Source organism: Pollicipes pollicipes, unplaced genomic scaffold (assembly GCF_011947565.3).
Source record: "Pollicipes pollicipes isolate AB1234 unplaced genomic scaffold, Ppol_2.1 Scaffold_3087;HRSCAF=3621_pilon_pilon_pilon, whole genome shotgun sequence".
In the NCBI taxonomy this organism is placed as follows: domain Eukaryota; kingdom Metazoa; phylum Arthropoda; class Thecostraca; order Pollicipedomorpha; family Pollicipedidae; genus Pollicipes; species Pollicipes pollicipes.
In genome coordinates, this window is record NW_023596225.1 from 41,084,754 (window position 1) to 41,146,651 (window position 61,898).

Genomic DNA, 61,898 nt, shown 5'->3' on the forward strand with positions numbered 1-61,898 from the left:
TCCGAAAACGTTAAGTACTTAGCTTTTCGCCTTTGTCGCCCAAAATAATCGAACTGCCTTGGTCGCAAGTAGGCAATTGAACTGTGCAGTGAAATCTTAAGTTCCCTGAACGTAAATTCCCGCTAGTTTTGCTAATTTTTATCGTAAATATGACACGTATGCTTATGCACTATGGTAACTGCTCCACACGGTCGTCACATGCCGGGCGTGTCCATGAATCTTTTCCCACAATTCGTCCTGCGTGCTGGGTGGTGGCTACTGTTGTTCTAAGCAGCGTCACTACAGTGAGGTAGTTACACCATCACTGTGCGAGCGTTGGAGATCAGGGGATCAAATTAGATCCAATCCAAGAACTGGTGAGGGGTCAAATTTATCACTGCATGTTGTTCATGTCATTGCAATATATGCTGAATGTGATGCATTATACGCTGCCATAAGATCATGTCCCCTTCCTTCCGCTACACTCTGCCAGATGCCATACAACCATACGGCGAAATAAATTTAATCTGGTCACGTATGGAAATGCTTTATGATAATGATACAAATACAAAGCATCAAGTCTTGAAGTGGTTGGGCCGATCAGACAAGTTTAGTTAGTTGATTTTCTCTGGAACGGGTGGAACATTCTTATTTCAAAAAGCGATTTTGAATCCCTGCAAATCCTAAGCACCTGAGGCATGGCTACAAATCCGCATTGTCTTTGGCCGCAACCCTCTGAACTAAAATGGTGCGGGGGGAGGTAGCACTAGGCGGTATTCAAACCTGGTCGCATTTGGGTGTACCAGGGCCCCAAACTTTTCAGAAATATTGGGATTTAAAGACAAAGCTCTCGCAAATATGCTTTGTGAGTAAAGGACTCTGTCAGAACTTTCCATCTCTTGAACCAAAAACTATCATTGTTCATCCCATTAAAAAGTAGGCGGCTTTCCTTCCGCACTGGGACGTTCGTGCTCCTCCGCTTCGAGGACCTAAGGAGGTCATGAAACTGAGCTGGCTGCTAGTAGTACAGCGTACTTTAGGCCATGGCTCCACAGCGCTGTGACGCAAAACAAAAGAAGCGAAAGTGGTAATATGGCCGTTGTTCTACTGCTGTTGCATTTAAAAAGATGTCAGGTTTGGATGACAAGGCATTCTTGCTCAACAAAAAGCACTGAAAACATTTCTCTCAATTTGAATGAAAGTAAGCCACTCATCTTGTGGTCGCTCGCCATTTTCCCTCCACATTTATACCATACCACCAGATGGCTGGATAGCCTTGCATTGCGTTCCACGCTAGTTGGCCCCAATTTCTAAGCTCGACCGGCCGCTACACCGTTGGCTGCTGGAGTGGACGGAACCCCCACAGAGCGGCACCACCCCCGGGGCGATGCCGCCAGCTGGCCGTGCCCCTCCCCTTTGTCGGGCGATTCCCTCATTTCCGTCTCCCATTTCCGCTATATTCTCTGTCCACATCATTTCGCATATACATATCTGGACCGATGCCAACATTTATTACCAACCTATTACAAACTAATTTGGGTGGCGCAGCCAAAATTAGGACCTGAGCAGATTTGATCCGAGAGCGACATGCCTTGTTTTTCCGACACAAACGAACTGCATACTAATGCTCCCGGAGTAAGGGAGCGGAAAATCTTCCTCGACTCGGAGCTTCTTGACGTGGATAGAATATACCCGGGTGGCGTTACCTGGCGCTCGCAGACAACGCGCATCAAGGCTGTCGTGTTTCGGGGAACGACGGAATAATTTACGTAATTATTTTTTCATCAAAACTGTAGTGATTCATGTTCTGGCTCAAGCTGTCGTGGAAAATTTTATTGTCAAAAATGTGGCCATTCATGTCCGTGCGGGTCCAGTGCATTGAAGATATTTGTTCAGCTCGCCGCAATACCAGAATGAGGCAGGCAGCCAATCTGTCGCCACTAGCGTAAGATTGGCTGCCATAAACAAGTCATTGGATTGGCTGCCATGCGTTGTTTTGGCTCATTCCTATAGTTCTGTGTTGTCCCCAGGCTGCAAGAACATGGCGTTTTGACAGGTTACATGAACGATTAATATTGCGTGAGACAAGTACCTCTGTAAATCTACGGTTAATGCGGTGCAGAGTGCAAATGTTCTCCACCAAAAATATTCCCAAGCATGCACTTAGCATGATAGGTTTATGTGAACATACAGCAAAATGAAAATGCATGTAGAAAATGTATGCACATACAACCAATGTATAAGACGTTCACGGCTCACATAGGCCGAGCCTGATATGAATCAGTAGTCAGCAGTTTTTTTAAGCAGCAGGACAGTCGCGGAATCAAGTGACGACTTTTTATGGGCGTGGAGATGGTGATACCAAACGATTGCATATGAACCCGTCAAAGATTAATGTAGGTATTCTAGTTTTAACATGTATACACTTAACCATGCCTCATTACCATATATTAACCTGTTGCTACTCTGCTTCATGGCTTTTTATTAATTGGCCTGAAAGACCAAGCCTGAAAAAGACTCAAATTGCATTTCAGTTTCATTTTTATGGAAGTATACCCTGACAGCTTGCACGCGTTTTTCATGGCCTCTCGCCCGGCAGGCTATGCCACTTTGTATCACATCGTGTTTTGCGCCTCGGTCCACCGTTGATGAATATTATGATCCATCCTAGTACATCGACTACCTGTAATCGACGGAAAAGGATGTCGAATGCCAAAGATTCGGGTCTTTGGATTGCGTACCATTCTAATCTTTTTACAACATGAAGCTTCGCACCGGCTTCAAATGATCGGCCCACAGCACAACAAAGCGTGAGCCAAATATAAAAAAGTTTCTTTATATTGTTATATCGGTGACGCAAATGAAACATGCCGAAATCCAGGGCGTCATCAGGAATTGGTGGCAGGTTGGAATAATTTTGACGGTCATGCTGCAGCCATACATAATGCATGATTCACCCACACGCTGGAGCCTGTAACATCCCATGTAACAAATCACGCAACTACATTTCACTAACTCAGACCCATTCCCGAGCAGATATCAGCGCCATGTTACATTACTGAGCAGTTATCAGCGCCATGTTACATTCCCGAGCAGTTATCAGAGCCATGTTACATTCCCGAGCAGTTATCAGCGCCACGTTAAATTCCCGGGCAGTTATCAGAGCCATGTTACATTCCCGAACAGTCATTACCTCCATGTTACTTGTTGGTATAATTTGCTTTGGGATATTACTCCAAAGTCAAATATTTGATTTATCTGTCTGTTGGAAATTCGTGTGTGGTCGTGATTAAGTAGCGTTTCCAGGACGGAGAGTTTTCTTATGTCGTGTGCTGAAGCTACAATTGCAGCATTTTGTGTGAGCAGTTAGCGGGTGAGACGTATACCATTGTCGCGTTGTATCTGATCTTTTGGCACCCCCTCTGTGAGATGCAAAGTGAGTCGTTGTGACACATGTTGTAGAGGCATTAAGGTAGCATTCAGCACAATGTTCGTTAGGGCAAGGAAATACACTCCACTTTATTGGTGAGTTTCAGCATCTCTATCACCATCGCGTCGTTTTTCGTGACGAGGTCTCTAGTTGTACCATTTTTGTGATATATGTGTAATGTAAGAGTATTGTCATGTACTACCATGCTTTTGGACACTATGTTTTTCGATATCCTTTGATTTTGTAAGCCGAATCCAAATGGCTACGGCAATAGATGCCGTGGATCGTCTGGATTCTACGTTTGTGGTGAGGATTTTGGTAAGTATCCAGCCAGTAAATTACGTCTATGTCTTCTTCATCGTTGGTGTATCCGTTGTTAAATTCACATAAAAAGAAAGACCTTTAACTTCAGGCTCTTCAGCATGATGAGCTAAAGCTTCCTATGTTGAGCTAGCGCCTCTCAATATGCCAGGAGGTGCTGGTAGAGTGACGCTGTAGTGATAAAAAACGATTGCATTGGCGGCACTTAGAGGGAACGTTCCACCGTTATGTGGGGTTTTGAACTCAAATAGCCATCTTGAGGGCCTTTTGATGCAGTTCACGGCCATGCCCTTTTTGAGATCCAAAGTTATCTGGTTCCTGAGTTACACGCCTGCAACAGTGCCAAAAGGTTTATTTGGGGAACATTTCAGAGCCACATCCGCCATGATGGTGCCATAGAAACATCACACGATTGCCGTGATATTACAGACTATCTTCTGCGTATTAAACAGCATGGCCGCTGATACATTCGCAAAGGCGATGATGTGGCACATATGATACAATCCGCGGAAGGTGATTGGCTGTTGGTAAGATTTCGCTGCTGAATGCGTGTCACGAACGTAAGCGTCAGCACTTTCGGGCTGTGCGGCACTCCTCGTCAACGGGGTGTTTATCCTTCTAGGTCTTTGTCTATGTCATGGACCAAGGTTGTAAAAAAATGTCACTGTCTGCAAAAAGAATACGACACCGAAAAAAAGAATGACGCTTTCCCGACTGTTGTTAAAAAAAGACGCAACGGCGACTCTGTCTTTTTTCTCCCGTTGGCGTTTTTTCATCTTCTACTCACGTATTTCTTACAGACAGCTCGGTTAGCGCCGTGTGCACCGGAGCAAAGAATCGTGCACGGGTTTATGGGTTAGTATGCATTATAGGATTATGGAAACATTACAGTAATTATATATACATATAGCTAAATATTTAGCAAATCTCGCACCGCAAATTAAAACCTTCAACAACAAAATTGTGTCCTTCAAGTACAACCTCTTGATATGCATTACCATGAACCCCCGTTAGGACTGTTTGGAAGTAGCTCGCTGTGAAATGTGGTGTTATGACCGGGAATCTCTGCGGAAATTGTGAGAAAACCTGCAATTTGATAGTCCAGCGAGTTGTGCCATTGTGGAATCACGCTTATTTTACAAAAGGGTGTGAATCAGAGGCTTGAATATGTATGATTATTGGTGGTGCGTGTCAGTGGTTTATATTGATTTTGATGTGATGGAGAGTGTGCGTGCGAGGTTTGTAGTTCTGAGAGAGAACACTGTTTTTGGTATCCCTTTAGTCTACTGACTCCCCATAAAATTTGATATATCGATACCTGCCTCCATCTTTATGTTCGTGTTTGAACAGGACACGGTGGAGATGTTCAAAAACTGAAAGAAGCACTAGCACCTATGCTGCAGGGGTGTGCAAAGGCAGTTTGCTACTTCACAATGGTCTTGCCAACATTTTGGACCTATTGAAGCATTACAGCATGTAATTAATCTACTGCATGTCATTATATTAGCACTTAATTTTGGCACTAAGGGCTGGTCTGCGCAGTTCATTAATGCACATGCTTGGAATAAGGTCACATGATACAGCTTAGCAAAATTGTCTTTCCTTTGAAACTTCTGAAGTTTGTACGCAGGCCAGCATTGTTTGTGAGTCGGTTTATATATTGTATCATGTGTTTTTAATGAGTCATACGTCAAATGTGGAGTTAATACAAGAATGCATGCTTGACCCATCATGGTGGAATTTATCATGAAAGCAGCAGTGATTGCAGTACAAAAACCATATCATTGTCCATTATGCCATGCCACAGTACAGCACTGAGGTAGTGCCACAACGACACTGTTGACCCGTGTCATTACACAATGTATCACACTTGTTGACTTCTCTGTGTCAAGCCTACAAGGTATCAGTTCATTATTTATGAATATTGGTAACAACTGATTTAACAACGCCAAAGGGCTATCAACAGTGAGAATGTTGTTGCACTACAACAATTATATCAGGGTTCACTAGTGATTGCATAAATAAGCCAAAGCGAAAACAAATATTTTTTGCAACTCAAACTTACCATCTTTATCATAGAAATAACAATTTTTTGACAATAAATTCATAGCAATGGTACAGATTTATTAGTTTTTGCATGCGATTGCATTTGCAGTTACAAATGATGAAGAAAGTAGCTACTGAGCGCTTCACATATCAATGTCAGGACTACAGCATTGCAGGCAAGGATAAGTCAACAACACAATATTCACATCCTCAACAGTGTCTCATGACAATCTTCACAGCATGTCGTGCTTTGATATTAATAATCTGCCATAAAAGCTGGCGATCGCCACGTAGCGTATGTCAACCATCCCACCAAAGCCTGTCTTACGACCAGTACCAAGACAAAAAAAACTCACAAACAAGCCGTTCACTGATCCGCCGCCCAACACAGCGCCCGCGACGGGAATGGCTTGTTGGCGTCAGCTTTCGTGCGTTTCGAGGCATTCCTTAGGTCTGGCTGCCAGATGTGGCCAGATATTGCTGTCGTCACAAAACCATTCCATGACGTCATCAAACAATGACGTGTTGGGGGCCCATTTTTGCAAACCTTGAAATTTTGCTACTAGGGGTGGTTTTTGAACCTTAAAAGCTTACCAATAGTTACAAGTAAGCTTTTCCCGTCATATGTGGTGCTTATCTCAATATTTTCAAACATCAAACATTCCCTTTAATATTTCGAGCTGTGTTCATATTCAAGAGGAATGAAGCGCGCAGAACGAAGGTGCCGCCGTAAACACGATGCCGGAAATGTTAAGTGCCGTCAATATGATGATTATTTAGCGCTACAACGTCGTTTACCAGCACCTCCAGGTATATCGCCGGTCGTTTACTTAACATAAGAACTCTTAACTCACTACGTTGTTAACTAATAGCTATTAACATAGTTAATTCAACGTGTAAAAGTTCAAAGTTAGAACATTGTGCACATGTTCTAGCTGAGACTGTGCTGCCGTGTGCTGCGTGCTAGCTCTTTTAAATGCACTGTCGGCATTGATCAGAAGGAAAGAATAGTGATGGCAAAAACGTGACACTGCACTTCGCCTTTAAAGTAATGCGTATCTCCATTGCACTGTACTTACCTTTTTCTGAGCAGCGGTGTTTCGCGACGCGGGCGTACCGCCAGCGGCGTCAGCAGCTGTGTGCGTAGCTGGATGCTGGCTTGGTTTGATGAGGGCACATTCGACGCTGGCGTGTGTAAGACGAGACGAAAGTCATCGCCATCGTCGACATTATACTAGCCCGCAATGCACCGACAGGACGGAGCCCAGCTCGAGCTGTGATTGGCCGACGGATTGTCTCCGTCGAGCTACACGGGAGGTTAGGCCGACCCGCACAGCTCGGCTCAGTGTTCCGCAAACGGGCGCGCTGATTAGTCGTCGGTAGCTTTTGCCGATAAGTGCCAAGCGATGATTGGTTCCCGAGCACTTTTCAGCTCGGTGTGACGGCAGGACGGGATGACCCGCGAGGCTCGACGCGAAGAAGGCCGAGCGGCGGCACAGTGATTGGCGCCCCAGCAGCGTTAGTGCTGTCTGCAGGGCCCGAGCTAAAATGCCGAAGAAGTCTACAATAGTGGCGGGTTCCAATCTCAGCAACACCTCGGGGAAAATTCGAACGATGCATGAACGCATGCATGGCTGGAATGGGAATACCATTCCCTCCTTCTCAGAACCCAGTAACACCTGACGACGGCCGTGGTATGAACTGACCGAAGCGTTGCGAACATAGTGTTGCATCGGACGGGGCGATAGTCCGAACATCCATTTCATCCGTAACGACATCTCGTCTCAGTTACTACGTGGTATGTTGTCAGTTGCCATAAGTGATGTTGACAGTGACGGAACTCATGAGCGATGGTGAAATGACGACCCTTTGTCTTTTGCGAATGGCTGACTGCCAGTGAATCTGCCCTTCAAACAACAACGCGCGCAAAGATGGCAGCGTTAGGATGGAAAGGTTTACAACGTAGGGCAGTTCGTTAATTTAGATTCAAGAGGAAATGGGACAATTTTCTACCCACCTGTGGAAGAAAGAATTTTCGGTACGCATAGTCTCTTAAAGTGTCTTGCAGCCAAATGTAAAAAAGGACGGGTTGTATGTGCCTATCCTCGAGAATGACCTCTCCCCTTGGCTAGATATCTTCCAATCCACCACGGAACTGAAAACGCGCCCATTGCGAACCAGTATACAAAGTCCTGCATTTATATTTCACAATATGTGCAAAAATCGGAATGTTTCACCATAGTAGCCCGAATGAAAACCAAGGCGGATGCACAACTCTGGTCCGCAGAGTGACGTGTCCAGGCAGGACAGTCTACAGCCTGGATGCCAGCGAGCTGGCACGCCTTGGCAGTGGGGGTATCAGTCTGCACTCTGTCTGGGCTTCAGGGGACGGTGGTGGTATGGATGGTGGTGGTGGTGGTGGTGGTGGTGATTAGGGCGTTCGGTTCTGGACCTGTCAGTCTGAGGTTCGGTGGTGGTATGGACGGTGGTGGTGGTGGTGGTGGTGATTAGGGCGTTCGGCTCTGGACCTGTCAGTCTGAGGTTCGGTGGCGGTATGGACGGTGGTGGTATGGACGGTGGTGGTGGTGGTGGTGGTGGTGGTGGTGGTGGTGGTGGTGATTAGGGCGTTCGGCTCTGGACCTGTCAGTCTGAGGTTCGGTGGTGGTATGGACAGTGGTGGTGGTGGTGGTGGTGATTAGGGCGTTCGGCTCTGGACCTGTCAGTCTAAGGTTCGGTGGTGGTATGGACGGTGGTGGTGGTGGTGGTGGTGATTAGGGCGTTCAGCTCTGGACCTGTCAGTCTGAGGTTCGGTGGTGGTATGGACGGTGGTGGTGGTGGTGGTCAGGGCGCTCAGCTCTGGACCAGTCAGTCCGGGGTTCGGTGGTGGTATGGACAGTGGTGGTGGTGGTGGCGGCCAAGGCGTTCAACTCTGGACCTGTCAGTCCGGGGTTCGAGCCCCGGCCACGCCACCACTGCATCCCATATTATACCTAATCATTGCATCTGTTTCGAAATGGCCCTGGTGATCGGCTAGACGTCAGGCCTCAACCACTTCCACATCTGGGTGTCAACAGGCTGGTACATCAGTCTGAGGTCTGGGTAGCACGACCACCTGCGTCTGACCGGATGCCAGCAGACCGGCACCCCTCGGTGGGACGGGCCCGCGGTTCCAGCCGGCCTGCTGACTGCGTGGTCAAACGGCCGTCACCCCAGCGCGCTGGCCGGCCGCACCGCCAACGCGTGCGGCCGCGCGCGCCACCCTCAAGTGGGGCCGGTATTAGTGTGGAGCGGCGGCGGCCGGGCGCGGGCCGCACGCGCCGGTCCGAGAGCGCTCTCGGACGCCACTTGATTACCGTCCGCTGCCAGGACGCGGCCGGAGCGCGCGCGCCGCCCGCGCGCCACAATGCGCCGCCCGCGCGCCACAATGCGCCCGCCGGCCAGCAGCTGCCGGCGTCAATGCCGCCTGGATAGTGCTGAAGTAGCCATTTCCTGAATGAGAGACCTTGTCGTTTTGTTTTGCTCTCACAGACACGCTCTGTATCCGATGGGGAAGAGGACAGGCTGGGCGACTGCGTGCTGTGTGTGTGTCGTGCGTTTGTCGTGTGTTTGAGCACCGGATATGTTTTTTATGTCATTGAAAGTAAACTGAAGATACCTTGAATAACTCGCAGTACCTCGAGTAATTCATCTTTGAATTCAAGGGTGTAGTTTTTTTTTTATTCAGTTGGGAGGGCTCCAGGCCCCTTTCTCCAAGGAGTGTAGCTTCACAAAATGAGTAGTGGAGATGCGAACTGTGAACAATGACCCAGCCTACTTACGAAACACGCCAACAACTAGCTTTTACGCCAGATTTAGTCCATTTTCTTCTCAAAGTTGGGGAGGCTGGAGCCCCAAGCTGGGGGAGAGGGACTGAAGTCCCCACACCACCCCCGAACTGAATAGAAAACTACACCCCAACCCCACCCCAACCAACATTGAGAAGAAATTGGACTTAATCCGGAAGCACCCCGTCGTATTCGGGGGTGGGTTAGGTCATTTTTAACTGCCCACTCCCCAACTTGTTTTGCATATGCGTTAAAAAAAAATGAAGGGTGAATGGGAACGAAAAACGTCGACCGTTCACTGAGCTCAGCTGGGGTGCAAGACATATCACTTCTACGTGTATTCGCGTGTCAGAAGCAAACAGGGCTTTGTATCTGGGATGTCAAGGATGGTCAGCCGACAGCTGGCCGTGAGAGTCAGGCTAGAACTTGACAGTCACGTGATGACGTCACATGACACGTAAAACCCTTCGGTAGCATCTGCTTGCTGATATCAGAGTCCGCACAAGAATCCAGGGCCAGCAGCCGCTCTGATCACAAAGCCATGCTTTTCAATTATTTGACTTTGTGTGTGTGTGTGTGTGTGTGTGTGTGTGTGGCGAGAAAGAGAGAGAGAGAGAGAGAGAGAGAGAGAGAGAGAGAGAGAGAGAGAGAGAGGGAGAGAGAGAGAGAGAGAGAGAGAGAGAGAGAGAGAGAGAGAGAGAGAGAGAGAGAGAGAGAGAGAGAGAGAGAGAGAGAGAGAGAGAGAGAGAGAGAGAGAGAGAGAGAGAGAGAGAGAGAGAGAGAGAGAGAGAGAGAGAGAGAGAGAGAGAGAGAGAGAGAGAGAGAGAGAGAGAGAGAGAGAGAGAGAGAGAGAGAGAGAGAGAGAGAGAGAGAGAGAGAGAGAGAGAGAGAGAGAGAGAGAGAGAGAGAGAGAGAGAGAGAGAGAGAGAGAGAGAGAGAGAGAGAGAGAGAGAGAGAGAGAGAGAGAGAGAGAGGAAGGGAGGGAGGGAGGGAGAGAAAACGATTAATGGAACGAGGTCAAAAAAGCGAAGGCGAGAGAAAAAAATGTGCGGCATGCGAGGTAAACACCGCCGTGCACAATCAATTACAGGTGGACACGTTTTGACAGACGCAGGCTTCGCAACAGGAACCTCCATCGACTTCCAATTTTTCGGGCGCGCGCAGCGGACCCTCGCCGCTGTCGGCAGGGGCGCGGCTTCGCGTCGCTCGATGATTGTTTGCCCGCGCGACAACGCCTCCGATTAGCGTACCGTATTACAGGCGCTCAGCACACAGACCGCGGCGGCCGGCGACCGGCTCTCGAGCTGCGGCGAGCGCGGCGCGCGCGGCTCCGGCCGCCGGCCCGCAATTTCCGGGCTTAGCGTCGGTCTGAACACTGACTGCAGAAGCTCCCGGGCGACGCGCGCCGTCACCCGCCGCCGCCCATATCCGAGCAGATGCGGTCGCCCTGGCGTCTCCAGCGATGGTCCGTGATAATACGCGCGCCGGCGATATGTCGTTTGGGGCCTGGTAAGCGCTTGGTACCATTAGCGGGAAGGCTGCACTGGGGGGATGTTAATGTCCGACGGCCCGAGCAGTGGGGCCAGGAGATGCGAACGAATGGGCTGATTCGGACGCGAACTTTAGAGCGGGGCCCGTCGTCGGGCGAATAAAAGCCATGATGCGAGCAAGAAGATGCCCGCCCCGTGTCTTTCCTAGCTATGCCCCTGGTCCCACCACCAGCAGTGTTGGCGGCCGTCCATCGCCTGCAGAGGCGCAGCCAGGAATCTCGGAGGGGTAGAGGTCACAAGACAAAAGGGTTGGATGGCTTATTGATACTGCGAAAACTTCCTATAAAAAAGACAAAAGTACTTGAGCGGGAGGCTGGTCCGACATCCGCTCCCCATGCGTCACCGGGCGGGGCCGACACCGGGCGGCGTTCCGTCTAGAGGTCGGGGCCAGCCGGCGCGGCCGCCGACCCGCTGGCTGCGGGACAGCGCGCGCGGCCCGGCCGCCCCCGATTATCTGTTAATGCATGAGTAACGGGCCACTGGTCGGCACTGAATGAGACCCAGCCGAGCGGCAGAATATCAATATGTTCGTGACGTGCGCCGGGGAGGGTGCCCGCCGGCCGGGTGAGTGGTGCTCCGGCCGGACAGCGGCCCCTCCGCTGCCGCTGGGGCCAGCGCTGGGCCACGCGGCTCTCAGAGCCGGCCGCTGCGACCATCTGCTGGTGATCAGTGACCGCAGCAGGCCGCTGCAGCGCCGCTCACATCGCCGGCCGGTTCCGAATCCGCTGTCGCGTGCTGCACCGCTCGGGCGTCACTGGGCGCATGTAAGATGCTGCGCCGCCGTGCTCGGGCCCGCGGGTCTGTCACGATCTCACAGTGTTCATGGTATACTGTACCGCCGTGCACGGATCCATCCGCTTATCATGTACCCATTCCGTGAGTAGCGCATGCCGCAGTTTTCCACAGACTCATGGCCGCCCCATAACTCTGCAAAAATTGAGATTTTTACGCGTTTCACGACACCCTGAAACAGCAGTCACGTTGCGAAGCCAGACGTGTGATCGAAAAAAGCAAACCTAGACGTTAAACTTTGGCATTATATGTTTGGGCAAAGTCGTACGCTGATTGCGCTCTACTCCAAAAATTCATCGTGGGACGCCTGGCCCTGTTCAGCCATTACGCTTTTAGAGGCTCACGCTCCCCTGGCAACCACTGATCGCGGCTTAATGCACTTTCTAGCGACAAAAAACGCAGTTTGTACGGACTATGCTGTACAACGTTGAGCGTATCTGTCGACAAGCTGCTTGATGTGGTGCGATTTCCCGTGGCGTTGCAATTATTTCTAAATGAGCACACTATAGCCTACCATGTTATAAACATGGAAATAAAATACCTGCTTATTGCAAAAAAGGTTCACAACACGAGTCAAAACCACCGTGCCCGGTTTGGGGCATGGTTTGCAGGCATCTACGGCAATTAGCAAAACCTTAAAACATATTGCCATTTAAGCGCTTTGAGCCGGTTGAATGCTTTGAGGCTCATTTCAGATGACGGAGTGTAAAGCTGTTTACAGATTCACTGGGATATCTTGCAGCTCAAAGTTGGAGTTTTGAAAGATACAACTGAGACTCCAAACATGGAAAGTGATAATTGCTTTAAGAAATGATAAAATGGCAGATGGTGGGGGCGGGCGATTTCATTTGTACCTTGCCAGACTATATCAGATTGCACTATGCAAATCAAATCCGTGAAAGACTCAGCCTTCCTCGACCGCACTACAACGCACTCTGCGTCTTGAGCTTCTGCTCATGTTTCCTACGTACGTGCCTCGCATCTCGAACACAATTTCACGGAATATGCTTGACATAGCGTGGTCCCAAGGCATTCCAATAATACTTAGTGCATGATGAAGATCGCGGGACACTTGGCTAAGGATTTGTTCGAATTTTAAGGGCATAATGAGTTAGAATTCTAACGCCATGATGACCGCCTGTACATAAAGCGCAACGCATGCAGGGCTGTGATGATAGCCTGCAGGATCAGCACACAGTCTGTAGAGGGTGGCACATAGTTTCAGTGAGCCCCAGTCTGCAGAGTGTGTGACAGCCGCCCGTGGACACAGCACACCGGACGCAGATGACGTCACGTTGACTGTACGGTCAGTACATTAGATGGTACCGACTGATGTGTCGTGTAAGTCTGCCGTATGACCACCGCTGTGTATGCGTCGTGACGTCGTCGCCGTATATGCGTCGTACCAGTTCAGACAGTTCAGTATCAGTTCAGACGGCGCACTGACACGCCGCATTAGCACACCGTCTGGAGACGGTGAGGCGGCCGGCTGTGCCGCGCCGCTGCTCTCCATCTGCAGAGCGGATGGCGGCGGGGGGGGGGGGGGCGACTGCGCCGCTCTGCCCTGTCGTCTCTGCTCCGTGACGATTAGGGCAATCCAGGCCGAGATCGCGCCAGGAAGCGTGGCTGATGAGACTGACTCGGGGGCAGCGCCGCCGCCCTGCAGGAAATTAAGGCGCAGCGCAACCGGTCGTTAAAGAAGCGACGCATGCTTTCGCTTCTTGGGCGCATGGAGCGTGCCGTCTGCTGGGGTGTGCTCGGTCGCACTTGGATGTCACTGATTGCATTCGGGCTTGCGTGATCACGCTCGGAAGAACCTGAGCGTGCTTGAGCGTTCTTGGCGGATTATTGGGGTTTTCAGGCCCGTTGACTGCTGGGGTTCACTTGTGTACTGGTGATCGTTCTTGGGCTGTCGTGATGCATGAAAAGACCACGGTCAACTACGATAGCATTAATATGTCTGTAAGGACAAACAGGCAACGATACTAAATATCGATTCATGTGATTGCTACGGAATGTTCCGGGCGTTCGCAATGTAAAAGACTGCACAACTAAAATGCTGGTACCCAAGTGCCTGAACCCCCAGTCGTGGGATTAAGATATTGTAGCAGATTGGAAGCCGGTAGTGATTGGATCGTGCGGTGGTGGCCTTCGGTGCGTATTTCCAGCGAAGCCATTGCCAGATTCGCCCATGCCCGCCATTGCTCAAAAAGGCTGGAATTTGAAACACGACGCATGCACACGCGATCGTCCACCGTCCTTCGCCTTGTAACGTTAATTATCTTATCTATTTGGCGCACAGCCTGCCTTGCTGACGAGGCTTGTACTTCATAACAGCAAAAAGACACATAGCAAATGCATCATGTCCGCACAAACCTATTTTGGATTTCTATGTCTTGCAGTTTCGTGATCACATAGTGGTCAAGTGTTGACAAGTGCACTTAGGAGCCTCCATATCATGGAGTTTGGGGCATGCGCGTGCTTACAGTGTCAGGACACCACTGATAAGGGCGTCACATGATAATCACACCGGCGCATGGTGGCGTCAGCAATAAAATGAGCTTTCAGGCATGGCAAAGGACTGAACTGGGGGAATGTATGTCACCAGCGTCCACCGGAGGCCCACTGATGAGAGGAAGTATCTCAATGCCAAAAGCCGAGGCCGGGCCGTTACAAGAGTAGCGTCGTTGGAGCATATGCCTTCCGTGCCCTGAGACACTTCTCAACGTGATCCAAGTGCGTCAGGGGTCTTATCGTATCGGTGATCTCAGTCGACAACAAGCATGACGAGAATTTCGTTGACTAGGTCGAGCATACTGGCGGCCAACATCTACGCCCCAGTATACGAAACGGTCACGAGTCTACTCTCAGCTTGCGCTACGGAGGTAGCTGGACCGAGGACCTCTGTGGGGTCAGCTGCCGGACACAGGATCCAGGTCAACAGGGGACGCGAGCAGCGCCACTGCTAAAGCGATGGTGAATGAGGCGACAGCGAGTACTGGTAGAGGCGGTCACTTGCCCTGTCCACACCTCGGGTGGGGACATAGGGCAGGGATGTCACCAGGGTAGGGATCCGAGGGAGCAGGATCTCAGACCACGAGCCCGCCCCAGCGTTCGGACCGCTCCGCTCGCAGCGCCGTCTTTCCCCCTGGTGGCACCGACGCCGACGCTTCGACGGGCCACGGACCGGACAGGCCTGCTCTGGACCGGCAAATGTTCAACGTCTGCCGCTCGAGGGCTCGTCTGCCAAGAGGTACTATCTATGACCCTACAGCATAACGCGCCACAGGGCAGGCTGGCCGGGACCGCTCCCCTTGCGTGTACGTTTCCTGTCCGGATCGGTGTCTGGCTGTCCGTCGCCTCAACATCGTTGGCTTCCGTGCCGTGGTCCTCGTTGACATCGGTCGGCGAGCGAGCGTGCTCATCGTATCGTCACCCAGTGACCGGGCTCGCTGGGTTCGCCGCCAGGCCGTGACCTGTGACCTGCGCCATCGCCTCGCCATTGGTCAGTGGTGACACACTGACCATTGGCTACACGTCCTGGTGGCCTGCCTCGCATACTGTCAGATCGCGTGTGGCGTATGTTGATCAACAGGTCCGCGACGGGGCGCCACCCGCCAGCCGTCACTTCCCGCTGTGTTCGACGGCCGTACCTCTGCTCTGCTGTCCCAGGCGGCGGTGCCCGCGCCCCTGCAGTACCGGGCGGTGGAGCCCACGTCCCTACAGTACCGGGCGGTGGAGCCCACGTCCCTACAGTACCGGGCGGTGGAGCCCACGTCCCTACAGTACCGGGCGGTGAAGCCCGCGCCCCTGCTGTCCCAGGCGGTGGAGCCCGCGCCCCTGCTGTCCCAGGCGGCGGTGCCCGCGCCCCTGCTGTCCCAGGCGGTGGAGCCCGCGCCCCTGCTGTCCCAGGCGGCGGTGCCCGCGCCCCTGCTGTCCCAGGCGGCGGTGCCCGCGCCCCTGCTGTCCCAGGCGGCGGTGCCCGCGCCCCTGCTGTCCCAGGCGGTGGAGCCCGCGCCCCTGCTGTCCCAGGCGGTGGAGCCCGCGCCCCTGCAGTACCGGGCGGTGGAGCCCGCGCCCCGGCAGTACCGGGCGGCGGTGCCCGCGCCCCGGCAGTACCGAGCGGCGGTGCCCGCGCCCCTGCAGTACCGAGCGGCGGTGCCCAGGCCCCTGCAGCACCGGGCGGCGGCGCCGGTGCCTCCCGCGCGCGTCCGTGCGCCCGGGGCGGCGACGGCGTGCCGCTTGCGGCGACCGATGGCGCGGCGCGCCGATCGCGGCCAGCCGCTGTTTGTGCCCAGCTGTCTGCAGGCCGGCTAATGGGAGCGCTCATTAGGGCGGCGCCGGCGGCGCTAATGCCGCTAATCGGAGCCGCACCGAGCGCACCTCGAGCACGAGCACGGCCGCTCGTCAACTGGGCGGCACGCGCCGCTCCGGCCGGCCCGCACAAATTGTCGCCGAGAGGCGGCAGCGAGCGTCGTCAGGCCCGCGCGCCCACGCGGCCGCCGGGCGAGACAAGCTGCCGATACGACAGAGACACCCCCGGGCCGCCGCACACGTCAACACAAAGCTGGAAGCTCGCCGGTGGCTAGCGAAACAAACCAGCGGAGATCCTGCGCTGTTATTAAGAGAGCCAGGGTATCAGGGTATCTTAGTTCACACAGTTCAGAGTACACCAGTAAAACGTCTCGACCAGGGGTGCATGGCTTTCGTGATGTTGTACGACATGCCACCGATCCCAAGAAGACAAAATAGGCCTTCTTCGGATACCATAAAACATAGCCGGTGCTAACGCCGCGTGAAATGCGTTAGTAAAAGATCTCGTCTACAGGTCAAAATAAGATGAATACATCCCGTTCACTAGCTAGAGCGATGCAAAATTAGGAATACGGCTTACAGACAGCGCTCTCCGAGGTTCATGAGCTCACCACGCTCCCTCCCGGCCGTCTCGTCTCCTGGCGGAGGTACCCGAGTGCCCTCCGAAACCTGAAGGCCATCCCGGAGAGCTCCTGCGACCCTCCAGACGCCCACTAAGAGCCCCGGGAGGCTGACGACGGCCAATGAAAGCCCCAAGCAGCGGTCGCGGACGCCCCCTGAGCGAGCGACCTCGTCGAAGGCGCCGGCGCCCGGCCGCTCCACACGGCGGACCGGAGGTGCTTCGGGGCGGCCAGCTCATGCAGATCTGCACAGGGGAAGCCGACCGAGCCGCCGCGCTCTCGCTGGGTGGGCGGACGCCGGTCTCGCCGCCTCGCACGCTTCACAAGCAGTTGTTGAGGAAGGGTGGACAGACGCCGGTCTCGCCGCCTCGCACGCTTCACAGGTAGTTGTTGAGGAAGTTCAGCAGCGTCAGCTCGTAGTGTTCGCTAGACTCCAGCGCCCGTAAACTGTGCCGTTCGTTCGGGTACACCTGCAAAATCGCGAAACACACGCTATGTCACAGCATTTACACGACGGCTTAGACGCCGCCACTGCGGGAGCTGGCGGGTGTAATCAAAGCGGGATAACGTGGACCGCGAGGCGGACCACCGTCCCATCGCGCAGTGGGAGGACCTGGCGGAAATGCGCCGGCTAAAGATCCGCAGATCCGGTCAGCTGACCATTCCTTCAACAGGCATGTGGCGCCTAATGTTGACTTCCAATCTGCCCCCCCCCCCCTAAAAAACCATACATCACTTCAAACGAACTCAACTTCAGATTCAAAGATGGCCATTGTAAGCCTTCTTCAGAATTACGAAGGCCGTCTACCAATGCTAGTTTCATCCGCTCGGCCTGTTCAGTCCTAACATCACGTTCGCGGACACCTGGTCCGACCTCTTTCCGCGGCGCCGGGGAGCCCCGCCATCATTGACATTTCAGCCAGGATCATCGGACCATCCCCGACCAGTGCCGACAACGCCGGCCGAGGATCAGCGCTGGGAGCTGGCAGCGGCTGAGCGCTGACAACGGCTGAGCGCTAACAATGGCTGAGCGCTAACAATGGCTGAGCGCTGGCAGCGGCTGAGCGCCGACAGCGGCTGAGCGCTGGAAGCGGCTGAGCGCTAGCAATGGCTGAGCGCTGGCAGCGGCTGAGCGCCGACAGCGGCTGAGCGCTGGCAGCGGCTGAGCGCTAACAATGGCTGAGCGCTGGCAGCGGCTGAGTGCCGACAGCGGCTGAGCGCTGGCAGCGGCTGAGCGCTAACAATGGCTGAGCGCTGGCAGCGGCTGAGCGCCGACAGCGGCTGAGCGCTGGCAGCGGCTGAGCGCTAACAATGGCTGAGCGCTATCAATGGCTGAGCGCTGGCAGCGGCTGAGCGCCGACAGCGGCTGAGCGCCGACAGCGGCTGAGCGCTGACAGCGGCTCAGCGCCGACAGTGGCTGAGCGCTGACAGCGGCTGAGCGCTAACAGCGGCTGAGCGCTGACAGCGTCTGGGCGCGCACCTGGAGCTGGTACGGTTTGCCGGCCCGGATCAGTGCCGATATCAGCTGCTGCGTGTGGAAGAAGTGCACGTTCTCGTCCATGAGGCCGTGGAAGATGAGCAGCCGGTTGGGCTCGCTGGGGAACTGGTTGGCATAGCTCAGCACCTGCAGCAGAGCAGCGTCAATACATGGCTAGCGACGTTTTGACGTTGACAAGGGGACGTTCGCACGTCCTCCTGCCTTGGCCTAGATGTTGTCGTAAACTTCCATAGACAGGTCATATGCAGATTCTGTTTCGCACTAGAAGACAGGTCAATTACGCCATTGAGGATTTTCATTATTTTCTCTTTTTACGCACGTCGGTGTTGAGCATCTTTTTCTTAAACCCTAAGGTACATCGCTTCCCACAACACTACGATTTTATAATTCATGGAAAACACCAGATGATATTAAGATGGCATTTAATCAAAAGGCTCATGACGCTGTCTGTGAAAAAATGGCATGCAGTGCAAAAACCATCTGCCGTACGAGTGATAACATCCACAAAAAGCCATATCAAAACCTACGCAGCACATAATCCAACACACTTCAACAACAAACAGAGTGGGCCGCCGACCAAGCGTGAGGCTCCAGCGCGGGGCGTCGGCGCCCGCGACGGCGGCCCGCACGAGAGGGTCCCCCTGCGCCCGGCCGGCTGGCGGCGGCGGCGGCCGGGCCGGCCCCACTCACCGAGCCGGCCTCGTAACCGCACGGGTTACGGCAGGGCAGGTCCATGTAGCGCTCCGTGTAGCCCGTGTCGTAGAGGCCCCAGGAGACGACGGGCGCGCCCGGCACCGCCAGCTGAGGCAGCGGCGCCGCTCAGGTCACCAGCTGGGTCACTCAGGTCACCAGCTGGGTCGCTCAGGTCACCAGCTGGGTCACTCAGGTCACCAGCTGGGTCACTCAGGTCACCAGCTGGGTCACTCAGGTCACCAGCTGGGTCACTTTGGTCACCAGCTGGGTCACTCAGGTCACCAGCTGGGTCACTCAGGTCACCAGCTGGGTCAGTCACGGGCGACATCACAGCGCATCGTCGCACGCGAGGCATACACACCGAGGCGCGATAGTCCAGCACGGGGCACCACAGAATGCATAAACGGCAGCTGGCGAGACGCCTCGCGCAACGTGGGGTGGACGAGGCGGTGACGGTCAATACCACTACCCTGCAGATGATGTACAAACAGGGATATGAAACGAGACGCCTTTGGAAACCCAAACAGACATCCCTGCGAATGCATCAGTGTCCGCCTTTCACGAAAGCCGGACAAGCAACGCTGTTCACCCATAAAGGCCTCGCACAATAAATCGCTGATGAAATCGCTTGACAATTTGTTGGCTATGGACTTAACATTTCGAGCGCGTACATTTTCGGTGACTGTGACCAAATCGTTACGAAAGATATAGATACAAATATTTGGTGCGGGCATCGGCCGCACTACACTGGATCACACAGCCGTGCAGTGCTTCGTGGTACAACCTCTCCTCCCGGCTTAGGTCCCAGCAACGTGTCGCATCCCAGACCAGCTCTCAACGCGGTAAAACTGGCCGCCTTCTGGTCAACTGCTGGCTCTGCTATGGAACGGACGGTGATGAGACCGTTTGGTGATTTGAAACCGCACATTCGCCACCACCATACAGTAGGTTCAGCGTCTCTAATGCCCTCCCTCTGACGATACCTGACGTCAATCCTCAAGAGCGCCCAGAACGGGTCGAAGCATTGTTGTGCCGAGACACGCTTGCCCCGCCGCACAAGCCGGTCCGCGCGTTCTTTAATGCGATCACCCCTGCTCCACTCCGACAAAGCGCACTGGGGCCGACCATCCGTGGCACCAAGCCACCTACACTTCATCCAGGTATCAGTCTCCATTACTCGAAATGGTCCAATTTTAACGCGGAAATTAACGTTTAACAGAAATCCCGGAAAGGCGAACAATCTAACGTCTTTAATGCCGTTGAGCCCTTAGATGTCAAGCGCATGGGAGATGATGTATTTTCCTCAAATTGCAATGTGGGTGGGAAATGAAGTACGCGCAAACAGCTGACGTGCAGTTGCCAGGATTAAGCAGCTTAAACAATTGTGAGGTTGAGCTTCTGGCTGTTGAGAAGGGCTTGAAGCTACCGCCAACGCTTGCAAGGACGTTAGCTTTTAGGAAGCGTGTCGGCCACCTAACAGTTCTCCATTTTCTCACTGTTCAAGTCACATTCACCCGGAAAGCGGCGTAGTTCGTAACTGGCGCACCGGGCAAAAGAAAAAAAAACAAACGGCGGCAGTAATAGTGTCGCATACAGCTAACACTATCTTCCACACGCATAACAGCCATCATGATCGTCCTCACAGGCCAGGTGCGTCGGGAGGGGCCGTGGCGCCGCCTGCTGACCGAGCCGGGGCCAGCCTGGTCGGGAGGGGGCCGGCCTGGTCGGGAGGGGGCCGGCCTGGTCGGGAGGGGGCCGGCCTGGTCGGGAGGGGGCCGGCCTGGTCGGGAGGCGGCCGGCCTGGTCGGGAGGGGGCCCGGCCTGGTCGGAAAGGGGCCCGACCTGGTCGGGAGGGAGCCCGGCCTGATCGGGAGAAGGTCAGCCTGGTCGGCAGGGGGGGCAGCCTGATCGGGGGGGGGGGGGGGGGTCGGCCTGGTCGGAAGGCGGTCGGCCTGGTCGGGAGGCGGTCGGCCTGGTCGGGAGGCGGTCGGCCTGGTCGGGAGGCGGTCGGCCTGGTCGAGAGGCGGTCGGCCTGGTCGGCAGGGGGGGGGGGGGGGGCAGGCCTAGTCGGGAGAGGGGCCGGCCTGGTCGGGAGGGGGCCCGCCTGGTCGGGAGGGGGCCCGCCTGGTCGGAAGGGGGCCCGTCCGTTCGGGAGGGGGTCGGCCTGGTCGGGAGGGGGACAGCCTGGTCAGGAGGAGGCCGGCCTGGTCGGGAGGCGGTCGGCCTGGTCGGCGGGGGGGCAGGCCTGGTCGAGAGAGGGGCCGGCCTGATCGGGAGGGAGCCGGCCTGGTCGGGAGACGGCCGGCCTGGTCGGGAGGCGGTCGGCATGGTCAGCAGAGAGGCAGGTCTGGTCGGGAGAGGGGCCGGCCTGGTCGGGAGGGGGCCGGCCTGGTCGGGAGGCGGTCGGCCTGGTCGGGAGAAGGTCAGCCTGGTCGGGAGGGGGGTAGGCCTGGTCGGGACGGAGCCAGCCTGGTCGGGAGGCGGCCGGCCTGGTCGAGAGGCGGCCGGCCTGGTCGGGAGGGGGTTGGCCTGGTCGGGAGGGGGCCGGCCTGGTCGGGAGGCGGCCGGCCAGCGCCAGCGGCAGCGACATACCTTGAACACATCAGGTCGCTGCGCCAGCGCCATGAGGCTGAGGTAGCCGCCGTACGACCAGCCCTGCACGGCCACGCGGCTCAGATCGATGATGCCCAGCAGGTCCGACAGCTGGTGCAGCGCGTCCACCTGGTCCTGGATCTCCACCGTGCCCTGCCGACCAGGCGCGGCGCCCTGGAGTCAGCAACGTCGCCCGCGGCCGCCCGTGCCGCCGCGCTGCCGCCACACATCGCTGCATGCTTTTGGCACGAGCGTGGCCACAATGCACCAGGCGAACACCGCAATGCTGTTATGCAGGGCAGCACTTCGCACCGGCAGTTTCTTGTTTCTGGTTACACGCGTCACAAACTGTCACATGTGTTCTTGTCTGAACAAAACCACAATGCTGCTGATGCAAATGACCGCTAGCCCGGTTGAACGCGGCCTCCTGGGCTTACGAGGCAGCACAAAACGCCGCGACATGTCGACACCAACAGTCCGGCTGCGAGCGGTGCAGCTGGCGGGCGGCGCGTCGTGCCGAGGCCAGTCGGCCCCCACTCACCATCCTGTTCTTGATGTGGCCCTCAAACTTGGTGCCCCTGTTGTGCGAGCCGCGCGAGTCGATGCACACCACGCAGTAGCCCTCGGCCGCCAAGATGTGGTTGCGCAGGTTCCTGTACCCCTGCCGGCGAGCCCCACCGTAACAACCACCGACAACTGCTCGCTACGGCGAGGTGTCAACGCCCGCCTGCTGACCGCCTTTACTCCCGCAGTCGCGCCTGCCTGCCTCCGCTTCTTGCCGTCGGAACTATGCGCTCCTGTGAGCAGTGGGACTCCGCACACCATTACTTCACAGCGTCCAGTTCAATGGACGCAGCCATCTTTGGGCATGTGTTCACTGGACAGGCCTCAAAATCCTTGTCAGAAATGGGCGTAAGGAATGGGCGTAAGTGGCCGGAGTAAAGGCAATATCCAATGCAACATATGGGACCCTCCTCACACAATTATGTCCGGCGATGCTCCCTAGGATGGGCTGTATGAAGTATGAACGTACCTGATTTACATTCGCACACACGCAGTACGCACACAAACACATACAGCGCAACGGACAATGCCCGTAATCAAAACCCAACAGGATCCCTTCCGTCCGATAACGGGACATTCCAGGCCAGCGCGATTTCAGCCTCCCCCTCCCCACTCGTCCCATCCCGGCTAAAATACCTCTAAATATGCCTCATCGCCGGGTGAGGCCACGAGTATGAGAAGCGCCAGAGACAAGGAGATTCGAGACGGGTGATCGCCAAGGGCACGTGATCGCCGCAGGGCAAGGGGATTCACACGCATCTACTGTTCTGAACCGTTATCGGACAGCAACAGTGACAGGCGGACACACCGACAGACCTGGCCGTCAGGACATCGGACCACCGCACTGCGATGCCGTCCACTGGCACCACGCTAACCGGGTGGACTCAGGGCTGCACTGACCACCCTCCGCAAACCCCGGGCGCTGGCGGGCGCCGGTCGCCCTCCCGCTCCCCCCTCCTCCCCCCCCCCCCCCCCCCCCACCAACCTTGAACGTGTTGGCGACCACCTGGACCTGGGGCCCGCCGTAGACGTTGACGACGGTGGGGTAGCGTCGGCCGGGCACGTAGCCGGCCGGCGGGTACACCATGCAGTAGAGGGACTCGCCGCCGCCGGCCGAGCGGCACTTGTGCAGCTGCGGCAGCCAGCGCGGCGGCTCGAACGAGCACGGCTCCATGATGAGGCCGGCCGGCACCAGCTGCACGTCGCCGCCGGCGCCGCCGGCGTGCACGTGCCACACCTGACAGCTGGGCGGCGTCGCCAAGTTGCTGAGCACGGTCACCAGCGCCGTGCAGTCCTGCCGGGCCCCGGCGCGGCGCGTCAGACGGGGCCGCCCACAGCCCGGCCGGCTAAAGCAGCAGCGGCCGGCCACGGCACGGCCGGTTCCAGCAGCGGCCGGCCATCGCACGGCCGGTTCCAGCCGCGGCCGCCCACCGCCCGGCCGGTTCCAGCAGCGGCCGCACACCGCACGGCCGGTTCCAGCAGCGGCCGCCCACCGCGCGCTCGGCTTCAGCAGCGGCCGGCGCAGGGTCACGGACAGGCCCACTCGCAAGCTCAAGAAAGAGTACACTTTTTTGGAAGGGAACGAGACGCACGTCGTCACCTGCCTTTTGCTAAGTCCCAGCGACTGCATCAGCCATATTAGCGCTCGTTGGTAATTGAGCCATATATGCAATTTGGGAAACATAATCCGCACTTCCAAAATTATGCGTACCGGAGTTTGAAAAACTCCTAAAGATACAATTTAAGTGAGTGTGAATTATCTCACCAAGTTGCTCAGTTCCTACTTCACTAAGCATTATATAATTATGCCAAGTTAGATCCAGACATAAGGTTGTTCAATTCTTATTTCAATGAAGATCTCAGCATGCTGTCAGAAAAGTTATTCCGACCATAACGCTTTAAAAAAGCTTACCACGAGTATAAGTCACAAAGAGCGACACGAGCATTCCAGCTATTCGAGGTCATCCGTATCAACACTTTATGCACGGCGCTGCTCTAAACCTTAGAACAGTACCCATACAGACCAATAACAGTAATTCATTGGCAGTTACGGACAGCCCTAAGGTCTGCCCGCCACACGCGTTAATTAGTTCCTGGTATGGAAGGTCGGCTATCTCCAGCATAAAACAGCTCTAACACCAGAAAGACAGGAGCTCACGGCCTTTCCCGCCCATGTCCGGCATGGTCCGAATCAGCCAGCGCATGACAGCGGTCTCAGCGCGTCAGCTACCGGCCAGGGGATGCCGTCTGGTGACCTCACCTCGTTCAGAAGGGCGTTGTGGTAGAACCCCGGTTGGGTCAGCTGCTGCACGCGCCCGGGCTGAACAAACGAGGTCACGTACAGGTGGCGCTCCACCGGCGTGTCGCGGCTGCCCTGGGGTCACAGCACGACAGGTGGTGTCATGTCGGGTCAAGGTCGCGTACAGGTGGCGCTCCACCGGCGTGTCGCGGCTGCCCTGGGGTCACAGCACGACAGGTGGTGTCATGTCGGGTCAAGGTCACGTACCGGTACAGGTGACGGTCCCCGCGACAGAGTAAATCCGTCTCCAGGCAACCACGGGACCACCAGAACGAGCCGTATGTCTTGGACGCTTTATGCTAGCCTGTCTTGACCGATAGGCCTCGCCGACGGCTCCGGTCGCACAGGTGGGCTCTCATGCCGCTCGGCTCTATGAGACGGGCAAGGTCACTGATAATGGTATGAGGGTTCCCCGGGTCCCCCCCCCCCTCCCCCCAGGAAGACCAAGGGGACAGCTGGCCCATGGATACCGAAAGCCAGACAACACCCACCACCGCGAAGGCTGGGGATGCCCATTACGCTCAATGGGCGGACAAAATGGCCATGAGGTAAGGCCAGTGGCATGGAGCCTACAGCAAGCCAAGGGGCTAACATCGCGAGGCCGTTCACACGGCTCCACTGTTTGCGACGGTTGTGGCCGTCAGAGGGTCTCTTCTTGTGACGGCCTTTACCCTCTGCGCACTTTCACGGAACGAGGGTTTAATTTAGATTCAGTCAACTAATACTCCCATGAAAACTTCTAAAACGTATCACGTGCAACGTGATACGTTTTGGATTTGACGGATAAAATGGATTTGTCGCACGACTACCTGTTGTCTGCAATCAATTTTGCGCCATTTTCCTTCAACTGACTTTTGTCATCCAACAAAATCGTTCCGATCTGATTTGTTCAGGTTCGCCGGCACACGTGGAACATTTTCTTGATGACTTGATGTGCGACTTGTATAATGTGTGTGTGTGTGCGCGAGTGTTTGGTTAGGTTTTTTGTTTGTGTGTATCGTATATTTATTGTTCTTAAAACTGGACTCCTTCCGTAGTTGGGCTTTTGCCTGTGGAATGCTTACGTCTTAAATAAACAAATAAACAAATAAACGTCGTCATCGTATGAAACACACTGCCATGTTATGTTTCAAGTGTTGACAATGGCAACGTTTTAGGACGATTGAAGACGCACTGAGGAGCACCCGGGTGTCAGCTTGGAGTACATGGAGGCGAACCAAGAATACATGAATGTCAGCTAGGCGTACATGTGTGTCAGATGACAAAGCATGGGTGCCAGCTAGGTACACATGTACATCAGCTCCACGTACACAGATGTCAGCTAAGAAAACACGGACGACGTCAGCACGGCAGCGCCCATAGGTAGAACTCAGTGACAGCGAATGTCAGCGGCGGAAACGGACGGCACTGATATCACACTACGGCCTCCACAGGCGCCACTGTTCCCCAAACAGAGTGGTGTGCGTGACCCACGTTGTGCCCGAGCGCACGGGTCACGAGGTCCACGTCTCACCGATCCGCGGCCCGTGTCCAGCGCGAGCCCGACGTCCGCACCCCCCCCCCCCCCTCCCGCCGGGCCCAGTGGCGGCGTCACCTGGAAGAAGACGACGCCGTGCTTCTCGGACACCCAGACGTGTTTGTTGTCGACATTCCACTGTCCGGAGGTGAGCGGCACCTTGCTGGTCATGGGCGGTTGCCCGGTGGCGCGGGGTCCCGGCTGGCGGCTGATCTGCACACGCAGGTCACAGGTCATAGGCCAAAGGTCACGACACGTGTGAGGGACACGTCGGCATTTTAGATCATAAGATCATTATCAGATCATCGAATCATGACTATATCAGATCATCAGACTCCCTGCACACAACCCCCACGACTATCACGCCACGTTTGGAGATATCGGGGGGGGGGGGGAGGCAGCCACGTCCCGAGCACGGTCTGTAGAGGTCAGGGGTGACAGCGGCCCGACTGAGACTCCACTGGCGGCAGCTGCCCCGCCCCACACCCACCGCTGGACCTGTCCCCGCTCAGCCCACCGACCGCTTTCCACACGGAAGTAACGCCGCTACCTGGTGCCCGCTAGGCTGCGCCCATTTTAGGAATCAGTGGAATGCCCGGAATTTGCATGGGGTATGGGAATAATGACAGGATAGAACAAAAAAATCGCTTGTAATAACAAGTAGGTTTAACTACCATGTCACATTTAACACCAATGATTACATGTCTCCATAGTCACCCAAACCATACGACAAAAGCGGCCACCAGTGTCTTTTATTATACGCAAACTGGGCATTCTACTGACAGCGCTTGAGAAGCAGCCCTGTCCGTCAGTGTGCTCGTGCTGCATGTACCTGGGCGGTGACCAGGTACAGGTGCGTGTACCCGGACGAGTCGTCCATCCAGAGGAAGCAGATCTGGTCCGGGTCACTGGTGGGGATCACGTGGAAGGTGTCGTGCACCTGCGAACCGGCCGACTCAAGTGAGCGGCAGCGAAGCGGGACTGCCGGGTAACGCTCCAGAATAGTGACGATTTGTTTCACAGTGGTGACATTCCGGTTCAAAATTACGTACGTTTTTCAGTGCAGCTGTGAGGTATATTACACATGAAAAAGACAGTGATGATGGCCTTCGTGTCCCCGACCGATGGTAGAGGGTGGGCGCGGCGCCATAGCCACATCCCGCGTCGACGCTAGCACTGCGCCCCGCGCGCGCATGAGTCCCCGCATCGACACAGGGGTACATTAGACAGCGGTCCGGAGCGCGCAACAGTCCCCGCATCGACACAGGGGTACATTGGACACACGCGTCCACCGCGAGCGGTCCGGAGCGGCGTATCAGTCCCCGCATCGACACAGGGGTACATTAGACAGCGGTCCGGAGCGCGTATCAGTCCCCGCATCAACACAGGGATACATTAGACACACGTGTCCGCCACGAGCGGTCGGGACGACTCACGTTAATCCAGACGTCGGTCTGGGAGGAGAGCAGCAGCTGGACGGCGGCGGAGGGCGGCGGCCCCGGCACCGGCTCGTCTGACACAAATAGCGCCACCGGCACCAGCACCAGGTCCAGCCGGCACTGAGACCGGTCCAGCAGCTGGCAGTGCACGCTGAGGACGGCCGACGGTCAGCACAGGTCACAGGTCATACCCCCTCAGGCGGGGCCACAAGTCAGGGACACGCGTCACCAGAAGTCACACACCGGGAGCAGGCGCTAGCAGCTGGCAGTGCACGCTGAGGACGGCCGACGGTCAGCACAGGCCACATGCCACACCCCCTCGGGCAGGGGCACAGGTCAAGGACACGCGTCACCAGAGGTCACACACTCCGGGCCGGCGCCAGCAGCTGGCAGTGCACACTGAGGACGGCCGACGGTCAGCACAGGTCACAGGCCACACCCCTCAGGCGGGGCCACAGGTCAAGGACACGGGTCATCAGAGGTCACACAACCCGGGCCGGCGCCAGCAGCTGGCAGTGCACACTGAGGACGGCCGACGGTCAGCACAGGTCACAGGCCACACCCCTCAGGCGGGGCCACAGGTCAAGGACACGGGTCATCAGAGGTCACACAACCTTGGCCGGCGCCAGCAGCTGGCAGTGCACACTGAGGACGGCCGACGGTCAGCACAGGTCATAGGCCACACCCCTCCGGCAGGGCCACAGGTCAAGGACACGGGTCATCAGAGGTCACACAACCCGGGCCGGCGCCAGCAGCTGGCAGTGCACGCTGAGGACGGCCGACGGCCAGCACGGGTCACGGGCCACACCCCTCCGGCAGGGCCACAGGTCAAGGACACACGTCACCAGAGGTCACACGCCGTGAGCAGGCGCCAGCAGCTGGCAGTGCACGCTGAGGACGGCCGACGGTCAGCACGGGTCACAGGTCATACCCCTCGGGCGAGGACACAGGTCAAGGACACGCGTCACCAGAGGTCACACACCGTGAGCAGGCGCCAGCAGCTGGCAGTGCACGCTGAGGACGGCCGACGGTCAGCACGGGTCACAGGTCATACCCCTCGGGCGAGGACACAAGTCAAGGACACGCGTCACCAGAGGTCACACGCCGGGAGCGGGCGCCGGCGGACTTCACGCGAGGACGACCGTTTACCGCAGATCGCATACAAAAGACGGTGCATCGGACACAGATATCCAGATAACCCACTTTAGGAAGGCGTGTGGCAAAGCCCGTCACACAGCGACGAATGCGACAGGACGCGGCACTCACAACTGCTCGTCGAGCCAGCCGACGCGCACCAGGTACTCCATCCACGGGAACATGGAGGCGAGCGGCGTATGCAGGTGGCGGCGCGTCACGGCCGTCACGCCCTGCGCCGGGTCCAGCCGGAACTCGAGCAGCTTCAGCGCCGAGCTGGCGTTGGTCGAGCCGGCCCGGGGGTACCTGGCGGCCGGGCCAGGGCGACGTTTACCGGAGCGGTGGCGCGGCCGCGCACGGCACGGCCGGCGGCAGCAGGCGACACAGCGGAGCCATGCTGGAGCGGCCACGAACGGGATACGGCACGGTTCACGGCAGCGACGACGACTGATGTAGAGGTCTTCTATGCGTTAAATCATAACCGCGACAACCGAGCGAGGCGACACAGCGACCTCTGCCTGCCAGCTCACGGATCCAATGCCGTCATGATCAGATCAGATCAGACAGATCCCAGATACAGACAGATCCGTCACCGACGGAGCGGCTCAGACCGGCCTCTGCTGCCGTCCGAGCGTGGCGGGCGCTCGAGGCGGCGGCGAGGACGGCCGGCCCACCTGATGGCCTCGGGCTCGCCGCCCTCCTGCGCCGTGTTCAGGTACAGCACCTCCACGTGCGTCTCGTCCACTTCCTCGTACAGGATCCGGTACACGCCGTCTGCGAACGCAGGCGCGCACTGCATCGGCGGCCGTGTCGACACACGAGAAGCACTAACCAGCACGGAATTGCACATAACATTGGAGTAACCACAGGTTCGCGTCTGGGTATCATGAAAGGCTTACACTGAACGAGTCTCACGACACTGCTGGCGCACCGTGCCTTGCGTACACTGACCATGGCCACATGCAAAGAATGACGAATCGTACATGATCGGAACACGGATCGCAATGCATCGACGATCAGAACACGGATCGTACATTCTTTAACCGAGCGCCGCGAATTGTAAGTCATTTCGCCACTTTGGACATACATCAAGATCTTAGTCGCATTAAGCCGCTGTAGGCCACGACAGCGCAGTCCCAGCAGCCACACCCGTGTTCGTCAAGGCGAATACACGCAGCCTCGGCGGGCATGGGCGCTGAAGGCGCAGCTGTGAGGCATTCAGTCTCGGACACACGTGTCGCCGGCCGGTGCGCGTGAGAGGGGTAATCGACGGGGCGTCGGACACAGGACAAGATTGTCAAAGTTCACACTGCGCGCAAACACCGCGGAGACCAAGCACGCAACTAGCGTCATCATCAGCTTGCCGGAATGTGCACTTTAATGCTAACTCGTCGCGCGCATATTTAAACAGTCATGTGGCGACAGCGTACAAGCAGAAATACTGTGCTGACGACGATGGCCATTCACCGAATCACGATTCTTGTCGAGGCTGGCAGAGGCGCAGCAAATGCAGCCGTGGGGAGGGAAATCACGGAGGAATGCTGAGCCACACAAAATGACGTCACAAAATCACAAGCCGAAACAACGGCCGACATCACCACCGCGTCCAGCGCCGTAGCGCTGGAGTGTGATGTCACGGCCACAGCCTCGGGGTGTGACGTCACCGCCGCAACCCCGGAGTGTGACGTCATGTGACGTCACCACCGGCGCCCGGGCCGCACGCTCACCTGACGAGGTGGGCGCCCACCAGAAGCCGACGAAGCGCGAGAACTCCTCCTGCATCACGTACGAGGGGAAGCCGGCGCTCAGGGCCTCGTCCTCCTGGTGCGAGAACGTCAGCCGCACGTCCACGTCTGGCGGCGAGAACACGGCAGCGCGTCTCACGACGTGCGGTCTGCGACGCGCCGTTGGTTACATTTGATAAGTTTGCGCCAGGTTGCGTCACGTTGTGCATTGGCCGACCAAGCATCGTAAAAGCCACGAGCACACGCCAACAATTTGATATTCATTTCAGTGATGACGTGGAGGATGTCGAGTGAGGGTTTGGTTGGTTTCCGGTTGGGTCGTGCGTTATTTTACCGTGCCGCGGCTTCCCTCTCTGGTAACCACGATCCATGACAGCTAAGTAGATTGCATCCGTGTGCTGTGATACCGTTAGAAAATAAGCTGCGACTCAAGACTATAGGACTCAGACGTTGACTTAGACTGGCCTTTAACAGTCAAGGAATGTGACCCCGACTTGCACATATTACCCACAAATATGGCTGGTCTCGGACTAATATTGAGTGGTAGAGGAGGACTCGGAATGAGGCCTCTGACTCGACTCCGGCTGTTGTACCCAGACCCGCGGCCGGCCATGAGCAGCCCGGCGCGCTGTACCGCCGCTCTGGACACTCCCAGACACGGCCACACGGCTCAGCGATGTGCCCGGCCCCCTGGCGGCACCTGACCGGCCCGCTCCGGGAGAGCGACGCCAGGCGGCCCGAGGTCGGCCCGGCCCGGCCCGGCGCCGGCCGCACCGCCGGCTGACCTGTGCGCGTGCTGGCCACCCAGATGTCGCCGTCCTCCACGTAGGCCATCAGGTCCGGGTTGGAGGGGCAGATGGTGGGGTTGAGACGCGGCTGGCCGCGGCTGCTCGGGATCTCATAGGGGAACGCTACCGTGCCCTGTCGACCGACAGACGCGTCACCGTCACGTCACCGTCACGCAGGCCCACGAAACGACGCACAACCGTCTTCCAGTCTAGTGTTCGGCCATTCGACAACAATCCCAAGGGTCCCATTGCATTCCATGAGCACACAATACGCGCGACGCACTACACGCAGTCTCGACACGGCCCCAGTGTGACAAAGTACGCGCGGCTCCCCGCGTCCGGCACACACTCCATCCCACGCAGCCCCAACACGGCGCGAGCATGACCGGGCACTTCGGGCCTCACCCGCGAGCTGTCGTCCGTCACGTGGTAGACGCTGTTGCCGGCGGTGAAGATGAACTTGCCAGATGCGCGGTGCAGGCTGTACTCGGTGATGCCGCAGCCGACCACCCGCTTACGCTCCAGCTGCAGCTGCTCGGCGCGGCTCGACCGGCTGCCATAGCGCACGCACTGCGACAAAGCATGGCGCGGCACGTCACGTCCGCGGCCGCAGCTGACGCACGGCACGGCATGGCACGCTCACGGCCGCATCTGGCGCACGGCACGGCCCGTCCGCGGCACCAAACGTCACGCCCGTAGCTGGCGCACGGCATGGCACAGCAAGGCACGACACGTCCAAGGCCGCAGCTGGCGTACGGTAGGGCACGGCACCACCGGTCACGTCCGCGGCACTACACGTCACGTTCGCGGCACCACACGCCACGTCCGCGGCCGCAGCAGGTGCACGGCGCGGCACCGCGGGTGACGGACGCTCCGACGCCCGGACACGTGCCAGCCCGGGCTGCCTTGGCCGGCGGTGCCGCGTGTGTCTTAGCAAGACAGTACTGTTCGCCACAGAGCTGGTGAGCCGCAGCCAGCGCGTCGCTGCGCCGGTTTCAACCATGGTTACGAACGAGTCTTACTTTAACGCCGGCAACAACATGTCCTCTGAGCGGCCCGACCCAGCCCGGCCGGCGCGCTCTCCAGGGGCCCGCAACCACAGGCCACCGAATCAGCAGCGAGAGCGCGGCTTTTAAAGGCATTCATTATCGAATTCGACATTGAATGCAGCGCTTTCAGCTGACCTGCAACATTTGTTCCTGACAGTTAACCACGAAGGTACGAAGGCAGCGCGACGTTTCGAGCCCCGTACCTCAAATAATTACCGTATGTGCATTCATGTCTGAAGCTGATGTATTATAATCGCTTCTCGCAATTGCAATCGCCCGGGTAACAGCAAAGGTATCCTGGTTTAAACCGACAAAAGCGCATTCCTTGACAGCCGTGGTTCATAATACCTGGAATAGGGTGGACTCCTGGGCAGACCGACCAGGCAGATGCAGACTCAACACTTTCCAGTCATAGAATTCGAATAACGTGTACATAAATCCTCATAAGCTTTGTGGGACACTTGAGCTTAATCGGAGCAATGGTTATATGATATTTCTAAGCGCGGGCAGCAAAACATTATCAGCCACGCTGAGAAGGTAGCCATTTTCCAGCACGAGGTGGCGGACTGGGTGCTCGGCAAAGTCTGCAGCGGAGACTTGGTAAGGCACCTTGCACCCGTGGTCAGAAATAAATGCATTTGCCTCATGGTGAACACTGGCCTACGCACCAAAACGCCAAGCCTGCTACGTGCGATGGCCATGTGGGACTATGCTTTAGACCGTACGGTCACCAACGGTCGACACAGGTCATACAATCTTATGGAACGCTGGCATTCTGGCAGTTCATTGAGTGCGGTAAGACTTGACTATCGGAGCTAGGCCCAGAGGTTCCTAGACGCCGTGCTGGAGGGTCCGTTACGCAGCCATGAGGTGACAGTGCGGCTGTACATTGGCATGTTGAAGCGCTTCTGCAGGCATCTGAGGCAACACCCCGATGGGGGAAAGGAGAAAATTGGATTCCAGCATGGTGGAGCGACTCCCCTGCACATCCGTGGTGGCCCTGACCCGGCGGGAGGACCAATTCCAAGAGCGCATCATCATCCGAAAGACAGACACTCCGAAACCGGCTCATTCTCAGGATCCGACCGCTCCGTATACCTATCTGGAATTCCTAAAGTACCCCGAGTCAGCAAGGGAGTCCTCAGAACCCCGGCGACTGTGAGAATGCTACCGACCAGGAGGCTCGTAAAATCATACGTGTGCGTGTGCGCAAGGGCTATCCGTGAGGCGGTAACGCTCGCGGACCTCTGCCCCCCACAAAAAGTGGGTCGCCTGGAGCATGTGCTTCAGAATTCCCGGATGATGATAAGGTATGCGCGATGCATCACACATATCTCCAGGGTTCGGTGACATTTTTCATCAGTACATTTACCGCTGTGGCTCGTCAACTGCACGCCATGGGCAGGAGAAATCAGGGCATATTTTATTTCCGCACGATAGATTTACGGCGCGTCAACTGATGATGATGTGGGCTTTGGGGCGCACCGACTACGTTGGTCATATGGCTCCGCGTCGACTGCACACGGTCATGTGGCGCAGGATACAAGGCTTCCGGACGCGCGCAACGCAGGTCAGCAGAGCGCAGCAGATTCTGAGCTGCCGCTTGCGGGGATCGTGCGTGCACAGCTGGTGGCAGCAGGCCGTGTGGAGCCGGGCCGGCTCGACACTCACCTGGAACGTGGGGTCGAACACCTGCTGCCAGGGCAGCTTGGCGTTCTCGCTGGCGGCGTCCGGCGCCACGTCCACGTAGCACAGTTGGTTCTCAGAGCCCGTGCGCGCGCTGAGGAAGTAGACGCGCAGCTGGCCGTCGGGCAGCCGGCGGAACGAGAAGTCTTGCGGTGTGCGCGACGAGAGCGCGCTGAGCGAGCGGCGCAGCTGGTGCAGCGTCTGGCGCATCTCGGCCCACGGGCGCTGGCTGGCCATGACACGCTGGCGGTGGCAGACAAGCCCCATCAGCTCGCCAGACAGCATAGCATACTGACAGCTGGTGGCAGGTGACTGTGTGGCAGCAGTATATTCACTGGCAGCTGCACATTGGGATCAGTGTGGCAGGGTTGTGGGACAGGAATGTGCACCAGGGTGTCCTGACCCCAGTTGAACCCTGTCATGTTGCAGGAGTGGAAAGGAGTACACACCACAAGTCACACAGGTGACCAAAGTGGTTTGTGTGCTGGTGCACATATTTTTTGTCAAACTTATTTTTATCCTCTGTGCAATCAGGACAGCCAGAGTTCAGCTTCCTGGAAGATTGCTAGATACAAAAATATGGTTGAATCCATCCCTCAAAAATATAATATAGGATGGTACAGGAAAGCAATGTCATAAGGTCCATACACCAGTTCACAGTTTATGCCCCATAGCTAATAATGCAACACACATGAGCTTTAGTTCATGCAAACTTTTGCATGTCAAAATACAGATGATTTTGATGTTAAGGATTCTGTTTCCCAAAACAATCATTTGATGGCCTCCTAAAAAGATAGAGCTTTTGAGCATTTTTTCATGGTTAGAAAAGTGCATTTCTGAGTGACTTATGCTAGCAAACCAAATCAATGCTGTCTGTTTTGTCAACTTCAGGGCTGTATTCTAAAAAATAATCTTGATTAATTTATCATATACATGATCTGATCCTGATTAAAACTGTTCTTGATCCATTATTGCTTTACAAATGGTGAAGGGTTTTGATACAGCCTGAATGATTCTCTCAATTGATTTACTCATGTAGGAGGAAGGGGTTTTTGTGGGCACTGCCAATACCAACAGCGGAACTGGCTTTCGGACCAAAAATTTATATTCAGATATGGTTGCAACTAAAGCAAGCAAATACTAAACCATTTAAAACTTCAAAGGCTAGGTGCCATGTTTTCATTCAATGGCATGCAGCACTCAATTGTGTAACCCATTCCCAGTTCAATAGGGACCTAACAGCCATCACTTTTTGGTTGGAACATTACACTAGAACACCACGGGAATTTTGCTCTACGAGCCCGTGATCAGTGCGCAACCAAAAAAGGGGAATGGCCAAAAAAAAATGGGCAACCCCATCAATGAACGGCACCTACATGAGGAGGACCGTACGCAAATAGCCACAAATACTCTATGCCAATTTAAGGAAGGCTCCTTACATTTAAGTCCACTTAAATACCGCAATAAGCTGGAAGTGTTTGCGTCCACCACAAACACTTCTCACCCCTCACAACCTCACTCCCATGAAGTGAATGAGGTGGATGCTGCCGCATAGCTACGGCTTTGGGCGCAGCCAATGTGACGGCACAGCTGTTCTTGAAGACCTCAACCACACATAGATCTGCCAGCTGATGATGACGTCAGTGACGAACCAGCCTTGTCGAGATATTGCATTGGCTGAAACTAAGGTTAGGTAAGTTTGGAAGCTGATCAAGTTTCTTGGCTGTGATTGAATTGGAGAAATTTGCGTTTTACTCGGTAAAATTAGCATTTCAACAGACATTTTTTAGTTCAAAGAACCTTTTTATACACATATGCCGATTTACGCATTGAGCAAACGCATACGCAATACCCAATTTTTTACCAAAACTCCCAAAAACATCGAGTTTTTCGATACAAGTCAGGCCAAAAATGCCCAGCATCGTGCAATAGGCACAACATTTGGTGCTTTGCGTCAAAACTGGTCACTATGGACGAAATCTTGGAGTACAGGGAAAAGCAATGAAGGCTCCGAGTCCAAACTTGAATGGCTATAAGCCTTAGTCACACAGTTTTCCGCAACAAAGGAAGCGTATGAGAGCTAAAATGGTGCAAGCCATCCTTGGCAGGGTACCAAATGAAGGCTTCTGCAAGTTAATCCCAGAAAGCCAGACATAGTCCAAACTAAACCAGGCGGAATCAGGCTGGACCGAACGGGTTCACACATCACCGGCAGGACCGAACGGGACCAGGCGGGACCTCCAATTTTTAGCCCTTGGCCCCTGATACAGAAAGTTGAGGCCGCCTCTACGCAATCCAAGTAAGCGAGCTTAGAGCATATCCAGAACATGTAATCCTCCTTGGTCATGAATCGATTTCTACTGGTTATCCGCAGACGAACATTTCCGGTACATTTCCCACGTTGTTCCTCATTCCTGCGTCTCGCTATGTCACCGACAGTTGGCGGGTCAAACGCGAAAGCGTGCAGTTTGTTTTATTGATAACAACACTAACGAATGAGATAATCATAGGAGCGCTGAAATTTCACGGTTATATAAATTTATTAATTATGAGGACCTAAATGTATCCTTTTCAACGTACTTAACTGGCCCAGGGCGCCAATGGTCACTCGCTCCGGCTGCCGCTGTACTAACCCTACACGGTCTTACAGGAGCCGTTCGATGTCATTTCCAGCACGACTTGAGCATACTCACTTTTAGAGCTTGCGGGTTGGGGAGGGGAGCGAGACGCCTCGTTTGGCCATGCCGTGAGAAAACGCGCCCGTCTAGAGCGCAGCGCAATCGTGCGCTTGAGAATGCACATCCGCCGCATAATGCGTCCGCGAGGGTTACCGGTGTTAAGTAACAAAGGTTTTTCCAATCACAGCGAGCCGTTCGTCTGGGCACCGGTCGGGACATGGAAATGAGAGACGTTCGTATGTTACTACATGTATTAGCCTCATCACTGATATTCGTTGTGCTCAGAAAGCGTTTATAATATTCCTTTAGCTCGAATTGATAGAACACGTAACGCAATAGACACAAGGACTCGCTAACAATACAAGAGCTTCCACGTAACGCAATGCACGAGACGCAAGCAAACAACAAAAACAGGAACAGTTCACGCCGGCGCGCCCGGTGCAGCGGTAATATTCCACACAACCCGTCTTGTTCAACACGTGGCATCGCGCCACTACGACCCGGTTTCCCCGATACCCAGGACGGCGCTGTCGAGACCGCGGCGGCGTCCACCTGCCCGGCGCGCTCACAGGATGCGCGCGCCCCGCCCCGGCCAGCTCCCACCATCCCGCAGACGCCAGCCCCCGGACGCACGTCAGGCGTCTGTCACTGAGTGATGACAGTGACCCCTGGCTCTCATGCAGGCCCAATGATTAGTGGGGGCCGTCCTGTGCCAGGCGACAACCACTGACGCTCGGAGTTTACTTGATTCCCAGACTGCCTCGCCATAAGGCGCCGTAATGATGTAGCCGTAAATGCAGTCATGTGATAATGCTGCTGAGGATTAGTTTGTTTGTTTTTTTACTTAACAAGCCGATGTTTTCCGTCAAATGCTAACGCTATTCAAACCCGCTTTTGATCACGGTGGCTTAGATCACGGTGGCTGAGGATGAGGCAACACGCCGCACGGGCTGACCGTGGCTGACAATGGACCAACGCGCTGCACCGGAGCAGCCGCGTTCGACGAGGAGCCAGCACGCCGCACGGGTGCAGCCGTGGCTAACAATGGACCAACGCGCTGCACCGGAGCAGCCGCGTTCGACGAGGAGCCAGCACGCCGCACGTGTGCGGCAGCCTGCAGCTGTACTGCGGAAGACTGGCTTGGAGCCGATTTGGCACCCCACGGAATATACACGGCACTGCCACCTACGAGACGGAAGACGGCAGCCCAAGCCCAACACATAAAAATATACCCTCACAAGTAGACTATACCTTACAACGCGTGGCCGCTGCTTGCATTCGCACTTAGAAATCGGGCAGCGAGGAGTGCCTGTGCCCTGGCAGCGACGGCATCTCAGGCTGACGGTACAAACATCGCTGAGATGCGTTTGATTCACCGAGTGATGTCATTGTCGAGTACAACAGCACAGCCCGCCAATGCAAACCCTAACCCGAAGACAGGCGGACGAACGGTAGTGTGCGAAGTGCGGGTGCCACGTGCCTGTTCGCTTAAAGCTCTCGGTGAAGTGGCGCAACGCTGTGTCGATACTAGCGTGCTTGTCTGAGTATTGATCTAGCATCTGTGCGTGTTTAAATACTTACTCATATATCCATCTTTATATACATATATATATATATATATATATATATATATACATGTATATAAATTATGCATATATATATATATATATATATACATGCATGTGTATATAGCTCATTTACGTCTCTGATGTGCGATAAAGCAACTGCGCTCGACCCTGTTCCCATCGTGCACTTGATAACGAAGGCTACACAACCAGATCAGGACGGAAACAGAACGAATTGGCCCCAGGATATAGACTCAGCGACGACCCACCACCATCTCACCACCCAAGGTCGGAAGACACACGTCGCAATACAACAGATGCTCCGGCGGTTCTGCAGATGAGCACCACCAACACGCCCTTGCAGACCGGGCGCGTACCGACCGTGGCGCCCTGCCGCGCCAGAGGCGGACCCCGCCGCCCACACAGCGGCAGGGGGCGGCGGCGCCGGCCCCTACTCGGCCGCCCTCTTCTCCGCCAGCTCCTCCATCACGCGCTGCTTGCTAGGGTAGCCGTCGGCGGCCATGCGCTCGGCCCAGCGCGCGGCCGCCGGGTCCCGGTTCATGGAGGCCACGCCCTTCACCTTGTCGCCCTGGCAGAAGAACGCCACGAACTTCTGCTCGTCCACGTCGCCGTCGAATATGACGTCGTCGAACTTGGGACAGTAGCCTGCGAGGCAGACTCGGCAGAGTGAGTCAGGAGCAAGGGCGCAGGGCGCCGCCGCCACAACACACCGAATATTCGGACGCTCCCTAAACTCTCTGCTACACACGTAGGCATGGATCCGACATGGCGCACGGTTTGGAAGCCCAGTGCTGTCTTTACTAGGCAGAGCCGGGGCCGCGTGAATCGCCGGGTCATAAAACATCTGATACCCAGGCCACATTGGCCATACTCTCCTTGCCACCTTCGGTATTCAACCCTTGTAATACAACAAAAAAACATCGACTAATCCAGCCCCAGTATTATTTTTTTCACTGCATGCTACCACTCTCCGCCACGCCTCATGTGCTCGGGGACTCTCTCCACTCCTTAGGGCAGTCACAGGTCCACCAAAGTAGGCGGGTGTCACACCGGGATCTACAATGAACAAGCGTGGGCGCCACTTCGTGGCGACGCCCATTAAAAGGCGAAATCGCGTATGACGCACATCTCGTAGGCCGGAGAGTACTAGTGACAATCTAAAAACAGGGTGGAACGTACAACAGCCTTCGACAGATAGAGGCGACGTAGCACAAAACGTACTGAGACAAACACTGCCGCACTCGGACGAGACGCAATGGATTAAGTACTCAAAATACTACGCTCTCACTGGTGAGAACTAAGCCCCGGCCCTCCATGCAAGGCACCCCGTTCGTGAATCCGTCCAAGACGCACCACCGATGGCCGTGTCCGACTTGAAACGCATCTCTCTACGGATGAGATGGGCAAACAAGCAAGTAAGTACTCGATGGTTTGCACAAGCGGCTTCGAATTTCTGGCGCCCGCCATGCAAGCTGTTGCGTGCGCCCCGAACCCCGAGTCCAGCCGTCCAGTTCAGTCCAGTGCTCTCAGTTCAACACGAGCTCACGACCCCAGCTGTGCAGTTCAGTCCAGTGCTGTCCAGTTGAACACGGACCCATGACCCCGATTGTGCAGTTCAGTCCAGTGCTGTCCAGTTCAACAGACAAGTAAACCTCCCCTTTCGCCGGGCAGAACTGCGAAGGGTTTACATGCCGCACAATGCTGTGCCACGGCCGCCCCAGGGAAGGGTTGATCCTCGTTGGCCCGTCGCCAGCTGACCTTCAAAGCCAGTCGGGCCTGCTCTGGGACTCACCAGAGCTGGCGGGCCAGCTCCAGAACTCGTAGCCAGTGCCGCTGGATAACTATAATGCCGTGCATTACAATGATGTAGTCCATTGCATCTGAATGGGGCACTTGCAGTTTTGGCACGAGTTGCAGTTGCTAAACGCCACGCCTCGGAATGCTGATCACCACGGCGCTCCGAAGCAGCCCAAACCCGCACCAGACGCACATCCGTCCACACCAGCGGCGCCGGGCTGCCCCACTCACCCGTGTACCGGATGCTCTTGCCGAACAGCTGTGTCCAGAAGAAGGGCACGGTGCTGACGTCGGTCTGCAGCCCCGCGGCGTTGCGGCCGGCCACGCGGCCGTGGTAGTGCGCCAGCTGCCAGTGCCCCATCACCACCAGCTCGTCGTCGGCCAGTGGCAGCGGGAAGGACGCGATGTCGCCGGCCGCGTAGATCCCGTCTGCCGAGCTCCGCAGCCGCTGAAACCGCGTCACCGTCGTTCACGGGTCTGCCGGCGGCCCAGGCGCTACCCTCGGACGCTACCTTCCGCGCGCGGTCAGCACCCGCGTACGGGTCTGCCGGCGGCCCAGGCGCTACCCCCGGACGCTACCCTCCGCGCGGCCAGCACCCGCCCACGGGACTGTCGGCCGCCCAGGCGCCACCTTCGGCACGCGGTCAGCACGCACCCACAGGTCTGTCCGCGGCCGAGGCGCTACCCCCGGACGCTACCTTGCGCGCGCGGCCAGCACGCGCTCACGGGTCTGTCGGCCGCCCAGGCGCTACCTTCCGCACGCGGTCAACACGCGCCCACGGGTCTGTCGGCGGCCCAGGTGCTACCTACCGCGCGCGGCCAGCACGCGCTCACGAGTCTGCCGACGGTTCCCAGGTGCTACCTTCAGACACTACCCTCCGCGCGAGGCCAGCACGCGCTCACGGGTCTGCCGACGACCCAAAAGCTACCTTCAGACGCTACCTTCCGCGCGCGGCCAGCGCGCGCTCCCGGGTCTGCCGACGACCCAAAAGCTACCTTCAGACGCTACCTTTCGCGCGCGGCCAGCACCCGCTCTGCGAAACGTTCCAATGAATTAGGGGCATTTCCTGACAGCGTTTCCACAACCAATTAACATGTATTACGAAGCACGTCCCATTCGTCGACTAGTCCTCCGAACTCGAGTTATCTGAATCAGAGCCGGGACGTCTACCTTGTCCACGACGACGTTTCCATGTTTGTCCAGCTTGACCACGTCTCTGAGCATCTCGGTGCAGGGCGTGACGCCGACGCCCATCAGGCACACGTCGGCCGGCAGCTCCGAGCCGTCCGTCAACAGCACCTGTCGCCATGGCAACCCGTCAAAACATCGCATACGAACACTTCGTGCAGCAAAGGATCGTATGTTGGACGATCGCACGAGAAACAGACAACACCTGCAATCACCGGCTATTGCCCTAAGGCCTACAGCATAAGGGCGCCCAACCGCCGGCTACTGACCTGGGTCAGCCGGCCCGACTCGCCCTTGAACTCTCGCACGCTCAGGCCCATTTTGAAGACGATGCCCTTGGCCTCGTGCATGGCCTGCAGCATGGCGCCGATCTTGGGGCCCAGGGAGCGTTCGTACGGCACGGAGCTCGAGCCCACCACCACCACGCTGGCTGCCTTGCCCTGGCAGTACGCGGCCACCTCCATGCCTGTTGACAACGCAGCAGAAGACTGGTCGCAGACCTCGAGGACAGTCAACGGGGGGTCAGCGTCAGCACACGTGACAGTCTCGGATAATTTACCAGTATTTGAATGCAGCCTTAACCAATTCTGGCTTCGTAGTACCCGGCTATGACGGTGACGACCAAGAAACCGGTAAAATGTGCTTTAAAATGTCAAACCTCAGCCACTCACAATTATCACACACTTTAATCAAAGATGAAAGTATTGACAATACAAGTACGGAAGAGCATTAAACGCTGCGGACCCACCGCCGCGAACAAAGAAAAACACGCGGCGCAAACGCTTGAACAAACGCGGCGATGCCCAACTTTGCCGAGGGTGCCCGCCAGATTCGGCTCGTCTGGCGGTCAGCCTGAGTAAACCGTGCCCGACATCATCTCCGTCCCCCTATCGCGGGTCTCTGTCTGTCGCTGCCCACCTACCGATGAAGCTGCTGCCGATGATGACGACGTCCCTGCCCAGGAGCCGGGCCGCCACGGCGTTGCCGTCCTCGGGACTGCGCAGGACGCAGACGTTTTCCAGGTCGGAGCCGGGCACGGCCAGCACGCGCGGCCTGCCGACCGGCTGACGTCAGCGGCGGAGGGTCCGGACCCGGCACAGGTCCGGGCCACGCGCTGCCGGCGGCTGATCGGACGACGTCATACAGACAATCAGGAGAAGCGGGTGCAAACTGAACACGTGAAAAGCCTCACCTGCTGCCGGTGGCCACGACCAGGCTGGTGTAGGTTAACTCCGCGCCGTTCTTGAAGCACACTTTGCGCTCGTCCTTGTCAACAGACGTCGCTTCGTGTTCTGTCAGCACTTCGATGTCACTGGCCTGCCAAGGGAACAGGCTGGAGAACGGCCGGCGGACGAAACTGGATGCACCCAACGCCTTATAATGCAACACAACACGCAGTCAAACACGCACGATACAACCATACAACCAAAATCACGTAACACACGACCAGTTAACATATTATTTATCAATGTCGATGAATATACGCAATGGCATTTCGCACTGTAGCGCTCGCGCTTTGTTAACGCAGAAAACGTGTACCGTGGATTAACTCCAGCAATAGGCGATTAAACAGGATCTCTTTCCTTGAAAGCAAGGGATTCTATGGTCATCATCTGTCTCTGCTTCCCGCAATTGGTCCAGCCCTTGCCATTGGCATTAATTCCACCCGTCTGAAAACTCACCCCAACTTCAAACGATGAGACATCAATTCTAGTGTTAAACCTCATCTCCAGATCATATTATCAGACTATTAAGCGACATCTGACCTCGTAGAACGCGGTGGAGCGAAGCTGCATCTTCTCGGCCTCCATGTCCAGGGCCTTGCTGAGCTTGGGCCGGTCGTACGGCAGGTACTTCTCCTTGGTCGCTAGCACGACCCGGCCTTTGAAGCCGCTCTCCCGCAGCGCCTCCACGCAGCTGGCGCCCGCCGCACCTGGCGCACGGGCCGCACCCGATCGTCAGGACACGTGCTAAAGACGGTACCGGTGGCGGTGCTACGGGGGTACCAGTGGCGGCGCTACGGACGGTATCAGTCGCGGTACTGGGGACGGCACCAGTCGCGGTACTACGGACCGTGCCAGTAGCACTGCTACGGACGGTACCAATGGCGGTGCTACGGACGGCACCAGTCGCGGTACTACGGACCGTAACAGTAACAGTGCTACGGACGGTACCAGTGGCGGTGCTACGGACGGTACCAGTGGCGGTGCTACGAACGGCACCAGTAGCGGTACTACGGACCGTAACAGTAGCAGTGCTACGGACGGTAACAGTAGCAGTGCTACGGACGGTACCAGTGGCGGTGCTACGGACGGTACCAGTGGCGGTGCTAGGAACGGCACCAGTGGCAGTGCTACGGACGGTACCAGCGGCAGTGCTACGGACGGCACGAGCAGCGACCAGCGCGGCACCGGCAGGTCCTCTCACGCGAGGACGAAATAAACACAGATTTCTGCCATATATGTTGGGTCGGCCTAATGATTGGTCAATGGTCAGGTACACTAGTGTTACGCGATTGCGACCTACGTCATGCGACTAACTCAGTCGCAGAAGACAACTCGTTCCTGAATGCACAAGCAGTTCCAAGCAGCCCAGTGAAGTCTGTTACTCTCGTTCACACCAATGGGTAACAACTACCTGTTCTGTGGAAACCCCTAGAAGAAAGAACAAAACAAATAGTGGGCAAATTTAGTGGCATGTAACTACAAGACAATGCAAGCTTCTACCTTGTTTGAGTGTAAACACGCGCACCAATATTTTATCTACACCGAGAGAGCGAAGCACTGACAGACAACACATTCCCTGTGCAACTCACCGCCGCCGAGGACCAGTGCCACATCCTTGCACTCATCGGATCTCTTGCCCAGCTGTTTGGTGCACTTGTTCTCATGAATATGCTGTCTTTTAGCGCGGACTTTCACGTCACCGCTATCACCCACTTCAACCTGGTAGCAAGGGATGCCGTCGAGTCCCGGGAAATCCTCGATGTCTCCTGTGAATGGATTTGATAGATAAAAGCTAGGGATTAGATTCTACAAAAAAATGTTTTTTTCACTCTTAATTACTTTTTAATGAGAATACGGTCGTGGTTTCAAAACAGACATTTAGCCCCCCCTCCCCAACAAATACCGAACAAAAAACAACTGGCACCTTACTCTAAAGCAATGTCATAATGCTGGCACACAATACCAGCACTAGATTTCCATGACCCATGTTCAACCAAACCTTTCACCCACAATTTCAGAAAATGGACAAAAAAAATTGGCAAAAACAAGCACATACAACATGAGTAAATGTCTGCACTTAATTTTGTTAGGCCCCTTGATTCTTAAGCCTTTTCAACTTGCCAATACAGTTAGCTGACACCAACATTTCCATAAACTGCTCCTCTCATCCTATTAAACAGCAAAAGAGTCGCAATGTTTCTGGACATCAAAAGATGAAAATCCACAATCACTGCTGGCTAGGCAGCTTAATGCCACCCCAACAGAACAGAGCACCAACTCATCAGTAGGCAGCTCTGTATTCCCAGAGACCATAGTTTAACAGCAGGTGTCTTACCAGTGCTGACGTTGAAACAGGCACCATGCCAAGGACAGCGGATCCTGCCATTGGAGACCACACCCTTATCCAGGGGGGCGCCGTAATGGGAGCACTTGGTGCCCAGGGCGGAGATCTGCCCCTGGTGTTTGACGACCAGGATACGCCCCTCACCAGCCAGGTCACAGATACGCATCCTGGCGAGGCAGGCAGCACGTCACACGTGGTGGACTGGACGTCAGCGTGCTGTTGCTGCTGCAGTTGCTGTCACCAACTACAGCTACATATTGTACCAACTAGCCTGATTGACAAAGCCATGCCATACAGACTGACCAACACATGCTAGCGCAGTATGCACAAGCATAACTGGATGCCATCCTGAAGTCATGAACAACCATGTGCTGATCAATGACATAATAAAGGAAAATTCAGGCACAGCCTTTCTTTTTAATGATGCTAAGAACAACCAACATCAATAAGCAGTTTTGTAAAGAAACCAATTATGGCAAGAACTAACATATTGTAAGTCCAGGCACATTTCCCACACAGATCTCACACTGGACCAATTGATCATGCTGAAATACTATATATAACAAGCCATGATGAGCTATTTAAATGACAAAAGGTCATGACCAAATTACTGTCATGCCAGTTTACAGACATACAACCTCAGAAAATAAAATCAAACCACCCAGCAATATCACAAAATATGTTTGACCAAATAGAGAGCCTGCAAATAACATGTTGACCTAATGACTTACTCATCATCTTCAAGCTCATCTGCCTGGCACACTATACCTTCAACGAACTCACGCTTTTTACCTGTGAGGAAAACAGCACAATTATTATGGATCCATGGGGGGAGGTAATAAATGCACAACACTCATACACTATACACATTCATTGTGTGTACATAAATTGACTATCCACGTGCCTTTATACAAGGCAAAGCATATGCATCTGCCCAGCACATATTGCCACATGTGAGCAGCATGTAGCACACCCAGCAAGTAAGGTGTAAATGTTGGTGCACCTATTGAGTCAGTGCTGAGAGGTCATCCATGGACATGGGGGTGAGCACCATCTGCAAACATTTTCCCCATGCTGTCAAATCATCATATCCATATTTTCTAAAAATGGAGCAGTCTTCTCAGCCACAGGTTTCTGCCATCCCTCCACAGAGTAAAGGGCCAATATTAGCCACAAGATTCTGTCCACACTGAACAATACCACTAACCATGGAAAAGCTGGCAAACATGTGACAGAATAGCTCCCATAGTGATCTGTGGAAAAGAGAATGCAAGACAAATAAAGTCATAGTTAATGGCAATAACATGTCTCATGAATACAATAATAATATTCATAGATAGATCATAGATAGATAGATAGATATATAGATAGATCATGTATATCATGAATAATAATCATAAATATAATCAGGCAGCACAAGAATGCATGTCAAATTGCTTCACAATGAATGCTGCAGGCATATCTCAAGCATACAGCACATCATGTGGAACTATGCAACATACAAACTAATTTTATGGAATGCTGGGGGTACCACAAGATCCTTAATGCTAGTAAATGAACCCAGCATCTAGGGTAGGCAGAAAAACCCAGGTGCCCCACCTTCAAAAATCATTAAATTTAATTTCATTTCACCCATACTGATGATGCTGACTTGGGCTTTCAGAAGTACTGGCTGCTCTAGTTATGTGACACCCATATTCATTTCACTGGGTTCTAACCAACTTTTGCTTACTCATGGCTGATCAGACTTCCTTCAAAGCCCAGAAACAAGCCCATGTGGCCCAACAGTGACCACCTCTGGGGGCATGGTCTGACGATGGTATCGCCAGCGCAGGCCACGCACTTCCCATCCAATATTGTCACCGACATATCTTACAGACATCAATGAATACATCAAGCACCTCATCGAACCCATCGTGCGACTAACAAGGATCAAAAACCTTGCCCGTCGGCTCCCCGCCCACGACCACAGACACAACAACTTGGAATGCAGCTGTTAATGATTGTGTAAATGTCACGAAGGTCGATAACACCTCCAGCTGATTGGAATATGACGTCATAAATCCACAGCACCACTGTCAACCTGGGTGTTCAGTTCAGGGCACTACATGTTCAGGGCACTACACTATTTTGCATGGCATCTACGTGCGCATATAGGCCTGCCTAGTCCATGATGACACTTGGGCGTTTCCCGTTGCACATTTGGCACCCAGCAGGCGGGCGGTAACCGCAAGGCACCAGGCGGGAAACCGCCTGGTGCCTCGAACGGAGCTCACAGAGCCAGACAGAACCAGACGGGACCGCAGGGAGCCAGAAGAAACGTTATAAAGCGAGACGGGACAAGACGGGACCATTCCAGACCAAACCACAGGGGAACGGATAGAAGCAGAGGAAAACAGACGATGCTGGATGTGACTGGACAGGACAGAAATGGACCAGCGGGAACGGACGGAACCGGAAGGGACCAAACCGAACCGGACAGGGTTAGAGAAACCAAACCGATCCGGACAGGGTCAGAGGCAACAGTCTTGACTGAAAGAAGCCGGGCGGGACAGAACGGGACTACAAGGAACCGGAAGGGACCAAACCGAACCGGAGGGATCCTAAGGCACCAATCGTGACCGAAGGAAACCGGGAGGAACAGAACAGAGCCACACAGAACCGGCCGGAGCGGACCGCATCAGTCAGGACCGGGCCGCGCCGGACGGAACCGAACCGCACCGGACCGGACGTGAAGAAGCGAGATAAAGCCGGACGGGACCGGACGAAGCCAGTGGGGTCAGATGGAACGTGATGAGGTCCGACAGGACCGGATGGAGCCAGATGGGACTAGACAGGAAGGGACGAGGCCTGATGGAACTGGACGAGACCTAATGGGATCAGATGGAACCAGACGAGACCCGGGACCGGTTGGGACTGCACGGAGCTTGGCGGGGGCCAGACAGGACCTAACGCGCTGGAACAGGGTCGGACAGCAAGGAACGAAACCAAAATGAACGAGATGGAACAAAACAAGCCATGATGGGACTAGAACGGGACCGGGCGAAATCAGACGAGCTCCATCTGGTCCCATTCGGTCACGTTTTGGTCCCGTCAGGGTTCGTTCTGTTCTATTCGTGCTTCATCCGGTCCCGTCCTGTGCCAATTGTTCCCGTCTGGTCTCGTCTGGTTTGATCTGATCATTTTCGGTTCTGTCCGGTCCTATCCAGTCCTCTTTAGTCCCGTCAATTGCGTCCAATCCCATCCAGTCCCATCCGGATTCATCCGGACCCGTCCTATCGCATTAGGTTTCGAGGGCACCGTTAAGCCCCGTGCCGCCTTATCATGTTCGAGCTGGTTTCTTCCAACCCTGTTCAGTCCCGTCTGAGCTCATCACGCTCCACCCGATGCCGTCCAATCCGTCTGGTCCCATTCCGTCCCGTTCGGTTTCTATCGGCCGCGTCTGGTGGCGTCCGATACTGTCAGACCCCGTGCAGTTCGGTTTGGTCACTTCCGGGCATGCTTGCTCTCATCCGGTCCCACCGATCCATCCGGTACCATCTAGTCCAGTCTGATCTCGTTGCATTCGATCCGGTCCCATCATGTCCCATCTGATCACGTCCAGCACTTGTCTAGTCGCGTCTGATTTCGTCTGGTTCCGAACCGTGCAGTCCGGTCTCGTCCGGTATCGTCCGATCCCGTCGGATCCAGTGAAGATCCAGTGAAGCGCACAAAGCCTGGGGATGAGCTGCCAGAGCCTTGGCAAGCGGGGAGCACCTAGTTGGCAAATGATAGCAAAAGGTCCCTCCGCCCCCCCCCCCCCCAAAGAAATCACCGAATACGGCCCATTTATTTATAAGCGCGCGTTTAACCTTGATATTGTTCATTTTACGCTTTAAACCTGGAATATAAGTCGCAAGCTACCACCAAACCAATGCTATCTGAATTTTATAGTCAGTCAACTGAAGAAACTATGCGTTAATTGGCTGCATGAAATACATTACCGGCGCTTCTCACTTTACAATGGTCCAGTGAACTTTTTCTAAGCCGATAAAATACGGGAGCTTAATCAGGATCTTTATATGAACTGTACAAAGATATTAACGGCCCCACGAATGCCGATCTAAATGGGTCGATAATTTGTATTAATATGACCAAGCCTGGCAAGATTCAGGATTCTGACGAGATTCAGACCAAGGCAGGATGTTTATGGGACTCGGTGATGTTGAGCGGCCTAGAGCCCAGCCAAGTGGCCGCGTGACATGCAATGATCAGTGAAGGCAAAGGATGGGGAAGCGAATCTAAAGAGCGATGGATGACTCAGAGCTAAGCCAAATGCTCAGAGAATTACGACGCGGTACAAGTATTGTGCCGTCCCAGGCGGAGAGTTTTGGTTGGTCGCTTGTGGGTGTTGTCAATGTTTCAGCTGGCTGGTCCCATCGGTCGTGCTGGCGCCAGCTCACATTGATCCAAGCTTGTTTATGCGAATGCTTCGCGCTTTAGCCATGAATGGTGAGTAAATAGATGTCTGGTTTTGCGTACGGGATAGACGAAACCATTGAGCATTCTTTTTATCATTCTTTTCTACCTCTTCTATTATTCTATACATTTTGTATGTTTCATTTGTACTTTTTACCTCCATGTTCCATTCCTTCCCAGACATTATGACTAACGTAGAAAAAAATTATTGAAAAAGCAGGGTTTAGTCTGACGGCCTTCAAGCGACGGCCTGCTCCCATCACCGATTTAATAACTTGATAATCTGCCCCCCTACTATCCGTCTCTCATCGCACGCACACGCCACGTATGCGTCTTTGCCCGCCACACCGACTTTCAAAACGATTCTCCACGCCTACATGTGCAATCCAAAATACACAGAAACGCTATTTACTTCTGCCCACACTAGCTATGTGTGGGAAGGGATTCAATGCATAATTCACAAACCCATGACAAAGTGTTCCCACCATGTTTATTTCACTCCGAGCCGGCCATGAAACATTCAGAACCAAATATTTAGGAGCAATGATTTTGTATTATAATGCAACCCGAGCGTCGTTGGGTTCATATTTGTGGTCAATCGTTGAGTTTCAAGGAGAACTAATCGCCAGTACTACAAAATCAGCAGGAAGGAACGCTTGGCGGACACGAATGCTTCACATCATGTTATGAGGGTAGTACAGTGCGACATCGAACCATTTCAACGCACCAAAATGCACCGTTTTTCACAATATTGAGACATGTGAAGCGTGTCTTTCAGCATGTTCATGACACACCTCATCCTGCCGTCAAGAGCCCTCATGGATCCTCCATTTAGGGCTGGCACGATCTTGATCGAGCTCGTATGCACAGTTGTGCGCCCTTAATAGCTGAACACTATGACACCACACATTTTGAGGAGCCAGCGCGAAGCTTGTTTACTTGGACCGTGTTCAACACGCGAGCTTGGGCTGCTGTGTCGGCAAGAGGCCAAAACGCCTTTTGATGGTAATCCTTTCCCGAGAGTACTTGTCCTCTGGCGAAAACCGGGCGGGATGTGCAGACTGGGTTGGCCGGCCGTCATCGTTCGTCTTCTTCAATGTATACACACGCTCTCCATTCTCATCTATGTGGTACATCAGGTACATTGCGATGACTGGCCTGCAAAAAACGTTAGTCAATTTTCACCCAACAAAGCTATGGAGGCAGCAGTAATAGAAGATTAGGGCTTTCGGACGCCTCGATTGCGTGCTCACATGGCGCCCAAAATCATGGAGGCGGGGCATGATCACATAGGCGACACGGATGATATTTCAGCTGGCTGACACTAGTTCCCGCCATTCTCTTTTCTTTACCACGAGGTTCACATAAGACAAAATGGAAAAGCTTTCTCAGCAATACTGGTATTGGGTAGAACACTGGTCTAAATGATACAACTTCATTTTTTAGCACATCTGGTACTCAACAAGTCATCGTTTGGATGTCATGGGCCGTTTTTATGACACTGCCAGATGGACGGCGTCAGAGCTGCAATTGCGGTGGACGGCGTGAACCCGTCATGACGACATACATATCTGGATGACATTCAAATAGGGGATGTGAAATACGCTGCAGAAGTTCGCGGGAGTCAAGCTCAGAAGCGAGAGGGCTTGAAATGTTAATCAGCATATAGCTGCGAGCTCCACGGAATGATCTTGGAAATAGCTATCTCAGTTCAAAACCCCATATAAACGTGAAACCGATAGCCGCCGACCCAGTTCAAAGCCCATGGCTTTTTGAGATGTTGATGAAGCAAACACTCTCTCAAATAAATCAATTATCCCCCTAACTGAAAATATCTCATTATCCTTTTAAAGCCGCACTATTGGATTGACACCCTTGAAAGCTTTGCAGAGATTTGCCATGTCACAAATTCCCTGCAGGTCACACCCTCATATGTTGTGATCCCAATGACCTTGTGTCATTGGGGCTTTACAACACACTTAGCTGCTGAGGCTATATGGCGTCACCTACCTCTCACACTGGCAGTAAGGGCAGGCACCGCAGGGAATCAAACCCCATACCTCTGGGTTCCCAGGCGTGCAGTGGTTAACGCAGACGTGTTAACCGCATAACCATAATGCAGACGCACTAACCCCCACACTACTGGCACCCCAATCCCAATGACCATGCAAGTGCCAAATGTGGAAGTCCAGTTCTTTCACATGCTTGGTCAAGGCTTACTTCATGGCTCTCATACTGTTGCAAATCAACAATGTAATGACTGGAGCAAATCTGAACAGTGAACAGCTATATAGCATTCTGAATCAAAGATGTCTCAAGTTAGTGCAGACATGAAGCACAGGCTAAGTACAACATTGAGAACTAGCTAAGATTCAGCTGTTTTTGGCTGGTAAAGACACAACTGCCTCAGATAAAATTAGCTAAATGCAGACTGGGGGCTCTACTTTGAGGTTGCAGGCAGAAAGATGATGTTAAAAAGATACACAAAGGTGGTATTTCTCATCTGCAACAGCAACTGCTGAATCTGTTGCTGATTCTCTTTTACTGACTGAACTCACTTTGTCTCATTCCAAAGGTACAACAGTTGTTACTTAAAGTTATGACATATGTGTCATGTGTGTTTACTGATTTCTACATAGCAGTAGAACAAGCAAAACCTATGAACACCGATGAATTTTCAGTAGATTAACTAGCAAGCACAAGTCAAGATATACCCAGGCACAGTTTATAGTCACCTGGGGCATACCTTGCTATTCATTTGGCTAAGCTGGTCAAACCTTGCCAACAAACCTGGCCAAATTTGAGGAAACCCCAGCTTGTTAGGTAATTTTGAGGGATGTTGTATCATTACATGCTGTTGGACCCCATCCCAGTTCCATGGAATATGGTTAAGCAATTTGTGGTGTGTAACCACCCTCCAATGCTAAGCGTGTGTACACAAGGCCTTGCAAAAAACAAACTCATCGCTGCAGTGGTCTGATTCATGCCGTGACAATCTGCCAGTTCACCATTCAGGACATTCAGCATGGGAAGAACAGGGGTAATTTCATCCATCTGCCTCATATAGCCCTTCAAGGGATCAAAATGGGGAAATAAGACATAGCAAAAGGAAGACAATACATCATAAACGTGAGGATACCACGCACGGTGACACGTGGGCAACGGCGTCAAGCCGGCCCATACCAACCGCATTACTGGTACATACCCGTGGCAGTCCTCGTGGAAGGATCAGTATTGAGCTGCGCTGAAGACTCCACCTATTCACAATGCACGAAAGTGCTAATTACACCCACGGATATGCCCGCCACGCAGGTGCTATAGAGCCCGAGCACAAACAAATTCTTGAAGGAAATAGATTGCGGTGGCCCACGCGGCGCTTGCTGTTGGTAATCGTGAGCAGAGAGCACGGCAAGCACTAGCATCATTCAGCGCTTGTGATTCGTTGTGCATGTCTCCTGCTTTTCATTTTTGCTAGTGTTAGCCATGCGAACCAGCTTAGAAAATTTCAGAATATTTGACTCGAAGTTGGCGCTCTTAAGACGAAAATGTGGTCTCATGGTGCCCTTCCCGTCAAGCTGCTTTGGTTCCGTTTGTTCGGGGAACGGAAGACCTGAGGGGTTTTAGTATCGTAGAGGGAACTTGGATCAAGTGGAGACATCGACAAAGGTACCGTACTTGCGGCTGTTATAGATGGTTGCCAGAAAGACCAAAGCCTGTCCTGGAAGCAGGACATGTTAATTGTACGCAGGATGCGTTGTCTTGCATCTCGAATAAGTGCAAGCAATTTGGTTGCTAATGGATGTTGTTCAGTTTATTTCGGAAACAAGGCGGATTCTTTATTACTTAAATGATGGTGTGAGTGAACCACATAATAATTCACTCACTTATGTTCAGAGGGATTTCATCAAAGTTAGGGCTAATGTGTGATGTTAAGAGATGTATCATGCGTGCCATTTACTGTGTAGCATTTATGCTGTCATTCATCATCGATCGGGAGCGTTTTGAAACTCCCTCGCATTTCATTTCCTATCTAGCATGTGATTCAAACAGCCTGCATTGTCAGTTAGACTCCTTTTTGGAATGGAGTGAGAGGGACATAGATTTTGTCATCATGTAGACAGTATGAAAGTATAGGAGAACAGAGCCTGACACTATTTGAGAACCTGTGCAGCAAGGTCTTGCCAATGCATTGGAGCAACTTCTTTGCATGAGCTGTTTGATTCTTCATGGACAGTCTAAGAAGTCCTGAAAAATTGTGCACAAATGTACAAGTAGCACTGCCTGAAGACTGGCTAGCTCTGGGCCCAGTGATTTTCATCAGTGAGACCAGTGACTTGAAAATGGCTCACTGATATTTTATTATTGGTGGCTGCAAATTTGATTTTGGGTTGAATGATCATTGTCTAGTCATGGTTGCAGTAAACTGGGCCAAAGCTCTGTGTTGTCTTCATGTTGCAATCCTTCCCCTTTTCAGCTCTCAGAGTGTTGTGTCTGTGGCTGGTTTCTGGAAAAGTGGCACTAGCTGAATTCCTGTTGGTTATGTATGCACCATTTAAGTAAGGGGGAGGGAAACCAATGCAGGCAGAGGGAACAGGGATTCACTGAAGGTGTCATGCTGTGTAGATTATTTCAGGTGTTCTGGTGTGTCTGTCACTTTCTCATTCTTCTCTCTTCCTTTGTTGATGATATGCTTCTCTAAGTCATTGTCATTGATGATATGCATCTCCAAGTCATTGATTTGAGGCCTTTATATGGTTGTGTTTATTATACCTCATATATGCAGAAGTGTAGATGCTATTTAGAACCACCAGTATGTATCATGGTGGCCATAACTTAAAAGCATGTGTACATGCTGCAAGGCGGACCACAAATGCGTGGAAAAGTGCCAAGCTGTAGCCATACATTGTGGGGTGGTAATGTTTTGCTTATGTTTACTATACCTCATTCAATGTGATAACAGATGTATGCATGAGGAGAATTAAAGCAACATAGGCAAATTTAGGTACATGATGCTTTCTGTGGATTTGTAATGTGTATTGTGCTGGCAGGTGTGCTTTGTGGAGTATGGACTTGGACTAGCCTTGACAAACTTTGGATGCTGCCAAACTTGGGCACCAGTCTCACATCATCATTGTGATGTGGTTTTTGTGATACCCTATTAAAGTAGCAAGGCAGTTGCAGAATGCCTGGTGTGCATTAATGTAGTGAAACTGAATAAAACTGCATAGAACTTAATTGTGTGTATGGCTAGTGCCTTTGTTTCATTGTACAGCATGTTTCCTCTTTTTAGTATGTGGTTGGCTGTTTTCAGCAGGAGAATATGAGGCATGTTGTTCTCATGCTACTGTGTGAAAAATTATTTATCTGCTGCAGAGTTTTCATCCACCATGGTTTTCACACCAAAAGCTGCTGAGGCATCAACGCCAGGCGCTGCTTCGCCCCTCATGCCGGAACGATGTGTCGACCACAAGAACAAAAATATCAGAAAAGAAAAGTGGAGGGAGCTGAGGCAGAAGAAGAACAAGGTATTTGTTATGAGTTGGCATGGCTGTAAATGCTCAGGAAATGGAGTTATGTACACATGTACAATAATGTGCCCTCACCTCTGAGTTGAAGTTAAGAACTACTGGTGGAGTCTGTCCATTTTGTCAGTGGAGTGCTTTGTAAAAAAACAGCTAATAGACTGGTATGGTACTCACCACTAAGCCACCTTTTGCAGTGTTAATGCTCTCAACATTGGAAATGTTATGTTTTGTGTGGCTGCATGACTTCCAAGCTTGTGCTCCTACTGTACATGTCTGCATTGCTCATGGGAATAATCAACATCAGCCCTTTCGCAGCTTACGCCCATTGTGAAACAGCCATCCGCAGGTCATCGCGGTAGTTTTGAGCAAATGTGTGTTCGAAACGAAAATGTCAGCGTGTGTGGCTTCTTAACCTTTGAACGTGTGATTTCCGCCTGTCACCAGTCCGGCTGAGATACCTGTTTCACGTAACAGGCTGGACATTTATCTTGCCTCATTGCGACTCTCATAATTTCCAGGAGAAGCGCGAAGCGCGGAAGAAGCGCCAGAAGGTGCGCGAGGAGCTGGGCGAGGACGCGCCGCCGGTGCTGCAGCCGCACACCATCGAGACTCTGCGCATCCCGGACGTGACGACCGTGCAGCAGGACGACTTGGAGACGCAGGAGGCCGACCGGCTCGACGAGTTCGGCGGCTACTTCAGCCGCGAGGCCGAGCCGCGCGTCATGCTCACCGCCGGCGACTTCCCGTCCCCGGTGAGCGCGGCGGCGACCGCGCGTGGCGCCGGCCGGTGCGCCGCTCGGGCGGCGGTGGTCACAGCGGCTCTGTCGGGCGTGACGAGGGCTATGGTGTGGGGTGCTGCTGGTTGGTGCGTGGCGAACCATGTGCATGTCGTTTCCTGCCGTCTTTGATGATACACACGGTCGGTATTGCGCCAGACGCCGAGCAGTGAGCGTACGCATGAAGATTCGCATCCCAGAAGCCTGGTATTTGCCGCACGTCTTTGACGGACAAAATTGATTTGAAATGCGGTTATCGTCAGCACAAAGTCTCGTAATTCCAAGTAATTACGTGCCTAAGGCTTTGTCAATCAGTGATATGTTCCTGGTATGGTGCTACCAAGATGCTCGTCTGAACACTTCAGGGAAAGACGAATGGCGGGCTCGTCTTACGCTGCGAGTTTGGTGATCCGCTTTGTGTTCACGGGAACGTTCTCCGCCTGCAGAAGACGCGCGACTTCCTGAAGGAGCTGGCGCTGGTGATCCCGAACGCCGAAGTGCGACTGCGCAACTTCAGCTCCATCAAGAAAACGGCACGGTTGGCCTCCGCGCGCGGCTTCACACCGACCTGCTCATCATCAACGAGGACAAGAGCCGCAAGGTGGTGGCCAACGGGCTGCTGCACGTGCACCTGCCCGACGGACCGTCCGCCCACTACCGGCTGAGCAACGTCAAACTGAGCGCCGAGCTCCGGGTATGGTTGGCCGCACCGTCGGCCGGGCAGGGGGGGGGGGGAGAAGTCAGGCTGGCCGGGTTGGCTGAAAATTGTCGAGGCTGTGGTTCTGTGCATTCAACTTTTAAGCTCCTACCTTCGTGCCGCCGCCAGAAGCCGCCGTGGACCGTTCAGGTATCCCGCTCAGCCTGCTTGTTACATTACGTCATTGTCGGGTTTGTGACATTTGAGGTGTGTTGGGCCGCACGTTGCACAGCGCGCTGTGGCAGGGGAGGGCGTAAATTAGGGGAACAGTGCCGGCAGTTGCGTTTCATCGGCGCAAATGCTCATTTGTGCGATGATTATTGTTACGCAATGCTGGTTAAGTCCAATGAATCAGTGCGGGGTGTTCCGGAGAACACAAATTTATCTTGATTATTGAGGAAGAAACTGCATGCGTGATTATTAACCCGCGAATTCGTGGCTTTTGCAGCGCATCAAGGAGTTCACACCCACCACCGTCCGGAGGTGGTGCTGAACAACTTCACGACCATGCTGGGTCACAGGGTGGGCCGCATGCTGGCCTCGCTGTTCCACTTCGACCCGGAGTTCAAGGGCCGGCGCGTGATGACGCTGCATAATCAGCGAGACTACATCTTCTTCCGACATCACAGGTGCGGCCTTAGAGTGGCGTCGTTCTCGGCGTTGCCTGCTCGTCAGACGTCGGCTGGGGCTATTGAGCGCCGCGCCGGCCGTGGCCGCAACCGCCGTCGAGTGTGGTGATGATGACCCCTCGGAGTTCGGTGCAGCCCGAGTGTTTTACTTGTTTTCTGTCGCAAATGTTTCAGACTTTGTTTTTGGAAGATGCCTGGCACCTGAGGGCTTAATTTTTAGGGTGATTCCATTGCAACTTAAATTTTTGAGTTCATGCATCATTTCGCCGAAAATAAGTGGCGATAAACGTAGTTGTATTCTAAAGTATCGGATAAACGCCGCATGGAACAGCACGATTGGCCGTTTGAAACAAAATCATGTTTGGCTAGGGAAGGTTAGGTTAGGTTTAGTTATGTTAGGGATGGCATTGGAAATAGACGTACCACGGTAAGTACCGTAGAGTGGTCATGGCAGGAACTTAGTCAAAAATCAGCTTGGGTGGCCATTGCGTTTCCCTCAGTCTATTGGACTTGATGATATGACGTGCAGTCAGCATGAGTAGTACTCCCCGAATGCGTCGCGCTGGTCGTGGAGAATGCAATCGCAGAGTTGGTGGCATAAGGTAGCGCAACTGTGTTGGGACCGTGAGCATTACGTTCCCTTTATTGCGCGTACTGCATCACGGTTTTTTGTAAACATCGGCGTGTTGGTTACCGTGTGTAGGACCATAATTGGGTTGTTGGACTTCCTTCGTTGCTGCAGATAGCCATCGTGAATCAAGGCTCAAAGCGTCACACGCCAGAAATTCAAAAGCCAAGCGTTGCTACGGGTTTTGTGTTGGCGGCGGTAAAGTACACACCTCTAACACAATCGACGACAGCTGGGTTTTGATAGGCACGTTTGCTCCATTTATACAAGTTACTGGGAACAATAAAAAAGCTTGGGAGCTGGTACACGTGGTGACCATTCATAAAACGTGAAGACTTATGCTACGTTACGCTAAAGACTTTCACCACACTCCGAAGTGCAAACCAGGGTGCGATCCGCCAGGTAGTCACTCGGCATTGGGTAAAGCTTCGTGGCCTCGGTTTCCCTGCTAACGCGTCCAACCAGAGCGACCGTGTCGCCTGGGTTGGACGTTGGCGTCCGGCCACTGCGACGAATGACCCATACGCGGTCGGATATAACTGGCATGGGCCATGCTCTACGTGGCCCAGCCACGTAGTTTTGTTTTCGCAAGAGGCGTGCGACGGATGTCTGTGAATGTATACAAAGAAGCAGCGGTAATATGTGAAGCCACAGCAGCACCGTATCAAACAGATTCCATTCGGCTACCGGACACCCTGCCATACTGTCTTGAGGTTCAGGAAGTCTCCATTTCAGGGCAACGCTGAGCCAGGATGCTGTTGTGCAGACCCGATCTGTATGGTTCTGCCCCTGGAAGCGCTGACAACATATATTTAAACGAGCAAATGACAGGGGAGCCTCGGGACGTTTTTATTTTTCATTTTCTTGTTGTTTGTGTACTATCATCGGGTGTTGGCCCATTTCTGGAATTAGCAGCGGGTCATAAAAGCGACCGTCGGCTTTTTAAGTTTCTCCCAGTTCTGCATCTTGCTGAGCGCCTTTGTCAAACGGCTATTGACTGACCGCAACTGGAGTTGATGAATTCCACGATTTCTTCAGTACTCCCTGGCTACTTACTCTTCCTTTATTCATTTGTTTTTTTTTTTTGCGTTTGTGTAGAATGCCGACACTATAGCAACCTTGTGTTATCACGTACGTAAATACGAAATTCCTTCGCATGTTCTGTCCGGTAGTAACGCGCTCAAGGTGTCCAGCGCGCGTCCAGGTCGGGGATGATCACGATCCCCTGGTTGGGCGACGAGAATTGAAATCCTCTGAAATGCAACATAACATACTGGTATACATCAAACGCCTCTCACTACACCCCACTCGCCACACCACCGTGATTATTACCACTTGTCGACTCCCCCATGCTTGGGTCGTAGCATTACTGTGACCGCGGAAGATACGTCCGCAAGATACGGCCTGCCGCGGCCGCATCTCGCGGACGGCGTCCTGCTCCCTATTGGCCACGTGTGGCTAAGCTGAGACCCCACGCCGGTCGTCTTGTGACGTCGCGTTGTCTCTGTGTATGGCGCCTGGGCACTTAAGGCCGCGCAGTCGAAGCGCCCGAAAGCCCAATTACAGGACTCTGACTCTGTTGACTCTGCGCTTGTTACCGTGTCTGACGGCATGATGAGAGGCTTTGGTGTCGTGACCCATATTGTGACGTTTCCTCATCCGTGCAGATGTGGTCGCGACACTCGTTTAATGCTGCTTATGGTTTCAAACGGGCAGTTGCGTTGAAGGACGGAGGCCCCGTGTGCATTATTTGGCGTCACTGGCCTCTGTACTGTTCCTGTACTGAGCCCGCTCCTGTCATCCCTGTTTCTTCAGGTACGAGTTCAAGGACAGCAAAAAGGTGGCGCTGAGGGAGCTGGGGCCGGCGCTTCACGCTCAAGCTGCGGTCTCTGCAGAAGGGCACGTTTTGACTCCAAGTGCGGCGAGTACGAGTGGATCCGCAAACGGCACGAAATGGAGGACAGCCGCAGGAAGTTCCACCTGTAGGTGGAGGTGTTGTACGTCCCGCTGATGACGCCTGACGGGCGCCGGAACGGGGCCGCGTGGACACGGCGGCAACGTGTGTCGGGGAAGCTGTCCAGTTGAGCATCGCAAGTTTTGTGATAGCTGGTGGTGCAGGGCGCGTTGGCAATGTGTGGGTCTTCAAGAGGTCTTCAAGCCGCGGGCGTTTTCTCGCAGTTGGGGTCCGAAACACGCTGATTGCTATTCATAGAATAAAGATGTATGGAACGTCCCACCAGACTTTCGAGATTTCCTTTTTCCGCCGAATCAACAGTTTGTCTGACGCCAAAGTACCCTTCACGCCTGACAGTGCCGTCATGTTGGCTGACGTCATAACGTGACGCAGCGTTGTTGCAGCACACATTGCGGATGGCACGCCTCAGATGTGCTCGGGCCGACTGCTGACGTCGATGGGTTGATGTATACTAATTTGGTGATTCCCGCCGTCTTTTTGCTCGATATTTCCCGGATATGTTTGTGGTCTATGCTTTTTCTCTCCAAAATGACCCGAACAGGTCAAAGACAAGGAGTCTCGAAGGACTGATGCAGTACGCGAATGTGGAGAGACTCACACCCATCTTTTCGCTGTATATTTCCCGAGCTATTTCTTTGGTTGATGCTTTTTTTCTTTGCAAACACTAAATCGGGCGTAAAATGTGTCGAAGCATTTACAGGACGCCAAGTGTTTGGCAAACGAGCGCGTGGTAGGAAATAGCCAGAAGAGCCTGCGACGATGGCACCTCTCTGCCACCTTCCGTCCGACGAGGTCGTACAAGTCTCGAGAGAACTGAAGATGCTGTACAGCATGCATCGTGACAGGCTCGGTCGCTTGGATCATGGGCAGTCCCTGGGAACGGAAGAAATCGCTGTGCAAGCACACACGCGACGGAAGGATGGGCGGGTGTGTGATGTCGCAGTGGCAGCAAGCCGTCTCATGGCTGCAAACGTTTTTCTCTAGAAATTGAGCCCGACATTTGGGTCAGACCACTTGTCATGTATGGCTTCTTAAGGGCCTGGATTCGTCTACTTCAACAGATCAGCTATAGCTCAATGAGCCTTATCTGCATGCGCGCGCATGTTATCATGTTCGGTAAAGCTATGGCACGGGCGCCGCCCTCTTGATCAGTGCGCCACTGGTCACCCCCAGTGCAGTGACTTGGGCGCGAAGGCACATGTCTGTCACACTGGTCGGATGTCGAGCATTCTACCAATAGAGCTACGGAGGTGGAATGCCAGTGCTGAGCGCGGTTTTAAGTGGTACGCAGAATACGTGCTCATCCAGAAATGATGTGATTTCATTGAGCGGAACATTCAGACGGGCTGGAGAATGCGATGATTTATGATGGGTGGAAGAATAGCACCAAACGTCTCCTAGTATACGACACATTGAACCAATGAACAGACCGCTCGTGCGTGTTCAGTGTCTGACCTTTAATCGGTTTCCACAAATAGCAACTACCTCACCGCACTGCATGCTTTATGGCTGGTGTAGGGGAGCGTCCTGCTGGCTGTTATTTGGCGCCTGCGTATCGAAATCCATAGTTAAGAACAAAAAGTGGATTAAACAGGTTACTGCAGTGTCTTTATGCGTACTTCGGTAAGTGGAAGGAGACCCTCTAAAACCTTTAAGGCTTGGAGAAGACGGATCTGCTGGATCTCTATTACCTTTAAGGCTTGGAAAAGAAGAATTTGCTGGTCGTAGTCTTCTTCGCTAGCATTGAAAAATCGCACAAAGCAGTCGCGGCCATCAGCAAAAACTTCCGTTCCCTGAAACAAAAACCAATGAAACACGCGGCATGCGACAACCGGCAGCTGTGTCTAGTCGTGCTTCAATGCATTCGCCCATGTGCGTAGTAGAAACGGAACTATCCAGTGTTTTCCGCAGGGTTACAGCTTTTCACCGAAATCAAATGGATCCCAAAACCTAGGTGAAGGACCAGGTGCACATCGTACCTTAGCGAAGTCTTTAACGGTTTCTCTTGCATGACATGCGCCTTGACCACGGCGAGATGTGATGACGTGGCTTATCTGAAGTAAGGCGTCAACCTGGGTTTCAACTCGAAGTTCGTCTTCCAGCCGCCTGATCTGCACTGTGTAATTGCGACGCCCAATGGTTTGAAGTATGCCATCAATGGTCTGTAGCAATGCGAAAAGACACAGAAATATGATCCGATAGCAGTGATACAAGATGATTACCGATAAACAAAACAGTAACACATTCACAATAAATCTGCAAAAAACTTTTGAAACTTATGCTTCCACGGCGTTCATTCTGGTGCGACCTCTCGGGTGAACTAAGTCGCATCACGAGTTTCTGTTCTTCAGGCATGTCGTCCTGCTAGACAGCCTTCAAACGACTGGACTGTCTTGAGATTTTCAGTAAAACTATCCAACTGATGGCAGTTAAACCCCCTTAAGTTGTGCTTAAAAGCATAAGTCCATTCTAATGGAAATAATTCTGCACCACTGCAAATTTATACCTTCT

The 61,898-nt window shown here is 54.0% G+C and overlaps 3 protein-coding genes and 1 long non-coding RNA gene across 7 annotated transcripts; 1 reads left to right on the forward strand and 3 right to left on the reverse strand.

The window, feature by feature from the left end:
• Nucleotides 1-16,545: 16,545 nt before the first annotated feature.
• On the reverse strand, nucleotides 16,546-35,429 carry LOC119090647 (dipeptidyl peptidase 9). The gene is made up of 17 exons (XM_037213493.1): nucleotides 35,319-35,429; nucleotides 33,865-34,122; nucleotides 31,550-31,714; nucleotides 31,142-31,277; nucleotides 30,339-30,464; nucleotides 29,286-29,385; nucleotides 28,744-28,917; nucleotides 27,475-27,628; nucleotides 26,871-26,978; nucleotides 26,117-26,251; nucleotides 24,484-24,597; nucleotides 23,209-23,517; nucleotides 22,201-22,320; nucleotides 21,660-21,812; nucleotides 19,065-19,175; nucleotides 18,357-18,500; nucleotides 16,546-17,346 (listed from the first exon to the last, which is right to left on the reverse strand). Exons 2-17 carry the CDS (start codon nucleotides 34,114-34,116, stop codon nucleotides 17,254-17,256), a joined length of 2,394 nt encoding a protein of 797 aa, XP_037069388.1. The 5' UTR covers nucleotides 34,117-34,122; nucleotides 35,319-35,429; the 3' UTR covers nucleotides 16,546-17,253.
• Nucleotides 35,430-38,241: 2,812 nt separating this feature from the next.
• On the reverse strand, nucleotides 38,242-46,678 carry LOC119089755 (apoptosis-inducing factor 3). Of its 4 annotated transcripts, none has more exons than XM_037212563.1 (12): nucleotides 46,627-46,678; nucleotides 45,907-45,952; nucleotides 45,431-45,491; nucleotides 44,691-44,866; nucleotides 43,945-44,121; nucleotides 42,896-43,062; nucleotides 42,322-42,446; nucleotides 42,052-42,182; nucleotides 41,399-41,595; nucleotides 41,112-41,240; nucleotides 40,172-40,388; nucleotides 38,242-38,788 (listed from the first exon to the last, which is right to left on the reverse strand). In XM_037212563.1, exons 2-12 carry the CDS (start codon nucleotides 45,944-45,946, stop codon nucleotides 38,574-38,576), a joined length of 1,635 nt encoding a protein of 544 aa, XP_037068458.1. In that variant the 5' UTR covers nucleotides 45,947-45,952; nucleotides 46,627-46,678; the 3' UTR covers nucleotides 38,242-38,573. The 4 variants fall into 4 exon arrangements, with proteins under 4 accessions (XP_037068458.1, XP_037068462.1, XP_037068460.1 ...); XM_037212567.1 differs by having other exon boundaries at nucleotides 46,601-46,676; XM_037212565.1 differs by having other exon boundaries at nucleotides 46,640-46,672.
• A 6,071-nt stretch (nucleotides 46,679-52,749) lies between these two features.
• On the forward strand, nucleotides 52,750-59,648 carry LOC119089568 (ribosome production factor 1-like). Its single transcript, XM_037212315.1, is given in 10 exon segments — nucleotides 52,750-52,823; nucleotides 54,531-54,682; nucleotides 55,201-55,434; nucleotides 55,905-55,997; nucleotides 56,000-56,152; nucleotides 56,196-56,202; nucleotides 56,613-56,784; nucleotides 59,228-59,276; nucleotides 59,278-59,316; nucleotides 59,318-59,648. Coding segments are annotated over 9 exon segments (966 nt in total). The 5' UTR covers nucleotides 52,750-52,823; nucleotides 54,531-54,544; the 3' UTR covers nucleotides 59,399-59,648.
• Nucleotides 59,649-59,988: 340 nt separating this feature from the next.
• LOC119089569 (uncharacterized) lies at nucleotides 59,989-61,635 on the reverse strand. The gene is made up of 3 exons (XR_005093163.1): nucleotides 61,367-61,635; nucleotides 61,079-61,180; nucleotides 59,989-60,260 (listed from the first exon to the last, which is right to left on the reverse strand). It is a non-coding gene; the product is annotated as an uncharacterized LOC119089569 (long non-coding RNA).
• Between the last annotated feature and the right edge of the window lie 263 nt (nucleotides 61,636-61,898).

Bases quoted from the DNA above. Each gene is read 5' to 3' on its own strand.
- LOC119090647 (XM_037213493.1), bottom strand. From the start codon at position 34,116: ATGGCCAGCCAGCGCCCGTGGGCCGAGATGCGCCAGACGCTGCACCAG. The intron at 31,715-33,864 runs GTGAGTGTCGAG...GCTTTGTCGCAG, and splicing joins TGTTCGACCCCACGTTCCAG to TGCGTGCGCTATGGCAGCCG. The intron at 24,598-26,116 runs GTGACGCCGCCA...CTGTGACCCCAG, and splicing joins ACGGCGTCGTCTTCTTCCAG to GGCAGCCGCGACACGCCGGT.
- LOC119089755 (XM_037212563.1), bottom strand. From the start codon at position 45,946: ATGGGAGCTATTCTGTCACATGTTTGCCAGCTTTTCCATG. The intron at 44,867-45,430 runs GTAAGTCATTAG...CTGCCTCGCCAG, and splicing joins GATGAGCTTGAAGATGATGA to GATGCGTATCTGTGACCTGG. The intron at 41,596-42,051 runs GTAGGTGGGCAG...CGTTGTCAACAG, and splicing joins CATCGGCAGCAGCTTCATCG to GCATGGAGGTGGCCGCGTAC.